This window comes from Loxodonta africana, chromosome 2 (assembly GCF_030014295.1).
Source record: "Loxodonta africana isolate mLoxAfr1 chromosome 2, mLoxAfr1.hap2, whole genome shotgun sequence".
Classification (NCBI taxonomy): Eukaryota; Metazoa; Chordata; class Mammalia; order Proboscidea; family Elephantidae; genus Loxodonta; species Loxodonta africana.
Genome location: NC_087343.1, coordinates 198844646 through 198916734, shown reverse-complemented (window position 1 = coordinate 198916734; position 72089 = coordinate 198844646). Strand labels below are relative to the sequence as shown.

General features: G+C 39.9%; 1 protein-coding gene across 1 annotated transcript; it reads left to right on the top strand.

Moving 5' to 3' along the window:
• The first annotated feature begins 35265 nt into the window (after positions 1 to 35265).
• On the top strand, positions 35266 to 39785 carry LOC100667931 (speedy protein E4A-like). The gene is made up of 5 exons (XM_010594351.3): positions 35266 to 35480; positions 36153 to 36211; positions 36788 to 36873; positions 39058 to 39226; positions 39397 to 39785. Exons 1-5 carry the CDS (start codon positions 35387 to 35389, stop codon positions 39454 to 39456), a joined length of 468 nt encoding a protein of 155 aa, XP_010592653.1. The 5' UTR covers positions 35266 to 35386; the 3' UTR covers positions 39457 to 39785.
• The last annotated feature ends 32304 nt before the right edge of the window (positions 39786 to 72089 follow it).

Below are 72089 nucleotides of genomic sequence, written 5' to 3'. Positions count from 1 at the left end.
TAGGTTGCTCCTGTATCAACAAGAAAATCTATGAGGTTATTTCATACCTTTATTTAATGTAACCAGGTGCTCAGTGGATGAAGCTTGGAGGTGGGTGGATGCCCCTGGCTGGGCAGATTGAAACATTTCAGGGGCAGCTGGGCTTTGGTTGGGTTTCTGGTTCAGACATTCCTTCTCCCAGTGCCCCTTCTGTTTACAGTAAGCATACTGATCTTGACCTCATAGGGGAGCCTTCTTGACAAAGTCCAGGGTAGTTGTCCCTTCAGACTGTTATGTTGGCCTGGTTTGAAAGGCCCCCAAGCCAAAGCAGCCACAAGGAAAGCTGTTTGCTGTTTGAATTTCTGGCTTTCTTTATTTTCCTGAACCTGGTCTCTGTTGGCATACACTTTAAGGCTGTTTTACTAACTGTGCTAGGCTCATATCTAGACTCCCTTTGGCTTTTTGTAACTTTTTTCTAATGTCTGGTGCAGCACTCTGCCCAATAAATACCATGTTTATAATTTTTGCGCTCTCTGGGTTTTCTGGGTCTATATCTGTATATTGCCAGAATGCAGCAAAAATTCTTTCAAGGAAGGTAGATGGATCCTCAGTCGGTCCTTGACAGACCTCATAGAACTTATTTAAATTGTTTTGGAATGCCTCCTTTCAACCCTGCAATAAGACAAGTCCAAAAATGGTTGAGCCTGCCATTTCCCAGAGGATCATTAAGGTCCCAGCTAAGCTCAGAAGCAAAAAGGTATTGCTAAATCAGGGGCTTGTTGAATAGGGTTCTTGGGCTGATGGAGGTGCAATTTCAGGAACCAATGAACACGTATGGGGGTGCAGTGGGGGTGCAATATGATAGCTAGGGGTGGTATGACACATGAAGTTTCTCTAAGGCCAGCTTTGCGGCTTATTGCTCATGTCCAAATAGAGGGGCAGGGTTGACTAGCAGTGAAGCGGCCTTGAGCAGAGAAGCAGTAGGACGATCTTGTATTGTTACCCAGACAATACAGAAATGTCTTATGAGGAACTCAGAAAGCCTGGATGGGAAGGGAGGAGGAGGGAGGAATAGTTTAACCCTGTTGGTTACATTTCAGAAGGGGGAACAGTTTAATCCTGCTGGTTACAACATCAGCAAATGAAGTTCCTGTTACTTCATCCATGTCATTAAGGTTGACTCTTCTTTGTGGAGTCAGCTCTTCTCCAGTCATGTTTTGAGTGCCTTCTAACCAGAGGGGCTCATCTTCTGGCACTACATCAGACAATGTTCCACTGCTATATATTTATAGCTCTTTGGTGCCGTTGAGTTGACTCAATTCGTAGCAACCCCAAATGACAGAATAGAACTGTCCCACAGGCTTTTCTTGGCTGTAATTTTTACAGAGGCAGATTGCCAGGTCTTTCTCCCACAGGGCAGCTGGATGGGTATGAACTGCCAGCCTTTTGGCTAGCAGCCAAATGCTTAATCATAGTGCCACCAAACCCAAAAAACCAAACCAGGTGCCGTCAAGTTGATTCCGACTCATAGCGACCCTATAGGACAGAGTAGAACTGCCCTGTAAAGTTTCCAAGGAGTGCCTGGTGGATTTGAACTGCCGACCCTTTGGTTAGTAGCTGAAGCACTTAGCCACTATGCCCTATATCCAGCAAAACTAAACCAAGTTCTAAAATGAATATAATGTGCCAATTTAATGTGGTAGTTCTTTTTTTATTGTTGTAAAATGTATATAACACAACATTTTCTGATTCTACATTTTTCAGGTGTGCAATTAAGTGGCCATAAGGTTTTCACTGGCCAGTTTTTCAGAAATAGGTCACCAGGTCCTTTTTCCTAGTCTGTTTTAGTCTGGAAGTTCTGCTGAAACCTGTCCACCATGAGTGACCTGCTGGCATTTGAAATACAGGTGACATAGCTTGCATTGCAGCAACATGCAAGCCACTATGGTATGACAACTGGGTGGTGGGCAAAATGTTGAACAGTGCAGGAAACATCAAAAGAAGATGAAAGGAATATGGAGAGTCACTGTACCAGAAAGAATTGGTTGTAGTTCAACCATTTCAGGAGATAGCCTATGATCAAGAACCAATGCTATTGAAAGAAGAAGTCCAAGCTGCACTAAAGGCATTAGTGAAAAAACAAAGCTCCAGGAATTGCCAGAATACCAATTGAGATGTTTCAATAAATGGATCCAATACTGGAAGTGCTCACTTGTCTATGCCAAGAAATTTGGAAGAGAGCTACATGGTCAATCAACTAGAATAGATCCATATTTGTGCCCATTCCAAAGAAAGGTGATCCAACAGAATGCAGAAATTATTGAACAATATCATTAATATCACAGGCAAGTAAAATTTTTCTGAAGATAATTCAAAAACTGTTGCAGCAGTACATGGACAGGGAACTGCCAGAAATTTTATCCAGGTTCAGCAAAAAACGTGGAAGTCAGATGGTTCTTGGCTGAAAGCAGAGACCACCAGAAAGATGTTTACCTGTGTTTTATTGACAATGCAAAGGCATTTGACTGTGTGGATCATAACAAATTACGGATAATATTGTGAAGAATGGGAATTCCAGAACACTTAATTGTGCTCATGCTGAATCTGTATGTAAACCAAGAGGCATTCTTTCTAACAGAACATGGGAATGCCGTGTGGTTTAACACCAGGAAAGGCATGTGTCAGTGTCATATCCTTTCACCATACTTATTCAGTCCGTATGCTGAGCAAATAATCCAAGAAGCTGGACTATGTGCAGAAGAACAGGGCACCAAGTTTGGAGGAAGACCCATCAGCAACCTGCAATACGCAGATGACACAGCCTTTGCTTGCTAAAAATGAAGAGCAGTTGAAGCACTTACTGATGAAGACCAAAGACTACAGCCTCAGGGGCATATCTAGGGAAAATAGCTCCTACGGCAAGCACTGAAATTGCACCCCTGCCGGGCTGTGGCAAGGGTAATGGAAACCCAGGGGCAATCTCTAAGTCGTGCCCTCGCCCCAACCATTTCAAGACGAATAGACATTGATAGCTGTTACTCGTCAACAGAAATGCCTTCCCCCTTCTTGTTTAGCTGCCTCAGTCATGCGCCTTTCTTATTCATGGCACCTCGAAATGTCATTCTGTGGCTTATCTGGCATCCCCTTGAACTTGTCCCTGGGAGCAAGTGCCCCCTTTGCCCCTCCCTTGTTACGCCTCTGTGTCTATTGTGCTTAAGGACGTTGGGCTGTACCAGGTTAATAGGAACTGCTCAGTGGTGCCTCCCCTCAAGTGACATTCAGGGCACATGCCATACCAACCATACCTTAGATACGCCTCTATTCAGTATGGATTACACCTCAACATAAAGGAAACAAAAATCCTCATAACTGGGTCAATAAGCATTGTCATGATAAACAGAGAAAAGCTTGGAGTTGTCAAGGATTTCATTTTACTTGAATCCACAATCAATGCCATGGAAGCAGTAGTTAAGGAATCAAATGACATATTGCATGAAGCAAATGTGCTCTAAAAGAACTTTTTTAAAAGTGTTAAAAAGCAAAGACGTCACTTTGAGGACTGAGGTGCCCCTGACCCAAGCCATGGTATTGACCTCCATTACCTCACATGCATGGGAGAGTGGGCAATGAATAAGAAAGACTGAAGAAAAATTGATGCATTTGAATCACGGTGCTGGCAAAGAATATTGAATATACCATGGACTGCCAGAAGGATGAACAAATCTGTCTTGGAGGAAGTACAGCCAAAACGCTCCTTAGAGGTGAGAATATTGAGACTTTGACTCACTTACTTTGGACATGTTATCAGGAGGGATCAGTCCCTGGAGAAAGTCATTACGCTTGGTAAAGCAGAGGGTCATTGAAAAAAGGAAGACCCTCAAAGAGATAGATTGACACAGTGGCTGTAACAACTGCCTCAAGTGTAGCAATGATTGTGAGGATGGGACAGGACTGGGCAGTGTTTTGTTCTGTTGTACATAGGTTCACTATGAGTAGGAAAAAACTTGACGGCATCTAACAACAACAACAAACAATTAACGATACCAATTACATTAATCATGTTGTGTGACTATCTTGCATAACCATTGCCAACTTTACCATCAACATATACAAAAACTTGATGCTTCCCCCACAACAACATTTTCCCCTTCCTCCTTCCCTCCTGTACCTGGTAACCACTAATAAACTTTGGTCTGTATACATTTGCTTATTCTTGTTATTTCATATAAATGAGATCATACAGTATTTGTCCTTTTTTTATTGACTTATTTCACTCAACATAATGTTTTCAAAGTTCATCCAAGTTGTATCAAGTATTAGTGCTTCGTTTCCCTTTCTGGCTGACGTTCAGGTTGTTTCCACCTTCCAGCACCTGTAGGTAATAAACTGTCATTTTTTGTTTCAGTTGTTAAATGTTAAAGTGCAGCATTGTATCCAAAGAACCCTCCCACCCCCACTTAATATCCGTGCAGGCGGTCCCACCAGCTGACCCCCTCTGGATGACTGTGTATTTTCTCCTGCAGTGGGCTCTGATTTACCTATGCGTATTTGTCCAATATCAGCATACTCAGAATCCACCTGTTGCTGACACCTCTCGAATTCAACACACCTGGGAGAAAGCTGCACAGATAAGGATCCCAGATTTCTGGAGGGGAAGAGTCACTGGCGTGGTAGGTGAGGCGCTTCTCCTTTACCAGGTGTGGAAGAGAACTTATGGTGTTTGAATCACTGCTACGAAAGCCGTACATATGGTAACTTCTTTATTCTTCACAAATCTAGAGGCAGGCACTACTATTAATTTCATTATAAAGATGAGGGGAACTTATGCACAGGAGATTAAATGTTTTTTTTTTTTTTAATTCACATTCTGGTTATTAAAGAGTGGGGATATGAAACTGGCTGGGCTGGTATTCAAGGTACTGCATTTAATCACTATGCTTCACTAAAAAGCTAGTTAGCCATTGTCCTGGATTGAATTATGTCCCCCCAAAATGTGTGTATTAGTTTGGCTGGGCCATGATTCTCGGTATTGTGTGATTTTCCTCTATGCTTTGAATTCTGCCTCTATGATGTTAATGAAGGAGAATGGGCAGCAGCTGTGTTAATGAGGCAGGACTCAATCTACAAGACTGGATTGTGCCTTGAGGCAATCTCTGAGATATGAAAGAGGGAAGTGAGCAGAGAGACAGAGGGATCTCATACCGCCAGGAAAGGAGCACCACAAGCAGAGCGCATCCTTTGGACTCAGGGTACCTGTGAAGAGAAGCTTCTAGTCTGGGGGAATATTGATGAGAAGGCTGACAGAGAGCGAATGCCTTTCCCCTGGAGCAGACACCCTGAATTTGGACGCTGGCAGTTCGAATCTGCCAGGTGCTCCTTGGAAAATCTATGGGGCAGTTCTACTCTGTCCTATAGGGTCACTATGAGTCAGAATTGACTTGACAGCACGGGGTTGGGTTAGCCTACTTTACTGTGAGGAAATAAATTTCTCTTTGTTAAAGCCATCCACTTGTGATATTTCTGTTATAGGTGCACTAGAGGACTAAGAGAGCCATGTTCTTCAAATAATCTATATCTATATTTAGTTTTGTTTTTATATCTAGTCATATATTAAATTGGTGATATTTTACTTTATAAGTTTGGTTGTAACACATTTACATTCATTGATAAAGACTATTCTAGAGGTCAACATAAATTATGAATAAATCTTTAAATATCTTAATAAATGTAGATTTAGTGATGGCAGTATAGGAACATAGTGAGTCAGATTTGATGAACGCAAGAATAGCTCAATGTTAGGTTGGTAACTGAAAGTTCAGTTTACTTCTATGTTAGTTATCCAGTGCTGCTATAACAGAAATACCCCAAGTGGATGGCTTTAACAAAAACAAATTTATTCTCACAGTTTAGGAAGCTAGAAGTCTGAAATCAGGGCACCAGCTCCAGAGGAATCTTTCTGTCTGTGTCAGCTCTAGGGGATGGTCCTAGTCATCAGTCTTCCACTGGGTCTAGGAGCTTCTCAGCACTGAGACCCCAGGTCCAAAGGACATGATCTGCGCCTGACTCTTCTTTCTTGGTGGTATGAAGTCCCCTCTCCTCTCAGCTTCCTTCTCTCTTTTATATCTCAAAAGAGATTGACTCTAAGTACAATCTAATCCTGTAGATTGTGTCCTGCCTCATTAACATAACTGCCTCTAATTCTGCCTCGTTAACACCATAGAGGTTAAGATTTACAACACACAGGAAAATTACAGCAGATCACAAAACGGAGGACAATCACACAGTACTGGGAATCATGGCCTAGCCAAGTTGACACACACTTTTGGGGTACACAATTCAATCCATAACAATTTCTATGCCAGCAACAAAAGTATAATGCACTTATCATGGAAATTATTGAACAATATTATACTATACCCTAAACTATAAGACATGAAGCAACATTGTGAGATAAAAGAGTGTATGACAGAAACTAAATTATTACTCATTTCAGATCATCAACTTATCTTTTTATTTATACTTGAGTTAAGTAAATCTATTAACAATGAGGGAGTATTTGTGAATGACACTAAACTATAATAAATACGCAAAATGGAACCTGTAAGGACTGAAAGCTTGTGACTTTAATGAATTAAAAGGTTTTTGAATTGATATTAGAATACTTTTAAACTACAGAAAATGCCACCAGATATATTTTAGCATGACAGCTGCTATCTGAAATCCATAATAGTAAAATTACCTTTTCCTTAAAAGTAGCTTCCCTAACTTCAAGAGGGAAAATATCCCCACAATAATCAACAGACCACAGATGTTTTGAGTAGAGACACAATTAATGTCTCCATTAAGCAATGTGTCACCATGTTATTAAAAAATGCTCTAATGTCCTTAAAAATAGAAATACAGCATTTAGTTAAACTCTGGAAAAATCCAATGTATGTGTTCTTAATAAAGTTATTCACATGAGAAATGAGATTTTAAAAAATACAGAAAAATGGTAAGACTGAAATGTATTTGCTTCCAGGTATGTGACATTGACCCAGCTGGATAACTGAGGGAAAGAACCTCAGAAGGTGGAAACAGCATGCTACAGATGAGCACAAATTCATACCAGATAGGTCAAGATTCCTGTATGATTTTTTCTCAGAACTTATCTCCCAACCATCTGCCTCAAAAGCACTGATGCTAAGTAAAATCACAGATCCCCAGATCCAACCAAACCTACTTACAGAGGCTTTCTTGGTGGAACTTGAAATCTGCATTCATCAAAGCCTCATGGTGATTTCCCGGCCCAAGACCCTAACTGCTTTAAGGAGTCTCCAGTGTGCTGTTTGGGGCTAGGACTGGGGAGCTGGGAGGACTCACTGAGACCCTGCAGCTTAGGGCTTATGTCCTGATGTTATTTTGCCCTCTTGGATGGGAATTCTTAGAGTGTTAAATTGGTATCAAATCAATCCTCTGCTAAAGCAACTTGTGTAGCCCCAAGTTGAAGAACTGGCACTGGCGTAACCTATATTTTTAAAATCACTGGATAACATTAAAATAAACCTTAGTAGTTTGCTCTGAGTTTCCTTTATTTCCTTTTATCTTTCATGGGCTCTCAAACAGGAGGTGACGAGCAGACCCCATCACGTCGCCTTTAAAGGTCAAGGTCCTGGGGAGACACAGAAGCTCCCTGAGATAGGATCTCATAGGGAGCAGGGCCAGTTCATTTGTTCCTCCAATGAAACCCCACTCCCTAGAGAGCTACCACTTTTTCTTGATTCAGCTCAGAGTTTCCTCCCAAATTGGAAAAGCAAGAACATTTTCTCTGTCCTCTCCCTCCAGTGGTACTCAGTGTTCACCAGACAATAGAATTAACTAGAGAGTGTTTAATAATCCTCATAGTCAGGCCTCACACAAGACCAAGTAAATTAATATTTCTGGGGGTGGGACCCAGGCATCAATAGTGTTTAAAGCTTACCAGGTGATTCCGATGTGCAGCCAAATTGAGAGACAGCCTATTCTTTCTGCCTATCACACTCCAATATGTATATGCCAAGCCAAGCCAAGTCAGTTGCCAGGGACCTTCCCCCAGAGCTGACAGGGAAAGAAAGCCTTACCCTGGAGATGACACCCTGAGTTTAGACTTCTAGTCTCCTAGACTGTGAGAGAATAAATTTCTCTTTGTTAAAGCCATCCACCTGAGGTATTCTGTTATAGCAGTACTAGATGACTAAGACAGACTAGGAGTGTGTGTCTTGGTGACAGATTAGGGTACATCATGGAAGCAAGCATCAGGCCCCTTGCTGGTAGTCCTAGTAACGAGGGGAGAGTTCTTGAGAGCAGTATACAGGGATTCCACAAAGGACACCTCAGATCCTTTGCCTGGGCCATGAGGTGAGAGGAAGAAACTCAATACAGGTCTTTTGGTAAAAGACTTTGTAGGGCAGAGAATCTCATGCCGGATGGCTTGATAAGTGGCCCACTTGTGAGAACAGGGACTGGGACAGACCTCTTCTTGGTTATGTGGACAAGATGGTTTAAAGGAAACTACAAGGAATATTTTTGGTTTAAGGCTTAAGGTTCAAAGATTATCTCAGGGCAATAGTTTTTGGGGTCTATCCAGCCTCAGTGGTTCCAGAAAGTCTAGATTCTAATAGAATTTGAATTCCTTTTCTGCATTTATCCCCATTTGATCAGGATACATCTATAGAATCATTGATCAAAATGCTCAGTAATGGTAGCTGGGCACCATCCATGTCCTCTGATCTCACGGCAAAGGAGGCAGCTGTTCATGGAGCCAATTAGCTACACATTTCATTTCCTCCTCGTATTCCTAACTCTTCTTCTCTGTCTGTTGCTCCAGGTGAATAGACATCAATTGTCATACTTTGGATGGCCACTTGCAAACTTTTACCCCAGACACTATGCAAAGAACTAGGAGGTAGAACAGAAGCGCTAATAATTATATTAGACTAGTTAACTGGAATGTCCCGTGAAACCATGACCTTACGCCTTCAAACCAAGAAACTAAATCCTGTGAGGTATTTGGTTATACATAAGCAGCCTCATTAGCTCCTCTTTATATATGTATACGCACACATTTAGGAGCCCTGGTGGCATACTGGTTAAGAGCTACAGCTGCCAAACAAAAGGTTGGTAGTTTGGATCCACCAGCTGCTCTTTGGAAACGCTATAGGGCAGTTCTACTCTGTCCTACAGGATCATTATGAGTTGGAATTGACTCAATGGCAACAAGTTCTCCTGACACATGTAAAGCATATCACTTTATGGGGCTCTGGTGGTGCACTGGTTAAGAGCTATGGCTGCCAACCAAAAGTTCGACAGTTCAAATCCACCAGCCACTCCTTGGAAACACTATGGAGCAGTTCTACCCTGCCCTAAAGGGTCACTATTAGTTGAAATTGACTCAGTGGCAACATATGCCAACTCAGCTTTTTATAGGTATAAAACTTATTGACATCCATTACATTAATCTGCCGTGCAACTATTAACCTTAATCAATGAGAAATTTCCATCAACATAATTAGAAACTCAGTGCTCCACAACGAATAAATCCCTGTTTTCCCTCTCTCCCACTCTGAAAAACAATAATAAACTTTGGTCTCTACACATTTGCCTGTTCTTGTCTTTTTATATAAGTAGGGTCATATGATATTTGTCCTTTTTTGATTAACTTATTTTACTCAGCATAATGTTTTCAAGCTCCATCCTTGTTGTAGCATGCATCTGAACTTCATTTCTCTTTCTGGCTGAGTAGTATTCCATTGTATTATGTACCGCATTTTGCTTGTCCATTGATGGGCATTTGGGTGGTTTCTACCTTTTGGCTATCGTGAATAGTGCTGCAGTGAACATTGGTATTCATATGTCTTTTAGTCTTGCTCCTTTCAAGTCTCTTGGGTATATTCGTAGTGATGAAATTGCTGGGTCATGTGTAGTTTTATTTTTAGTTTTTTGAGGAACCGCCACACTGTTTTCCACAATGATTGTACCATTTTTCATTCCCCCCAGCAATGATGGATAAGGGTTCCAATTTCCTTGCATCCTTGCCACCCATTTGTTATTTTCTGGATTTTTTTTTTGGTTGTTGTTGCTATTTGTTTTTATCTTAGCCATTCTAGTGAGAGTGAAATGGTATCTCATTGTGGTTTTGATTTGCATCTCTCTGGTGGCTAAAGGCATTGATCATCTTTTCATGTCTTTGTTGGTCGTTTGAACATCTTCTTTGGTGGAATGTCTATTCAAGTCCTTTGCCCATTTTTGGAGTGGGTTATTTATCTGTTTTGTTTAGTTGTCAAAGTTTTATATACACTTTAGATATTAGATTCTTACTAAATTTATGGCTTCTGAAGATATTCTCCTAATCAGTAGCTTGTCTTTTGCTTTTTTGGTAAAGTCTTTTGATGAACCAAAGTATTTAATTTTTATGAGGTCCCATTCATTTATTTTGCCTTTGTTTCATTTGTGCTGTTGTTATATATCAGATAATCCACTGTTGAAAGTTAGGCCTGACAACCTTGCCACTGTATTTTCTTCTGAGAATTTCATAGTTTTAGTTTTTACCTTTAGATCTTTAATCCATTTTGAATTTGTATTTGTGTATTGTCAAGGACTGAATTGTGTCCCTCCAAAATATGCATCAACTTGGCTAGGTCATGACTCCTAGTGTTGTGTGGTTGTCCTCCATTTTGTGATCTGATGTAATTATCCTCCATTTTGTGATGTATCGTAAGTCATAACCTCTATATGTTAATGGGGGAGGATCAGTGGTGTGTATCTTGAGCCACAGCCTTACAAGAGGGTTTGATTCAGGTCACACCCTTACTCAAGTCACATCCTGACTCAGACACACCCTTACTCAAATTACAACTTTGCTTGAGTCATACCTTTTATCTTACAAGAGATAAAAGGAGAGAGAAGGGTGCACAGAGGAAAGGGACCTCACTATCACCAAGAAAGAAGAGCCAGGAGCTGAGCAGAGCAGCATGCTTTGGACCTGGCATCCCTACACTGATGACCTCCTAGATCCAGTGGAAGATTAATGCCAAGATACATGGAGATCGCCAAGGAATGCCAGGTCCACAGATGTTGAAAGGAGACAAGGACATTTCCCAAGAAATGACAGAGAGAGAAAGCCTTCCCCTAGAGCTGGCATCCTGAATTTGGACTTCTAGCCTCCTAAACTGTGAGAGAATAAATTTCTGTTTGTCAAAGCCATCCACTTGTGGTATTTCTGTTATAGTAGCACTAGATAACTAAGACAGAATTTGGTGCTGGAAGAGTGGGTTGCTGCTCTAACAGGTACCTAAAATGTGGAAGTAGTTTTAGAACTGAGTAATAGGAAAAGGCTGGAAGAGTTTTAAGGTGCCTAATAGTAAAATCCGAGATTTCCTTGAAGAGATTGTTGGTAGAATTTTGGACATCAAAGGCAATTCTGGTGAGGGCTCCGAAGAATGTGAGGAGAGCTACAGAAAAATTGTCTATCGTCTTAGAGAATACCTGTGGTGCCAGCAACAGAATATTGCTAGAAATGTGGACATTAAGTGCGCTTTGGGTGAGGCTTTAAAAGAAAATGACGAACATGTGATTGGATAATGGAGGGAGGGCAATACTTTTTATGCAGTGGCAAAGAGCTTGTTTGAATTATGGTCAAATGTTTTGTGGAAGGTAGAACTTGAAAGCGATGAACTTGGATATCTGGCTGATGAGATTTCTAAGCAAGATCTTAAAGGGGCTGTATGGTTGCTCCTTGCCACTTATAGTAAAATGCGAGAGAAAAGAGATGGACTTAAAAATGAACTGTGCAAAATGAAAACAATTTAAAGATCTGGAAAATTCTGTCGTATAAACTAAGGTCACATATCCGAGAATGTTCACCAAGGATGTTCACTTACACAAACTTTTGTTAAAGAGATTAAGCCTGTGACTGATGGATCTAACCAACTACCACAGCAGAAAACCTATCAGCTTAGACTGAAGGAGATAAAGAACGAAAGGAAAGAACGCTGTCTGCCTCTTGGAATTCTACAGGCAGGAAACAGGCCAAAGGAGCTATATCTATTGCCCTCCAAGAAAAGAAAAGGACCATCCCTGGAGCAGCTTGGAGATGAGCAGAACTGTTGGCAGGAGCATGGGAAGCAGGGCCTTCTCGGTTTCAAAGGATGGGGTCATGCCCTCCTAGGTTTCAAAGAGTCGCCAACTTGGTTCCAGAGTGTGCAGCTGCTGTTAAGTTCTGCCAGGGGTATGGGACTGCTGCCCAAAGCAAAGGGGGTGGGGATTCCATGGGCAGAAGAACAGGGCCTGCTGGGGCTAAGGGGGTGGGATCACCACTCAGGTAGACTTGAGAATGGGGCTACCCAAAGCTGAAAGAGCAGAGTTGCTGCACCAGTGGGCCTGGAAGGCAGAGCTGAAGCCTAGGGCCAAGGGGTCTTCACCCAGAATCCAGAGAAGATGGCCAACACCCAGAGTCTGGAGGCCAGGGCCATTGCCTAGATGGTCTCAGAGAACAAGGGATTATTTTCAAGCCTTGAGAGCTAATGTAATTTGTTCTGCTGGGTTTTGGACTTGCTTGGTGCCTGTTATCCCTTCTTTCCCCTAATTTCTCCCACTTGTAATAGAAATGTCTACATTGTGACTGTTCCACCAATGTACTTTGGAAACAGATAACTTGAGGTCTGGATTTCACAGGTTCACAGATAGAGAGAAATTTTGCCCCAAGATGAAATACACCTAAAGTCTCACCATATTAGATTTAGATGGTTCAGAAGACGAGATTTTAGGCTTGGAGTCGATTTAAGACTTTTGGGATGATATGATGAGGTGAATGTGTTTTATGTGTGGCAAGAACATGAATTTTCGGTGGCCAAATGGTGGAATGTCATGGATCAAATTGTGTTCCCAAAAAAATATATGTCAACATGGCTAGGCCATAATTCCCAGTACTGTGTGGCTGTCTTCCATTTTGTGATCTGATGTAATTACCATTCTTTTTGTGAAGTGTTGTAAATCCTAGCCTCTATATGTTAATGGAAGAAGTACAGCCAGAATGCTCCTTAGAAGCAAGGAAGGTGAGACTGTCTCACATACTTTGGATATGTTATTGGGAGGGATCAGTTCCTGGAGAAGGTCAGTGAAAAAGACGAAGACCTTCAACAAGGTGGATTGACACAGTGGCTGCAACAATTGGCTCAAGGATAACAATGATTGTGAGGATGGTGTAGGACCAGGTAGTGTTTCATTCTTTTGTACATAGGGTCGCTGAATTGGAGCTGACTCGATGGCACCTAACAATAACAGCAATATGTTAATGGGACAGGGTCAATGTGGGGTGTATCTTGTGTCACGGCCTTACTAGAGAATGTGACTCAAGTCACACCCTTACTCAGGCACACCCTTTCTTAAGTCACACCCTTACTTAAGTCACACTCTTGCTTTAGTCATTTTTTATCTTACAAGAGATAAAAGGAGACAGAAGGGAGCATAAAAGGGAGGGATCTCATTACGATCAAGAAAGAAGAGCTGGGAGCTGACTGCGTCATTTGGACCTGGGTTCCCTATGCTAAGAACCTCCTAGATCCAGGGGAAGAATGATGTCAAGACACATGGAGATCTCCAAGGAACACCAGGCCCACAGATGTTGAAAGGAGACAAGGACTTTTCCCCAGAGCCAACAGAGAGAGAAAGCCTTCCTCTATAGCTGGTGCCCTGAATTTGGACTGCTAGCCTCCTGAAGCTGAAGGAAATTAGAGCAAGTCCACAAGAACCCAAATACAACCTTGAGTATATCCCACCTGAACTTAGAGACCATCTCAAAAATAGATTTGATGTGTTGAACACTAATGACCGAAGACCAGACGAGTTGTGGAATGACATCAAGAACATCATACATAAAGAAAGCAAGAGGTCATTGAAAAGACAGGAAAGAAAGAAAAGACCAAGATGGATGTCAGAGGAGACTCTGAAACTTGTTCTCGAATGTCGAGCAGCTAAAGCAAAAGGAAGAAATGATGAAGTAAAAGAACTGAACAGAAGATTTCCAGGGGCGCCTCAAGAAGACAAAGTAAAGTATTCTAATGACATGTGCAAAGAGCTGGAGATGGAAAACCAAACGGGAAGAACATGCTCGGTGTTTCTCAAGCTGAAGGAACTGAGGAAAAAATTCAAGCCTCGAGTTGCAATAGTGAAGGATTCCATGGGGAACATATTAAACGATGCAGTAACCATCAAAATAAGATGGAAGGAATACAGAGTCATTACACCAAAAAGAATTAGCCAACATTCAACCATTTCAAGAGGTAGCATATGATCAGGAACTGATGGTAGTGAAGGAAGAAGTCCAAGCTGATTTGAAGGCGTTGGTGAAAAACAAGGTTCCAGGAATTGATAGAATAACAATTGAGATGTTTCAACAGATGGATGCAGCACTGGAAGTGCTCACTTGTGTATGCCAAGAAATATGGAAGACAGCTTCCTGGCCAACTGACTGGAAGAGACCCATATTTATGCCAATTCCCAAGAAAGGTGATCCAACTGAATATGGAAATTATTGAATAATATCATTAATATCACACACAAGCAAAATTTTGCTGAAGATCATTCAAAAGCAGCTGCAGCAGCATATTGACAGAGAACTGCGAGAAATTCAGGTGGGATTCAGAAGAGGACATGGAACCAGGGATATCATTGCTGATGTCAGATGGGTCCTGGCTGAAAGCAGAGAATACCAGAAGGATGTTTACCTGTGTTTTATTGACTATGCAAAGGCATTTGACTGTGTGGATCATAACAAATTATGGATAACGTTACAAAGAACGGGAATTCCAGAACACTTAATTGTGCTCACAAAGAACCTGTACCTAGATCAAGAGGCAGTTGTTCAGACAGAACAAGGGGAAACTGAGTGGTTTAAAATCAGGAAAGGTGTGCATCAGGGTCGTATCCTTTCACCATGCCTATTCAATCTGTACGCCGAGCAAATAATCTGAGAAACTGGGCTATAGGAAGAAGAATGGGGCATCAGGATCAGAGGAAGACTCATTAACAACCTGCATTATGCAGATGACACAACCTTCCTTGCTGAAAGTGAAGAGGACTTGAAGCACTTACTAAATGAAGATCAAAGACCACAGTCTTCAGTAAGGATTACACCTCAACATAAAGAAAACAAAAATCCTAACAACTGGACCAATGAGCAACATCATGATAAACGTAGAAAAGACTGAAGTTGTCAAGGATTTCATTTTACTTGGATCCACAATCAACACCCATGGAAGCAGCAGTCAAGGAATCAAAAGACACATTGCACTGGGCAAATCTGCTGCAAAGGACCTCTTTAAAATGTTGAAAAGCAAGAAAAGATGTCACCTTGAAGACTAAGGTGCATCTGACCCAAGCCATGGTATTTTCAATTGCATGACATGAATGTGAAAGTTGAACAATGAATAAGGAAGACTGAAGAAGAATTGAAGCCTTTGAATTGCTCTGTTGGTGAAGGATATTGAATATATCATGGACTGTCAAAAGAACGAACAAATCTGTCTTAGAAGAAGTACAGCCAGAATGCTCCTTAGAAGCAAGGATGGCAAACTGCATCTTACATACTTTGGACATGTTGTCAGTAGGGATCAGTCCCTGTAGAAGGACATCACGCTTGGTAAAGTACAGGGTCAGCGCAAAAGAGGAAGACCATTAATGAGATGAATTGACACAGTGGCTGCAACAACGGGCTCATACATAACAACGATTGTGAGGATGGCAGAGGACCGGGCAGTGTTCTGTTCTGTTGTGCATGGGGTCGCTGAGTTGGAACCAACTCGCTAGGACCTAACAACAACAGCCTCCTAAAATGTGAGAGAATAAATTTCTGTTTGTCAAAGCCATCCACTTTCAGTATTTCTGTAACAGCAGCATTAGATAACTAAAACATGTATGGTGTCATTTTTCTGAATGTGGAAATCCAATTTTTCCAACACCATTTATTGAAGATTGAATAAGTATAGTGAAAGGATAAAAACCTGACACACACCTTTTCTGATTTTAAACCATGCAGTATTCCCTTGTTCTTTTCAAAAGACTGCCTCTTGGTCTATGTACAGGTTTTGCATGGCACAATTAAGCGTTCTGGAATTCCCATTCTTCGCAATGTTATCCGTAATTTGTTATGATCCACAAAGTCAAATGTCTTTGCGTAGTCAATAAAGCACAAGTTTAAAATCAGAAAAGGTGTATGTCAGGGTTGTATCCTTTCACCATACTTATTTAATCTATATGCTGAGCAAATAATTCAAGATTCTGGACTATAGGAAGAAGAACACAGCATCAGGATTGGAAAAAGACTAACAACCTGCAATATGCAGATGACACAACCTTGCCTGCTGAAAATGAAGAGGACTTGAAGCACTTACTTATGAAGATCAAAGACTACAGCCTTCAGCACAGATTACACCCCAGCATAAAGATAACAAAAATTTTCACAACTGGACCAATAAGCAACATCATGATAAATGGAGAAAAGATTGAAGTTTCAAGGATTTCATTTTACGTGGATCCACAATCTATGTCCATGGAAGCAGCAGTCAAGAAATCAAATGATGCATTGCATTGGGCAAATCTGCTGCAAAAGACCTCTTTAAAGTGTTAAAAAAAAAAAAAAAAAACAAAGATGTTAGTCTGAGAACTAGGGTGTACCTAATCCAAGCCATGGTATTTTCAATGGCCTCATGTGCATGCAAAAATCGGATAATGAATAAGGAAGACAGAAGAAGAACCGATGCATTCGAATTATGGTGTTGACAAAGAACATTGACTAAACCATGAACTTTCAGAAGAATGAAGAAATCTGTCTTAGAAATACAGCCAGGATGGGAAATTCAACGATTAGGGGTGGTGGTTACACAACACGATTAATGCAAATATTATCACTAAATTGTACACCTAAAAAATACTGAATTGGCAAATATTGTGTTATATATATATATTTTACAACAATAAAAACACCAACTTCACTTTGAAGGAGCATTTGTGTTTTTTTAATTATTAGTTTTGTTTTCTTTTATAACTGCTTGGTAGCGCTTTGTCATTACAGAAAAGTTCAGTAAAAATTCAAACATTTGTACATGAAAAATAATCGAATCGCCTTTACACCGAACACCAAACCAAACCCAGTACTGTCGAGTCGATTCCGACTCATAGCGACCCTATAGGACAGAGTAGAACTGCCTCACAGAGTTTCCAAGGAGGGCCTGGTAGATTCAAACTGCTGACCCTTTGGTTAGCAGCCATAGCACTTAACCACTACACCACCAGGGTTTCCAAATCATCTTTAAAGTTGGGCAAACTTTAAGTAGTTTTCAGTAAAATAAAAAATAATTGGAAGTAAACTCAAACATTCAAATATCAAATAATCTCGTTATTTTAAACTTTTGACCGACTTCTTATCAGACTGGATTATATAGCTGTTTCAACAGCCAAGGCATGGCTGTAAGAAGAGTTCCTACCAACAGTACAAACATCATTTAGGTCATTTTCTTGCGCACGTGCTCATTGCAAAATTAGAATTAACAAAGGCCATTGTTCCTTTGCAGGTATCTTTTTTCAGTCACTTGTCCATTTTATAAGGATTTTTTGAGTTGAAACTGAGACAGCGAGACAGGGCTAGGCTGGAGCAGGGCCGGTTGGGTCCTCCTCCCTTGTCCCCCAGCACATAAAAAAAAATAAAAAATTATTTTTTATTTTTTTACCAGGAAAAAGGCAAGAAGGACAGAGTGGATAAACAACCTGGTACAACCATAACCCACCTCCTGGAGAGTAGAACAGAACACACAGGACCTGTGGGGCAAGCTGTTCTGGCTGAGGGGTGGTACGAACTGAAATGTTCCAAGATGTTGCAGATAAACTGTTAATATAGTTCTTGTAGGACTCCACAGGTGCAGAGTGTGTGCAAAAGAAGTAAAAGTGACCACTGTTTGTCCTTCCTGTGCCCACTGAAGGGGGTGATGTGAAAAAGGGAACCAGTGGGCCTGTGTCACATCCCGTAATGAGTTATGTCAAGGGGAACCTAAGGACTTCCATCTTGAAGAAATCTTGCGTGTGCACCTACATTTGCATAACCCAATCCTTTCTCAAAAATCTTTACCCTTCCCCTTCTCCCCCGCCCCAAACCTCACAAATAAACATCAAAACCCATTCTCCCCTCCTTGTTGAAACCCTTAAATACTTGGCTCATAGGCAAATCAGTGAGACAGCCTCTCTGAAGGTTCTAGCCCTTACTGTCTCTTTTTGCTAGCTACTGGCAAAATAAATTTGCTTGTTCGACTCCAGGCTGCCTCAGTAGTCTTATTGAGCTGCACAAATCCGGTTGGGTTCAACTGAGGGAGGGGCCCTCGGTAACAAAACTACAGGGTATATAATCTGTATGTCCACGTAACCGATCACACATAAACTGAAGCATGGTGCAATGTACTGAAAACCCATGAAAGAATGAGTTCTCCTACATGCTGAGTGAATAGCAATACATACCGTTATGTACCCATGGCTATCTGAGCTAGTGACTGAGTCTCTGGATTCAGTGTGAATTTAGACTGAGTGTTGACACCAGTGTCAATGTGTATCTTGTTGCGTGTTGTCGAGTCAATTCCGACTCATAGTGACCCTGTAGAACAGAGCACTACTGCCCTATAGGGTTTCTTAGGGTGTAATCTTTATGGGAGCATGTCATGGATTGAATTATGGCCCGCCAAAAACGTGTGTATCAGCTTGGTTAGGCCACGATTCCCAGTATTCTGTTGTTGTCCTCCATTTTGTGATTGTAATTTTATGTTAAAGAGGATTAGGGTGGGATTGTAACACCCTTACCAGGTCACATCCCTGATCCTGTGTAAAGGGAGTTTCCCTTGTGTGTGGCCTGCAGCACCTTTTATCTCTCAAGAGATAAAAGGAACGAGAAGCAAGTAGAGAGTTGGGGACTTCCCACCACAAAGAAGGCAGTGCCAGGAGCAGAGTGAATCCTTTGAACCTGAGACTCCTGCTCCCAGACCAAGGGAAGACTGATGTATTACAAGGATCTTCCTCCAGGGCGGACAGAGAAAGAAAGCCTTCCCCTGGAGCTGGGGCCCTGAATTCGGACTTCTAGCCTACTGGACTGTGAAAGAATAAATTCCTCTTTGTTAAAGCCATCCACTTGTGGTATTTCTGTTATAGCAGCACTAGATAACTAAAACAGAGCAGGTCTTGGATCTTTTCTCCTGTTGGGTTCAAGTCACAGACCTTTCATAAGCAGCCCAATGCTTAACCATTGCGCCACCAGTGCTCCTTAACCCATGTCTAAATATTACTAAGTTTTAATCACTTTCTTTCTTTTTTTTTAGACAACAATAAATACAAACTGAAGTTTTTTCAACACCATCGTGTAAATCTTTTGGACATAAATAAACACACAGTGGAATCATCAAATGGTGAATTAAGCTATGGTACATACTGTAATGGAAACGCTGGTGGCGTAGTGGTTAAGTGCTATGGCTGCTAACCAAAGGGTAGGCAGTTCAAATCTGCCAGGCGCTCCTTGGAAACTCTGGGGCAGTTCTACTCCGTCCTTAGAGTCGCTATGAGTCGGAATCGACTTGACGGCACTGGGTTTGGGTTATACCTGTAATCTCTACCTGCCTGTCAGTTGAGGTGGCTTGTGTGTTGTTATAATGCTGGAAGCTATGCCACCAGTATTTCAAATACCAGCAGGGTCACCCATGGTGAACAGGCTTCAGAGGAGCTTCCAAACTAAGACAGACTAGGAAGAAAGGCCTGGCTATGTACTCTGAAAATGAGCCAATGAAAACCTTGTGGTTCACAACAGAATATTGTCCAATGCAGTGCTGGAAGATGAACCCCCTATGCTGGAAGTCACTGCACAATAGCTGCAATGATGGACTCAAGCACAGCAGTAGTCATGAAGATGGCGTGTGGCTGGACAACACTTGTGCATAGAGTCAGAACAGACACCACAGACATTAACAAAACAACACTTGTAATGTAAAATGAGGCCCATCTATATGAACAGACATGGAAGGATTTCCATGATATATTAAAAAAACAAACCTGTTGCCATTGAGTTGATTCTCAGTGGTAGCGACCCTAAGGTAGGTAAAAATACCAAATTGCTGAATAATTTATTTGGTAAAATAATGTTTCTATAAAATTCCAAACTCTTTTCCCCAGCATTATATGACTGCTTAGATGTCTGTCAAAACTGGACACATCTGACCATCATTTACTTTCTAGAAAGTTCTACAATTAATTTTAACTCATTGAAAGTTCCCATATTGTCTCATATCTCATTGACTACAATTTCTCTGATCTTTTTGCTAGTTTTTCTTTCACTTCCAAATTTTTAAGTGTTGGCCAAAAGACTAGAAGCATTTTGATTCATTTATATGTAATTATATAAACGAGATGATCAATTTTTAGTTATTTGTATCATATCTACAAGTTTATCATGAAAGTTAATAATGATAATTATGATAAAAATAACAGATTAGTGTGTCCTAGATGGTTTATATAATTGCTTAGTTAATTCTCACCATAACTTTAGGAATTAGGAGACTGGGTGTGGCACAAGACATGTAGAATTGTGGCCCCACCCCCTGAGAGTGAATTAATCAGAAACATTTCAGAGAGATATAAAGCACTGAGCTAGTTGCTGCTGCATATTAAACGGAAAGGGCAAATTCTTATGTGTCCAACATACATAAAAATGGGGAATAATTAGAACAACATAAGGTGACATACATGAATGCGTAAAATGGGATAAACACAATTACATTAAACATATGAAGAAAATTGAATTAGGAAGTGAACTAGGTCCAAATGTATGTTAGGGTCTGGACAGGAACAAAAGTGGAGAAATGGGGGGAAAGTACATTTTCAGAGGAGGGAAATAATCTAATAGAAGAGAAGGTAAGAGGAGAGCCAGCTGGGTCTGTGGGCTTCAATTTTTTGTAGGTGGATCTTGAAAAGGCAGTGAGTCATCTATTATCCACCCTTATCCTGAGGGCCTTAGCGGTCTTCACAAAGAGTGATTGGTAACACTTGGCTTGCCGGTACCTCCATCCATCCCTTCAAGATAGGCGGTACATTTGTGTTTGAATTGTTTTTATATCTCAAAATTACTTATTAAAATATGAACAATAATTAAGGTAAAAAATTAGAGGTTGAAGTCTGAGTTCTTGCTTTCTAAGGTGGTCTCTCCCTTTTATACACTACAGCCTAGTTACCGTCTATCTTCTACCCACCAGGAACATAGCCTTTGATGACCTGAAGAGACCTTTGAAGCACTCCCCAGGAGCCTATTACATTATCTGTGGTGAGATAGACGGTATAAGTCACTTGATCAGAAAGCCTTCATTGAGCTGTTGTTACATGAAGGAAACATAAACTTATATTAATTCCAACAACTGATATTTTCACGTTGCAGCTAACTATCTTAAAAGACCAAAGGCTGTAATAAAGTGATATAACAGAATTTTCCACGCAAAATTGTATTTCAAATTCCATAAAGAGCAAACACTTTCTCAAAATTTGAAAAGGTAAGTGAAAATGTATATCATAAGTTACTTATTTAACAATAATAGATCACGTTCTTCTGTCAGCATTTTTTTAAAACTCAAGATTTATAATACATTTTATCAATACAATTCCCTGATTTGAGTTTCATGTATTTTCCAGCTGATTGCTTTCTTATGCCTAACAATCAATGATATAATTAATCAGAGAGCGTCATGGATATAGCTTTCGTCTTTTACTCCTTCGTTTTTCTTTGGTACTTGTTAAATGAGAAAAAAGTACATACACTTCAATTCCCCCCCTAACAATCTCCTATGCACAGATAACTACTGCTTTCATGGAGGTACCTATGGACAATTCCCAAATAGGAGGAAGCCAGGAGACTTTCTACATTCATCTTCTGCTCCAGTTGTTCCTGGTGGAGATGAAGGCTAAAGAGTAATTTATCCAGGGAGATCTTATCTCAAGCAGCACTCTCTCTTCCGTGTCTGAGACTGAAAATCTGATGGTGAATCTAAAAAAAAAAAAAGTTTTTTTTTTTTTTAAAGTAGGAACGATTTACTTGTGTATGCTGAATTTTGATGATATTCCCTCTTTTCTAAGTCCTGACATACCAGCATGGCTGAGAGGAGCTGTTTTTCAAGTATCTCAAAAGTATGATTTATTTCCTTCTTTCCAAACCATGGCTCAAGACGACAGGAGGTGCTGGAGCAGAGCCCCCCAGTGCCATGAGCAATAAAGACATCGGGCCGTGATTCAGCCGGACTTCCGGCAGAGGGCGCGCGGGCACCGCTCCTTAGCGAACGCGAAGCTCGACTTCGCTGCCTAGCCGTCTGGGAGGGTCGGTAACTCACCTTTTCGAACTCGCCGGCCCCTCATACAGAGCGTGCGACTCCTCCTATCCACGCTCCGACGTCGGCGCATCTTCCACAGTAGGAAGAAGAGCTTCGTTTGCGGGAGAAGCGATTATCCTGGGCCTCGGCTTCTTGGCCCAGTTAAAGTACGTCTAGAGTGAGTGTGGAAACCCTGGTGGCGCAGTGGTTACGTGCTGTGGCTACTAACTAGAAGGTCCGCTGTTCGAATCCGCCAGGCGCTCCTTGGAAACTCAATGGGGCAGTTTTACTGTGTCCTCTAGGGTCGCTGTGAGCCCAAATCCACTCGATGACGGTGGCTTTTTTTTAGAGTATTTCAGGCAGGGGAAACCCTGGTGGCGTAGTGGTTAAGTGCTAGGGCTGCTAACCAAGAGGTTGGCAGTTCGAGTCCGCCAGGCGCTCCCTGGAAACTCTATTGGGCAGTTCTACTCTGTCCTGTAGCGTCGCTATGAGTCGGAAACCACTAGACGGCAGTGGGTTTTTTTTTTTTTTTTTTTGGTTATTTCGGGTAGATTGCGGAGAAGGAGTTTTTCCTCGGCTTCTCCGGACATGCCTTTCTAAAACAGCGAGTTTTCGTTTGCTGGAAATTTCCTCGATGTTTTTATTCTTTACTTCTTCAAAACTTTTGGACAGAAAGCAAGAAACAAAAAACAGCCAAACCCACTGCCATCAGATTCCGACTCCTAGTGACCCTACAGGACAGAGTAGAACTGCCCCGTGGGGTTTCCAAGGCTGTAATCGGAAGCCAACCGCCACGTCTCTCTCCCCCCGGAGTGGCTGGTGGGTTCGAACCGGACCTTTTGGTTAGGAGCCCAGCGCTTAACCACTGCACCACCAGGCCTTCTTTTGGGGCAGACGTCTCCGTTTAATGAGGGGGAGGAGGGCTTGCAATCATAGCACGCTATGGTGTATTTTGTAGGTGCAGGATTGTTTCTGGAGCAAATCTCCGAACAAATTCACAAAAGGGAAAACCCTTACACAACCTGGAGAAGGAATACACAGAATATTCGGACCGTCTAGTCAAATTAGGAGAACGGGAAAATGTGTGCGCCGTTTACATGTTTTCTTAAATTCCAGCGATTAGTTTTTGCCGCGTTAAAGTAGCTGAAAATGTGGGGAAAAAATGGAAAAGTAGATATATTAAGACTCACTACGTTATTTTCAGTTGAAATTTTTTTTTTTTTCCAAATCAAAATATAATTTTACTTTCCTTGCTTTATTGGAAGCAAGGAAACTCGTCGATATTTTAAATATGTACTCCTTTATTTATCTCCGTGTCGATTAGATGAATTGAAGTGCTTGAAAAATTCTGTGACCCAGTGATGATGTTTAATTTAATCGTAGGTTATTAAATCGTCTTTTGCAGGATCCCCCTGTGACTGGTATTCTTAATTTGTTTTCCAGCTATTTGCAAATTTAAATAAAATTCATAAATCAGTTTTATAAGGTCCAAACACGTTCTTAATTTTTTAAGACTTATTTTTGATACTACATGCTGCTTTAAAATATTTAGGATTAAATTTATGGAATATAAATCAGCAGTATATTTAAGAACCAAGTCAGTGGATATTTTTGTAAATCTGATGTATTCATTGGAAAATAAATTTTTCCTGTTAACAATTCATGATCAGGAGGAAGTTAGTTTAATTTTCCATTCCAAATGTGAAATTAGAATGTATGTAATCTTCGTAATTTTTAATATGCCAATTTCCCATAATAGTTGATACTTTCGCCTGGTGATTCATACATTTCCAATTTCTTTTTGTTTGTTTTCAAATTGAGAAAGTATATTCATACCTTTTGCTAAAGTTTTACATTTGTCAAGCATGCTTTCAAAGATACGTTCTTTTTTGTTGTTCGTCAGAGCCTATTTTTTTTGGGGGGGGTGAGCTTTATTAACTTTTCCCACTTGGTTAAAAATATCATCCCACATTAATTTGATAAGTTACATACAAATTTGTATTCTGTTTGCCCCAAGATGCTTTTGCTTTCAGCATAATGTATTTTTTTGTTTGATATTATATTTAAGTATTTGATAAATGTTGGCAATTTGTGTGAGAAGTGCCCTGCTTGAATTTGATCTTATGTCTGTTTGGTGCCTTCATATATTTACAAAGAAGTTTTTAGAACGAACATGAGAATATCGCACATGCTTATTAAATTCACACAGAATATGTATGTACTATTTGTAAATATTTAAAAAATATTGTATTTGAATTCATAGAAGTAGAATTTCTGTATACTGAATTAAGGTTATGAGCTGAACAAGAAAAAATTTGGCATAATTTTTTTGTGTGTGTGCATAAATAAGGGCTTCTACCCTTTTATATGGAGCCCTGGTGGCATAGTAGTTAAGAGTCCAGTTGCTAACCAAAATGTCCATAGTTCAAATCCACCAGCCACTCCTTGGAAACTTTATGGGGCAGTTCTACACTGTCCTGTAGGGTCGCTATGAGTTAGAACCAACTTGACTGCACCTAACAACATCAGCCCTTTTATACACCTGCCCAAAGTTGCCTCATTATCATATCTCCCAGGTAACAAACATTTTTATATCAGTATTGGTTTTTCCAATGTATTGATAATTTCCTAAACTAGACTACTTACAGTTCCTTCTTCCATTTAAAGTCAGTGAGCTTTTCATCAGTTATTATGACAGTGTGCTTATTGTGAACATGCTTTATAACCTGAGACATTTGTTCCTAATGAGCTACGGGAGGGAGGGGGAAAGAGAGGGTTAATGGCGATGGAAAAAATCAAGTTGATTAAGGATAGGGTTTTACAACTGATTATTGTAATTGCTGTCAATAAGTTACACACCTGTGAAAAGTTGAATTGGCAAAAATTATGTGACAGATATATTTACAATAACAACAAAAACCAAAGAATAGTTGCCAAGGCTGCTTATATAATCATGGAATCCCAGGTTTGGAGGTTTGGGGTCATGGTTTCATGGGGCATCCCAGTTAATTGGCCTAACAACATGTTCAGTGCTTCTGTTTTACCTCCTTGTTCGTTGAATAGCGCCTGAGGTCTTAAAAACTTGCAAGCTGCTATCCAAGGCATGACGGTTGGTCAGTGTTCACCTGGAGCGACAGAGGAAGAAGGAGAGTCAGGAATAGGAGAAGGATATGGAATGTGTGGCTAATTGCCTCCATGAACAACTGCCTCCTTAACCATGTGACCTGAAGAACTAGATGTTCCCCAGCTGCCAGTACTGAACATTTTGATCAAAGATTCTGTAGAGGAGTCCTAATCAAAAGGGGGAAAATGCAGAACAGAATTTCAAATTCTCATGGACTCCAGACTTTCTAGAGTTATGGAGGCTGCATAAACCCCGGAAACTATTGCCCTGAGAAAATCTAAACCTTAAGCCAAAAATATTCCCTGCAGTCTTCTCAACGCCAAACAGTAGCTTAGCTTAACTAGTAAAAAATGTCTACCTTGAGCATAAGTTCTTTTAGTAACTATCTGTTTGGAGTCAGAGTGACAACAGCAACTCAAAAGATTAGATAGAAACCTTAGGGGCAGTGAGTTTATGTTAATGGGGGAGGAAAAACTCAGAAACGAAGGGTGAGAATGGTTGCCCAACCCGATGAATGTAACCAGTGTCACTGAATCGTACATGTAGAAATGGTTAATTAGGTATATGCTTTCCTGTGTATATTCTCAACAACACTAACAAAATTTAAAAAATAGAAAACTAAGGGAATGTACTTTGCTTATTATATTTAATATAGTATGTTTGGCCTACCATTATTTACTAGTAGCTTTTATACATTTATTTTGGATATTATCATACAAATAAGGTACAATTCCCTTTTTATCATTAAATTCATGATTAGTTATATCTACATTACATAAGTTCAGCCTCTAAGTTAAATTTGGAAACACTCCAGAGATTGGATTTCCAGTGATTTTTTGTGATCCTCTAAGAGGTAAATTATTTTTACATAAAACATAACTAAAATCATTCACTAAATTCTCTGCCATTTTTGTTTCTCTGATTTTATCACTTTCTGCAAAGAATTATCTAGTAAACTACTGATTCGATTATCACATTTAAACCTTCTGTTTTAGAAAACATTGAAACATGAAATTTCATGGTTATAAATTCTGTATAAATTATTTTATTTTCATATTTTTGACTTGCAAATATTTGATTGCATTATATAACTGCTAAAAAGTATGGAAACAAAAAGAGAAAGATTTTTTTAAATAACTGAGTCAGTAATGAATCATCTTGCCGTTAGAACTTTTTTTATCCAACCTGTTTTTAAAGTTCAGCCGTGATGTGAAATTGATCCTTTAAAAACTGTATTTAGTCTAAAATCTGTGTCCGATCTAGGGTGACCAACTTTTTCAAGAACCATAGCAGACCAAAAAACAAAAAACAAAAACAAAACACATAAAAAAGATATAAAATGATTATATACATGTTATTACTTTAGCATAAAACATGTAAAATGGGATCTAATTTGAAAATATTTTTTTATTCTATATTTACTTTCCTGTGACATAAATGCAGTTATAAAAATAAAACAGCAACAATAGTGAACAGTGGCAAAAAAAAGTACTTATAAGCACACACACACAAAAAAACCCCAAAACCCATTGTGGTTGAGTCAATTCTGACTCAAAGCGACCCTATAGGACAGAGTAGAACTGCCTCATAGGGTTTTCAAGGATTAGCTGGTGAATTCGAACTGTCACCCTTTTGGTTAGCAGCGGTAGCTCTTTACTATGCCACCAGGAGTAGGACTACTGTATATTACAATTAAATAGATAACATATGTGAAAAAATATTTTAAATAAACTTATAATTTTAGAATAGTTTCAGATTTACAGAAAAATTGCAATAATATCCAGACTTAGTTTTTCCTATTAGTAAATCATACATCAATATGGTACGTTTGTCACAATTTATGAACCAATGTTGATACCTTCTTGTTAACTGAAATCCATACCTTATTCAGATTTCCTTCGTTCCTACCTTTTTCTCTTCCAGGATTCCATCCAGGATATCATATCACATGGAGTATTTCTCTCCTTAAGGTCCTCATGGCTGCCGCAGTTTCTCTGGCTTTTCTAGCTTTTGATGACTTTGACTGTTTTGAAGAGTACTGGTAAGATATGTTGTAAAATGTCCTTCGATTAGCACTTTTTAACTTATTTTCATGAGTAGACAGTGGTTGTGTGTTTGTTTGGAAAACTTTAAGTGTCATCCTTATCAACCTTGCTATTAATTTTGATCACGTGGCTGAGGCAGTGCTAGTCAGGTTTCTCCACTATAAAGTTACTGTTTTTCCCCTGTCAATACTCTATGTGATCTTTGGAAAGAAGTCACTATGTGTAATCCAGACTGGGAGTTACACTCCGCCTGCCTGAGGGCTAAGTATCTGCATAGAGTATTTGGAACTCTTTTGCAGAGGCGATTTTTATTTTCCCACATTAATTAATATTTAACTAATTAACGAATATATCAGTATGAACCCACGGGTACTTACTTTATACCTTAGAGTATATAATCTAACACTTATTTATTTTGTAGTTGAAATTGTTGCGCCTTTGGGGAGTTGGAGCTCTTTCAGTTGGCTCCTGTGTTGCTTTTGCATGTACTCACAAATGTCTTTTTTTTTTTTTCTGATCACATCCTTACCATCAGGTGCTAAGACAGAAAGATATACATATATACATACATAGTATGTATGTCTGTATGTATATATACATATATTTGTTGTTGTTGTTAGATGCCATCGAGTTGGTTCCCAATTACAGTGTCCCTATGTACAAAAGAACAAAATGCTTCCTCGTCCTGAACAGTTATTACAATGGTTGTTAAGCTTGAGCCCATTGTTGCAGCCACTGTGTCAATACATCTTATTGAGAGCCGCCTTCTTTTTCTCTGATCCCCTAGTTTACCAAGCATGATTCCCTTCTCCAGGGACTGGTTCCTTCTGATAACATGTTGAAAGTATGTGAGACGAAGTCTCACCATCCTCGATTCTAAGGAACATTCTGGCTGTACATCTTCCAAGACAGATTTGTTCATTCTTTTGGCAGTCCACGGTATATTCAGTATTCTTTGCCAACATCATAATTCAGAGGTGTCAGTGCTTCACTCTTCTTATTCATTGTCCAGCTTTTGCATGCATACGAGGCGATTAAAGAAACCATGGCTTGGGTCCGGTGCACCTTAGTCCTCAAGGTGACATCTTTGCTTTTTAACACTTTCAAGAGGTCTTTTGCAGTAGATTTGCCCAATGCAATGTATCTTTTAATTTCTTGACTGCTTCTTTTACTTTAATGGACAGTGATTTTTAATCCAGGTAAAATGAAATCCTTGACAACTTCAGTATTTTCTCTGCTTATCATGAAGTCGCTTATTGGTCCAGTTGTGAGGATTTTTGTTTTCTTTATGCTGAAGTGTAATGCATACTGAAGGCTTTGTTCTTTGATCTTCATTAGTAGGTGCTTCAAGTCCTCTTCACTTTTCAACAAGCATGGTTGTGTCATCTGCATAATGTAGGGTGTTAATGAGTCTTCCTCCAATCCTGATGCCGCCACCTTCTTCATATAATCCAGTTTCTTGGATTATTTGCTCATCATACAGTTTGAGTAAGTATGGTGAGAGGATACAACCCTGATGGATGCCTTTCCTGACTTTAAACCATGAATTATCCCCCTTGGGAGCCCTGGTGGTATAGTGGTTAAGAGCTTGGCTGCTGACCGGAAAGTCAGCAGTTCAAATCTACCAGCTGCTCCTTGGAAACCCAATGGGACAGTTCTACCCTGTCCTATAAGCTTGTTATGAGTCGGAATCTACTCGATGGCACTAACAACAACACTATCCCCTTGTTCTGTTTGAAGCAGTGCCTCTTGATCTATGTACGGGTTCCTCATGAGTACAATTAAGGGTTCTGAAATTTCTGTTCTTCTCATTATTATCCCTAATTTATTATAATCCACACAATCAAATGCCTTTGCATAGTCAATAAAACACAGGTAAACATTTTTCTGGTATTCTCTGCTTTCAGCTAGGATCCATCTGATACCAGCAATGATATCCCTCGTTCCATGTCCTCTTCTGAATCTGACTTGAATTTCTGGCAGTTGTCTGTCGATGTCCTGCTGCAACCACTTTTGAATTATCTTCAGCAAAATTTTACTTGCATGTGGTATTAATGATATTGTTCAATAATTTCCACATTTTGTTGGATCATCTTTCTTGGGAATAGGCATAAATATGGATCTCGTCTAGTTAGTTGGCCAGGTAGCTGTCTTCCATATTTCTTGGCATAGGTGACTGAGCACTCCAGCACTGCATTTATTTGTCGAAACATATCAATTGATATTCCATCAATTCCTGGACCTTTGGTTTTTGTCAATGCCTTTGGTGCAGCTTGGACTTCTTCCTTCAATATTACTGGTTCTTGATCATATGCTACCTCCTGAAATGACTGAACGTCAGCCAATTCTTTTTGGTACAGTGGCTCTGTGTATTCCTTCCATCTTCTTTTGATGCTTCTTGCATTCTTTAATATTTTGTTCATAGAGTCCTTCAATATTGCAACTCGAGGCTTGAATTTTTTCTTCAGTTCTTTCAGCTTGAGAAATGCTGAGCATGTTCTTCCCTTTTAGTATTTCAACTCCAGGTCTTTGCACATGTCATTATAATAGTTTATTTTGTCTTCTTGAGCTGCCTTTTGAAATCTTCTGTACAGCTCTTGTACTTCAACATTCCTTTAACTACTCAACATTCAAGAACAAGTTTCAGAGTCTTTTCTGACATCTGTTTTGGTCTTTTCTATTTAATGACTTTTGCTTTCTTCACGTATGAGGTCCTTGATGTCATTCTACAGTTCATCTGTTCTTCAGTCACTAGTGTTTGGTGCATTAAATTTATTCTTGAGATGGCCTCTAAATTCAGATGGCATATACTCAAGGTCATACTTTGCTTCTTGTGAACTTGTTCTACTTTTCTTCAGCTTCAGTTTGAACTTGCATATGAACAATTGATGGTCTGTTCCTCAGTAATCCCCTGGCCTTGCTCTGACTGATCATACTGAGCTTTTCTATCATCTGTTCCCACAGATGATACCTGTTATTGATTTGATTGATTTGATGCCTGTTATTCCATCTGGTGAGGTCCATGGGTATAGTCAACGTTCATGTCACTGAAAGAAGGTTTTTGCAATGGTGAAGTCATTTGTCTGGTAAAATTCTACCATGTGATCTCCAGCATCATTTCTGTCATCAAGGCTGTATTTTCCAACTACTGATCCTTCTTCTTTGTTTCCAACTTTTGCATTTCAATCACCGGTAATTATCAATGCGTCTTGATTGCATGTTTGATAAATTTCCAACTGCAGAAGTTGGTAAAACTCTTCAGTGTTTTTATCTTTAGCCTTACTGGTTGGTGTGTAAATTTGAACAATAGTCATGTTAACTTGTCTTCCTTACAGGTATATGGATGTTATCCTCTCATTGACAGCATTGTACTTCAGGATAGATCTTGAAATGTTCTCTGTGATGATGAATACATCGACATTCCTCTTCAATTTGTAGTTCCTGGCATAGTAGACCATATGACTGTCTGATTCAAAATGGCCAGTACTTGTCCATTTCAGCTCACTAATGCCTAGGACATTGATGTTTATGTATATCCATTTCATTTTTGACCATTTCCAATTTTCCTAGATTCATACTTCATACATTCCATGTTCCAATTATTAATGGATTTTTGCAGCTGTTTCTTTTAATTTTGAGTCATGCCACATCAACAAATGAAGGTCCTGAAAACTTTACTCCATCCATGTCATTAAGGTCGACTCTGCTTTGAGGAGGCAGCTTTTCCCCAGTCATCTTTTGGATGCCTTCCAACCTGAGGGACTTATCTTCCGCCACAATATCAATGTTCAGCTATTATTCATTAGGTTTTCACTGGCTAATTTTTTTCATAAGTAGACTACCAGGCCCTTCTTCCTCGTCTGTCTTAGTCTGGAAGCTCAGCTGAAACCTGTCTACCATGAGTGACCCTGCTGGTATTTGAATACCAGTGGCATAGCTTCCAGCATCACAGCAACATGCAAGCCACCACAGTAGGACAAACTGACAGATGTTTGTGTGTGTATGTGTGTATATCTACATATATATACATACATACGTGTGTGTACATATATATATATCTCGTTAGGTGCCATCGAGTCAATTCCAATGCATAGTGACACTGTGTACAACAGAATGAAACACTGTCCAGTCCTGTACCATCTTCACAATTGTTATGCTTGAGCCCATTGTTGCAGCCACTGTGTCAGTCCATCTTGTTAAGGGTCTTCCTCTTTTTCATTGACCCTCTACTTTACCAAGCATGATGTCTTTCTCTAGGGACTGATGCCTCCTGATAACATGTCCAAGGTATGTGAGACTCAGTCTCGCCATCCTTGCTTCTAAGGAGCAGTCTGGTTGTACTTCTTCCAGGACAGATTTGTTCATTCTTTTGGCAGTCCATAGTATAGTCAGTATTCTTCGCCAACACCGCAATTAAAAGGTGTCAGTTCTTCTTCAGTGTTCCTTATTCATTGTCCAGCTTTTGCATGTATAATAGGAGATTGAAAACACCATGGCTTAGATTAGGCACACCTTAGTCTTCAAGGTGACATCTTTGCTTTTTGACACTTTAAAGAGGTCTTCTGCAGCAGATTTGCCCAGTGCAGTGCGTCTTCTGATTCCTTGACTGCCGCTTCCATGGGTGTTGATTATCAATCCAAGTAAAATGAAATCCTTGACAACTTTAGTCTATTCTCTGTTTATCATGAACTCACTTTTTGGTCCAGTTGTGGGAATTTTTGTTTTCTTTATGTTGAGGTGTAATCCTTACTGAAGGCTGTAGTCTTTGATCTTCATTAGTAAGTGCTTCAAATCTTTTCCATTTTCAGGAAGCAAAGTTGTGTTATCTGTATAATGCAGGCTGTTAATGACTCTTCCTTCAGTCCTGGTGCTGCGTTTTTCATATAGTCCAGCTTCTTGGATTATTTGCTCAGCAACAACTTGAGTACAAAATAAAATGTTGGTGTTCCCAGAAATGACAGATATACTTCTTGGCAAAGTACAAACAAGGAATCAAAAATGTGGACTTAGATGCCATTTTAATAAACATAATTGTTTTAGTATTGTTAAAGAGCTATGAGTTGGGAGGTTTGGTAGAAGCCTTACTGGATACTGAAATATAATCTGAGGTCGATTTATTCTTTTTCTTGCTCGTATTCACATGTCACTTTCCCCAATCTTCACAGAGTGCATCATATTTTGCCTTCAGATAGCAAGATTTTTTTTCTTACAGGATTTTTTTATGTTTGACAATATAGCTGAATTATATGTAAATGATAGTGAAATTTCTGGGCAAAAAGCTATACATATTCAGAAAATTTGATATATATACTGAAGTTACTCAGAATTGAGGGACAGGCATTAGATAATCCAGAGATTCCTTGGTATTTTGTAGGTTGGAAAACTGGTGGCGTAGTGGTTAAGAGCTACAGCTGCTAACCTAAAGGTCAGTGGTTTGAATCCACCAGGCGCTCCTTGGAAATTCTGTGGGGGCAGTTCTACTCTATCCTGTAGGGTCGCTATGAGTCGGAATCAACTTGATGGCAGTGGGTTTTTTAAGTAGGTGGGTTGGTGGGTTGGTAGGTAGATAGGTGTCAACTCACGGTGAGCTTATGTAACATTCCCGGTTCTGGCAGCCTCATGATTGATGCTTGTTTGGATCTGTTGTTGCAGCTATTGTGCCAATCCATTTCACGGAGGGTCACCCTCACTGGCTCTCTAGTTCACCAAACGTGATGTCTTCCTCCAGTGATCGATCTCTCCTGATGGTGTGTCCAAAGCAAGCAAGCGGAACAATATTCTTTTGTAATTATAAGATTTTCAGTGGGTGATCTCTGAAAGTAGATCATTAGGCCTTTCTTTATAGTCTGTCTTAGGCTGGAAGTTCTGCTGAAACCTTTCCACCATGGGTGACCCTTCTGGTGTTTGAAATACTGATAGCATAGCTTCCAGTATCACAGCAACGTGCAAGCCACCCCAGTATGACACTTTCAGATGGGCAGTGGCTGATGATTTATACACCATTTGAAATGTGTGCGAGTACATTTGTAGATGTGTATGTTTTTATATTTCATTCTAAAAGAGGCTTTTGCTTAATCCTCAAATATGCCCGAGGCTAAGATGTCTGAGGTTGGTGGTTGTATATAGTTCTTGTCACCACGAGAGGTCCCTGTACATGTAGCACATATCAGTAAATGATAATCAGAATAGCTTTGCAAAACATTGCGAAGTACAGTGTTTATCCTGTGTTTTTCATGTGATAAATTAATGTGCCTAGGGTGTTGTACGGCACCCTGGGGGCATGGTGGTTAAGAACTCAGCTGCTAACCAAAAGGTTGGCAGTTTGAATCCACCAGCTGCTCCTTGGAAACCCTATGGGCGGTTCTACTCTGTCATGTAGGGTCGCTATGAGTCAGAATCAACTTGATGGCAATAGGCTTAGGCTGGTTTATATTGTTAGCAGTTAGAATCCACCAATTGCTTCTTGAAAACCCTGTGGGGCAGTTCTACTCTGTCCTGTACGGTCAAAATGAGTTGGAATCGACTCGGCAGCAATGGGTTTGGTTTTTTGTTTGGTTATATATTGATTTCACTTTTTAAGTTCTTATCATTTCTTACCCTAAATTCACTTATTGGTACCTTCCCCCTTCACCAGTTAGGGTTCTGAAATGAGAGTGGAAAGGAGAGGATAAGTTCAGGTTTTGAATGGAGAAAATGTGGCTTCTGTGGGGCAAAGGGTAAAAATTGACTCTCAGTTATTGAGGATAGTGATAAAAGTTGGGAAGAGGTTGTCCTGAGGTACTGTTTAATATGTACTAATCTCCAAGAGAAGAAAGCCTGTCACTCTGGCAGTTGCACGTGTTTTCCTTCAAACTGATCTGATTGTCAGGTTGGAATGAATCATGACATCAGCAGGTTCCAGTGCTCCTGATTGGAAGATTCAAACCCAGTGGGTGCTAGGCAGCGGATGTGGACAACAGTTTCTTCTCAGAGCTCTTTCTTATTCCTCATCTTCCCCAAACTGGAACAGACTTAGCGGGTTTGTGCACAGCCATAATCCAGAATTAGTTTGGACAGATACCAGACATAAGTGTGAACAGGACTAAGCTCTGTGGAAGGAACAAGCAATCTGGAAGAAGCCATGGCTGATTGTCTTCCGTTAGTCCCGTCTGTGAATCAGAAACTCCAGCCTTCCTCCACAGAGTGCTCCGAGGAAGTGATGGTGAAGGAAGAAAGTCCAGGACCCTCAGGTGAGGAGACTGGACCATGAAGATACTTAGGTGGGTTGCCTAGTAAAAAGAGGGCACTTACTCTTAGGAAAGAGTACCTGTGTCAATGTGTGAAAGAGAGGAGAGATTTAGGAATCAGGTCTTTAGGAAGAAGAGGTTCAAGAGGTGGAGAGGAGGAACCAAATTGAAGGCAAGTCTGAATAACAAGGAAGGTGGATTAGGAGTTGAGATCCAAGAAGGGGAAAAGAGAAGAGGGGAATCATGTAGAAGGTCCCCCCTCCTCAACACACACCATGGTAGAAATTAATGAGGAAGAGTTTTAAGGATATATAAAAAAAAGAGAGATGTAATAATATCAAGATAATGGGAGAAGATAGATATGAAAAAAGGGGAAAGATGAAATGACAAAAGCGAGGCCCAGAGTCTGGAAGGCCAGAGATTGTACGGGGAGGGGTTGGGAAAGCACAGGTGGGTGATAAGTGCCTGAATGCCAAAAGAAAAAACCTTTATATTATAGTCTTCTTTCTTTACTCAGTTCCCTGGATACATTCCAGCCCCCTGCCTGTGATTTGGGGCCAGAAGAGGGACTGGACAGTAGCTTTTGTGAAGGAGGTGACCCCAGAGTCTAAGAACAGCTGGGCCATGGAGGACGTAAGTGGCCTCCCAATGCAGGGGAAGAGACAGTGGGAGTCAGCTGTGGAGCCGGAGCACCATGAGGTCTTCAACAGGCTGCTTGGTAGGAAGAGGCCCCAGACATCAGCCTACAATTTTGTTCTTTCTAAAATGAAGACATTTCCAATAACTCTTCTGACCTATAAGGAATAGGATTCTGTTTGGGGTGATTAGCTGCCTGTTACTGGGATGTGCAGGCAGAGCTTTTATATTGATTATTTCTCAGGGACACTCAGAAAATGACACAGAAGAGTAGACTGATGAGAAAACTTGGGTTTACATGTGGCCTTCTCCACATATTTTCTTTTTTTCACATTTCTGAGTCCACGTGTTTTTTTTTTTTTTTATCAGTATTGTACACCCGCTTCCATGATGTGAATATCAGATGAGAAAAGGAATGTGAATTTACATTTTAACCTCTGGGTTGATATATTAATGCATATTAAGAGGCCATAAGCAGTGGTTTGTTTTTAATCATTTATTCAAGAAGTCTTCGTAACACAAATATAGAAATGCAGCCCTACATATGTTCACTCCTCGTGTTAGCCCCCGAACAGGATTCACTATCTTAGTAAATATTCTCTCTTTTCTTCCCCTCATGCTAATCCTTGGCCACAGCCCTAGAACTTCTCCTGGGAAGGTTTGGTGAGAGAGTTACAACATATCCCATTACTCTCGATTACTGCAGGGCAACCCTGTTCCAGTTGTTAACCTAACATATGCTTTTTTTTCACAGAGGATCCTGTCATTCAAAGATTCTTGGCTTGGGACAAAAAACTGAGGGTGTCCGACAAGGTAACAGTCTCCACCAAACTCTACTACTGCCCACATCTGTGGGATTGTGCTTTTGAAATCTGTCTCTCCTTTTCTCAATCTTTACTAATCTCCTTCCAAGTGTTTCAGCAAACTTATGGTTTCTTCAGTACCTGGCAATGCCTCCATTCAGGGTCTTGTTGTTTCCTTCCAGTGTGGCCAGCTAACTCTTTGCCCTTGCACGGCCCTTTGAGATTTTGAGCACTAGGTCCTGTATTTTCTCCCACTTGTGATTGTCACCTTCATTCCCAGACCTTTGAGACAACTTTTTGCTCAAGACAAAGCCCCTAACAATCTCAGCCATCCTGAACACCCTCCCTAAACAGCCATGTCTTGTTATCTTCACAGTATTTCGACTTCCCCTCCCATGTCTTTTGTAATTTGGAACTGACCCTCCCTCAACATCCCTGCCACTCCCAAAGTCCCCCAGTAAGCCCACCCACCCAACACAGGAGTCTCCTCTCTGAGCTATGACCCTAGCTTTGAGTTGCATTATTACAGTGTTTGTCCTCTTCCAGGAAGTGACCACTCTTCTGTTGTTTTCTATTTTCCTATTAGTATCTCCTGTCCATGGTAATTGCTTATTTTAGCCGGGCTGGTCTCTTCTCCTGGCAGTACCGACGAATTCATTTCTTCTTAGCTCTGTGAGTATGCTTCCTCATCTCATCACAACCTTCAGATCCCTGGGTATGTGGGAGTGTTGGAAGGGGGCATCTTATCTTTCACCTTCTTAAAACAGTTCTCAGTGTTTTCTGTGTTAGAAAACCATAGGGAATATTTGGTTATGGGGATTGTGGTCTAGTTTTACTTTCATTTTGTACTGCTCAGTGTAAACAAAACCTAATGTCAAGTTGTTGTTGTTGTTTTTTTTAAAAAAAAGCAAAGCTAAATAAAACAAAAGTTTTCTAAGTGGAGAAGAAAGAATTAACTCCACCATGCCCAAACAAACGGTCTTGAAACCAAAACTCTGATTCCTATATCAATACCAAATCTAATCCTCTTGTTCTTCCCCATCTCACAGTAGGCGCCCCATTTTGGGTCCTATATCACACCAATCTATTGTAGAAGTCTTCCAGCTTGTTTTCCTTACTGAGGATATCCTCACTCCAGTCTAAAACAGTCTAAATCAGAGAAAGTTACAGCCCTCCATAAAAAATTTATTGCTCCAAGTTTCGTTTTTCATCAAGCTCAGAATTCCCAGTTTGAATTCAACACTAAATCCCTGAACCTTGTTCGATATCCAGATATTTTATTTCTTTGTTTTACAGAAACTACTAACTCTCCTTTCCAAATACCCTGCAACTACTTTCTTCTAGTTTTATATTATATACACTGTCTGGATGTCTTTTAGGAATATCTCACTGAATTAAGATTTTTTGTCTGCAAAGCCAGTTAAACTCCACCTTTTCATGATGGTTTCTCCAAACTTCACAATCAGACGAGAGTTGACCTTCTGCATCTTAGTAACATTTAGTTGAATCCTATTATCATATACTATTTTGAGTGTTAGTTATTATCTCCTCCATTCCTCTTATTACCCAACCGTTTTACTCTAAAAAAGAAAAAAAAAAAAAAACCTGTTGCCATCAAGTCAATCCCAGCTCATAGCAACCCTATAGGACAGAGCTGAACTGCCCCATGGGGTTTTCAAGGAGCAGCTGGTGGATTCGAACTGCCGACCTTTTGGTTAGCAGCTATAACTCTTAACCACTGTGCCTCCAGGGCTCCCCTGTTATTCTAGATACTACTTAAAGTCAAAGTCAGGGTTTTGTTATAAAATCACCACATCCTAAAAAGAACTCAACACAGCACTTTATTTTGCAAGTATTTGCCTACGTTAGCAGTTCGCTCTTGGCTGTTAACCAGAAGGTTGGCAGTTTATACTTACCCAGCAGCACCGCAGAAAAAAGGACTGGCTCTCTACTTCCATAACCATTACAGTGAAGAATGCTTCCATAATGATTACGGCTAAGAAAACCCTGTGGAGCTCAGTTCTCATCTGTAACACACGGGGTCGCTATGAGTCTAGATGATTTGATACCGGCATGTTTGATTTGGATTTAGTTTTTTCCTACATTAGAGCGAGTCTGTACACTTTTATGCATTAATTCATTCAGTCAATAAAAGTTTATTTAGTGATTCCAGTTTACTGGGGACTTTGAAAAAACCCTGGCGGTGTAGTGGTTAAGTGCTATGGCTGCTAACTGAAAGGTCGGTTAGTTCGAATCCACCAGGCACTCCTTAGAACTCTATGGGGCAGTTCTCTTCTGTCCTAAAGGGTCGCTATGAGTGGGAATCAACTTGATGGCTATGGGTTTGGTTTTTTTTTTTTTATGAGGGGATAAGAAGAGATAAAAAGGATGGAATCAAAAAATGCTTATTGAGTTAATGTACAGATGTAAGCAAGATACTGTATCAGTTTTTGGTGGGAGGGAGACGATACAGAAATAAAGCAAGTAAGTTATTCTCCTTGACGTTCTTACAATGTAGTGGAGAGATAGTTATTTACTCATAACAACAGTAGGAGTGAATGGGGTAGAGGATGGTGATAGAATATTGTGATGTACACTACATTGCTTAATGGTGGCAGAATACATCCTCAGGGTTCTCAGTATGATACTTACTATCCAAGTATGAAAAGGGTCATTCTCAATGTTCCTTTACAGAAATAAGTTTTCCAGTGAACTGTGTCTGTTGTTCCAGTTGAATAGGGCTGATCTAAAGTCATGTATTGAAGATGGTCAGTCTATAGTCCTTTCTAGGAAGATGATCTTAAGTGGAGTCCTTCTGGCTTGGCTTCTTATAAGAAACCTGATTTCTTTCCTCAGCTACCTGGCCAGTGATATGGAGGAAGACAACCAGGCCCCTAAGCAAGCCATATTTTTCTTTCTGTATGGGAAGAGTCACTTCCAGCGCCCCATGTTCCACAAGCTACGATTTCAATTCATCCGTTCCATGCGCTGGAAGATTTGGGTTTCTCGGGAGGAATGTGAAGAGGTAGGGTTATAAGAATTTGAGGAGTGGTTGGACTGGACAGGAGAGGAGGGACATGGGAGATTTGAAGTTTGGACTTGAGAACTGGGAAATATGAGATGCTGTACAAGGAGAGGAAAGGCTGTGTCCTTCTGGAGGGTCTTCACTTAGTCATTAGACATTTTTCTTTACAGATTCAGGCTTATGATCCAGAGCACTGGGTGTGGGGGCGAGATCGCACCCTCATTCCCTAGAGCTCCTAAAGACCACAGAGTCCTGCAATTATTGGCCTGAGGAAACCAAGTTCTGCATCTGTCCTTCAATCTGCAACCTGTGAACATCACACAGTAAATACCAGATTAAGAAATAAGCAATCATATAGAAGAGGAAGTGGAGAAAACTAGTTGTGTACAGTGTGCAATACAATAAGTATTGTAGTTGATCAGGATATATAGAAAAAGATAACTTTTGATAGTAGAACAATTTTATATTGTATATTTTCAATTATATTTGTAAACATGTTTTAATCCAAAAGTGAGATATCGCTGATTCAAATGAGCACTAAATCCCCCCCCAAAAGGAAAAGGAAGTAAACACATAACAGTAGAAATTGGGTTACAGGCATAAGAAATGGCCAGGAATTATGATACTTCGATTAGAACAAGTAGTAAATTACCAAAGAGGGATTTTATATTGAAGCTGAAAATACTTACTTTTAACAAATTCATATTAAAAATATCATTAAAGTCATCAAATATTTCACTGGTTTGGAAAATATTGGTCATACAATTTTTATTATATTTAATTTAAAAGTAATTTTTACTTTTGAGATTATGCTCTTACTGAAAAGTTTTGTGGTGCCTGTTATTCATATTATATAAATGATTTCGCAATTTTTAAGGTGATGTATTTCATTTTTGCTGTTACATAGTTAGGCAATAGTTCCCTGAAGGTTTTCTAAATCTTATTTGATGTTTTATCTTCAATATTGAATTGTTTGAATTTCATTGTTCTTTTGAACTGCCTGGATATGTTTATAGGCTGTTTTATTATAAAGGACAGAGTATTGCAAATATTTGGAAAATAAATATCTTAAGGCAAAGAACTGAGCAAGAATGTAGTATTTATCAATCTATTTATCAGTATTGTGTGATATCATTTGTCTCAGTTGTTTATTCACTATTAAATTATATTGGTGCTTAAAGGTTTTGTGGTTATTTAATTTTCTTTCAGTAGAAAAAAATAATGAAAAGGAAAATGATAATAGGAGATGAGATAGAACCTGCACTAGAGGCTTTATATAGGAGAAAACTAGGGGACTAGATTGAGGGAGAAATGGAAAGAGTAAGGACAAAAGCCAGCTCTGTGGCTGGGTCTCTAAACCTTAGCTTGATTGGCATTTGGGTTGGATAATTCTGTGCTGTGAGGGCTATCATGTGCATGGTAAGATTCCTAGAATATACCCTTTTCATGCCAGTTGTATCCCTTCTTCCAGTTGTGCCAACCAAAAATATCTCCAGACATTACCAAATGTCACCTGGGGGCATAATTATCCTTAGTTGTGAACCAGTGATCTATGGATAACTGGATGTGGCAAGGGCAAAGAGATGTAAATCCAAGGACATTCTAAATGGGGTGTTTGAAAATAGCATGGGGGCAGCATCTAACCTTCTCCCTCTTCACAAGCAGGAAGGAGAATCAAGATCAACAGCCCAAGGCTGGTTACTACTAGGTGGAGGTGAGACATGCCTCCTCTCTCTACATCTTTACCAATTTTGACACTAACTGTCCCTCCCACGGCACTCTTTACTTCTCTGCTGGGTTTGATAATTCATTGGAGTGGCTATACAGAACTCACAGACAATACTCACGAGAAGTAACAGGTTATAATTTAGGTTGAGAAATGCTCAGGATATAGTTATTCCATCAGGACAGCCGTGATCACAGGCAGACCTCTCCCTGGCCCTTGGCCTCTGCCCTGCTCAGGCAAATGTTACAAAGCTCTTGTTAGCTCTGCCAGTAAGTGCCTGGAAGTACCCCACTCTGCCAGCAAGCCTCCTGCCCAAAGGCCCTCCACTTCTCACTCCGTGGCCTGGGAAGCCCACCATACCATCTCCTGTTGGTGCTACCATTTCTCTGCCACCACTCCTCACTGTCTTCAGTGTCTTACTCTCCTGTTTCTAGAATCTTCTCAGCACAGGGATCCTGGGTCCAAAGGATGTGCTCCGCTCTTGGCTGTTCTTCCGTGAAGGCGATGGGATCCTCTCCTTCCCACCTCTAGGATGGCTCATTTTCAGCCCAACGGGATGGCAAAACTGACCAATCCCCTTGGTGAGCCACAATTACCCTATTTGCACAGTCCCACCCATTCATTCATTTGGATGAAAGTTACAAGTCCCTGGCAAGGAAGGCCACACAAAAGCGATCCATCGCGCCACAGATGTGTATAAGAGGAGAGACATGGAAAGCTAAATAAGTGAGATAGAAATAATATAAAGCAAATAAGCTTTTAAGTAACTTAGGAAATATGACAAATTAAAGTGATGAGCACAGTTTTGGGCATAGATTTGAAACTGTAGAATGATATCTGGAAAAGTAGGAGAATAACAAGAATCAAGAATTTGATGAGAAAACTGCTATAGGGAGAGAATCAGCCTTGGAAATTGAAACAACAGAAGAAAAATGGGCATTCAGAATATTATGTGAGAAGAAACACATTGCTGTAGGAATATCAAAGAGCCCATAGTGGCTGTAATGGATGTGATAACAGCAGGAGCCAGGGAAGGTTCTAGAGAATGGAAGAAGCAAGGGGAAGTAGCTTCTCAAAAATAACCAAGTTAGAAATTGATAAAAATGTGAAGCAAATGATAGAGAATATTGCCAAAGGTGACTCAAAACATCTATCTCTTCAGTTTCTCCCGCTCAGCTATTCTTAAAATATGCTGATGGAGCCCCTGTACCCTTGGGATCTCTCTTAATTACCTAGTGCTGCTATAACAGAAATACCACATGTAGGTGGCTTTAGCAAATGGAAATTTATTTTCTCACAGTTTAGGAGGCTTGTTGTTTATGTCGTTCAGCGCTGTCAACTCAGTTCTTACTCATAGCGACCCTATGCACGACAGAACAAAACACTGCCCAGTCCTATGGCATTCTCACAGTTGTTGCAGTGTTTGAGCCCATTTTTTTCCCCATTTTTATTGTGCTTTAAAGTGAAAAAAAAAAAAAAATTTTTTTTTAAAGTGAAAGTTTACAAATCAAGTCAGTTTCTCATACAAAAACTTACATGCACTTTGCTATATACTCCTAGTTGCTTTCTCCCTAATGAGACAGCACACTCCTTCTCTCCACCCTGTATTTCCATGTCCATTCAGCCAGCTTCTGTCCCCCCGGGGCCTTCACATCTCCCTCCCAGACAGGAGCTGCCCAGATAGTCTCGTGTGTCTACTTGATCCAAGAGGCTTACTCCTCACCAGTATCATTTTCTATCTTATAGTCCAGTCTAATCCCTGTCTGAAGAGTTGGCTTCAGGAATAGTTCCTGTCTTGGGCTAACAGAAGGTCTGGGGGCCAGGACCTCCAGGGTCCTTCTAGTCTCAATCAGACTATTACATCTGGTCTTCTTATGAGAATCTGAGTTCTGCAACCCACTGTTCTGCTCCTTCAGGGATTCTCTGTTGTATTCCCTGTCATGGCAGTCATTGGTTGTAGCTGGGCACCATCTAGTTCGTCTGGTCTCAGGCTGATGTAGTCTCTGATTTATATGGCTCTTTCTGTCTCTTGGGCTCATAATTACCTTTTGTCTTTGGTGTTCTTCATTCTCCTTTGCTCCATGTGGGTTGAGACCAATTGATGCATCTTAGATGGCGGCTTGCTAGTGTTTAAGACCCCAGACGCCACTCTCCAGAATGGGATGCAGAGTGTTTTCTTAATAGATTTTATTATGCCAATTGACTTAGATGTCCCCTGAAACCATGGTCTCCAAACCCCCGCCTCTGCTATGCTGGCCTTCGAAGTTCGGTTTATTCAGGAAACTGCTTTTGGTTTAGTCCAGCTGTGCTGACCTCTCCTGTATTGTGTGTTGTCTTTCCCTTCACCTAAATTGGCTCTTGTCTGCTGTCTAATTAGTGAGTCCCCTCTCCCTTCTTACCTCCCTCCCCATCTCGTAACCATCAAAGAACATTTCCTTCTCCGTTTAAAATATTTCTTGAGTTCTTATAATAGCGGCCTCATAGAATATTTGTCCTTTTGCAACTGACTAATTTCACTGAGCATAATGCCTTCCAGATTCCTCCATGTTATGAAATATTTCACAGATGCATCATTGTTCTTTATCTATGCGTAGTATTCCATTGTGTGAATATACCATAATTTATCCGTTTATCCATTGATGGGCACCTTGGTTGCTTCCATCCTTTTGCTATTGTAAACACTGCTGCAGTAAACATGGGTGCACATATATCTATTTATGTTAGGGCTCTTATTTCTCTAGGATATATTCCAAGGAGTGGGATTGATGGATCATATGGTACTCCTATTTCTAGCTTTTTAAGGAAGCACCAAATCGATTTCCAAAGTAGTTGTACCATTTTACATTCCTACCAGCAGCGTATAAGTGTTCTAGTCTCTCCACAACCTCTCCAACATTTATTATTTTGTGTCTTTTGGATTAATGGCAGCTTTGTTGGAGTGAGACGGTATCTCATTGTAGTTTTGATTTGCGTATCTCTAATGGCTAATGATCGTGAGCATTTCCTCAGATATCTGTTAGCTACCTGAATGTCTTCTTTAGTGAAGTGCCTGTTCATAACCTTTGCCCATTTTTTAATTGGATTATTTGTCTTTTTGTTGTTGAGCTTTTGCAGTAACATGCAGATTTTAGAGATCAGCCGCTGATCAAAAATGTCATAGCTAAAAACTTTTCCCAATCTGTAGGTAATCTTTTTAGTCTTTTGGTGAAATCTTTGGATGAGCATAGGTGTTTGACTTTTAGGAGTTCCCAGTTATCTAATTTCTCTTCTGGTGTTTTGTATATTGTTTATGCCATGTATTAGGGCTCCCAGTGTTGTCACTATTTTTTCTCCCATGATCTTTATCATTTTATATTTATATTTATATTGGTCCATTTTGGGTTGGTTTTTGTGCATGGTGTGAGGTATGGTTCTTGTTTCATTTTTTTTTTTTCAGATGTATATCCGGTTATGACAGCACTGTTTGTTAAATAGACTGTCCATTTAACAGACTTTTCTCCATTTAACAGACTTTGGGCCTTTGTCAAATATCAGCTGCTCATATGTGGGTGGATTTATGTCTGGATTCTCAATTCTGTTCCATTGGTCTGTGTGTCTGTCGTTATACCAGTACCAGGCTGTCTTGACTACTGCGGTGGTATAATATGTTCTAAGATCAGGTACTCTGAGGCCTCCCACTTTGTCCTTCTTTTTCAGTAATGCTTTACTTATCTGGGTCCTCTTTCCCTTCCGTATGAAGTTGGTGATTTGTTTTCTGTCTCATTAAAAAATGTCACTGGTATTTGGATCGGGATTGCATTGTATCTATAGATCACTTTGGGCAGAATAGACATTTTTACAATGTTGAGTCTTCCTATCCACAAGCAAGGTGTGTTTTTCCACTTATGTAGGTCTGTGTTGGTGTCTTGCAGTAGTGTCTTACAGTTTTCTTTGTATAGGTCCTTTATATCTTTGGTTGTATTTTATCTTCTTAGAGGCTATTGTAAATGGTATTGATTTGGTGATTTCCTCTTTGATGCTATCTTTGTGTGTATAGAGGAATCCAACTGATATATGTATGTTTATCTTGTATCTTGATAGTCTGCTAAACTCTTCTCTTAGTTTCAGTACTTTTCTTGATCTCACAAACTTACCCTCTATGAAATAATTAGTAGGAGACCCATTGTCCTTCCTTCGGTTGTCTACACCAACTTTAATATTGTTCAGCCTGAATTACTGAAAGTAGAATATTAATCCAATATTCTAAGGAATATCTTTTTACAAGTTAGAAAAACTTTTGACAAACAGAAACTAGACTCTTGAACTCTGCCTAACAAAGCCCCAGAAGAATATATATATTGGAAGACACACCAGATAAAAGATTTATCAGAACCTCATTGGAAAGGACTATACTTAGTCCTCTTTACCAATCCATGTGCAGCCAAATTCGAGGAAGTAAAACCTTGTATTAATTTGTCACAGTTAAAAAAGACTGCCTCCTCTTTTTTTAAATTGTGCTTTGGGTGAAAGTTTACAGAGCAAATTAGTTTCTAATTAAATGGTTAATACACATATTGTTTTGTGATATTGGTTGCCAACCCAGTGATGTGTCAACACTCTCCCCTTGTTGACCTTGGGTTCCCCATTTCCATTCGTCCAGCTTTCCTGTCTCCTCCTGCCTTCTTTTCCTTGCCTCTGGGCTGGTATACCCATTCAGTCTCATATACATGATTGAGCTACGTGTATTCTGTTTGTTTTATGGGCCTGTCTAATCTTTGGCTGAAGGGTGAACCTCAGGAGTGACTTCAGTACTGAGTTAAAAGCGTGTCTGGGGGTCATACTCTTGGGGTTTCTCCAGCCTCCATCAGACCAGTAAGTCTTCTTGTGTGAGTTTGAATTTTGTTCTGCATTTTTCTCCAACTTTGTCTGGGACCCTCTATTGTGGTCCCTGTCAGAGCAGTTGGTGGTGGTAGCCAGGCACCGTCTGGTTGTAGTGGACTCAGTCTGGTGGAGGCTGTAGTTAGTTGTGTTCCATTAGTCCTTTGAACTAATCTTTCCCTTGTGTCTTTGGTTTTCTTCATTCTCCCCTGCTCCAGACAGGGTAGGACCAGTAGACGTATCTTAGATGGTCAGTGACAAGCTTTTAAGACCCCAAATTCTACTCACCAAAGTAGGATGTAGAGCATTTTCCTTATAAACTATGTTACGCCAATTGAATGCGAAATCCAATAGAATGTGGAAATTATCGAATAATATTAATATCACGCACAAGTAAAATTTTGCTGAGTATCATTCAAAAGTGATCACAGCAGTACATCAGCAGGAAATTGCCAGAAATTTAAGTCAGATTCAGAAGAGGATGTGGAAAAATAGATATCATTGATATTGTCAAATGAATCATGGCTGAAAGCAGAGAATACCAGAAAGATGTTTACCTGTGTTTTATTGACTATGCAAAGGCATTCAACTGTGTGGATCATAACAAATGATGGATAATATTGCGAAGAATGGGAATTCTAGAACATTTAATTGCACTCATGAAGAACCTGTACCTAGACCAAGAGGCGGTCGTTTGAACAGACAAGGGGATACTGCGTGGTTTAAAGTCAGGAAAGGTTTGTGTCAGGGTTGTATCCTTTCGCCATAATTATTCAGCCTGTATGCTGAGCAAATAATCTGAGAAGCTGGACTTTATGAAGAAGAATGCAGCATGAGGATTGGAGGAAGATTCATCAAAAACCTGTGTCATGCAGATAACACAGCTTTGCTTGCCAAAAGTGAAGAGGACTTGAAGCACTTACCTGGTGAAGATCAAAGACCACAGCCTTCAGTATGGATTATATTCAACATAAAGAAAACAAAAAATCCTCACAACTGGACCAGTAAGAAACATCATGATAAATGGAGAAAATATTGAAGTTGTCATGGGTTTCATTTTACTTGGATCCACAATCAACCCCTATGGAAGCAGCAGTCAAGAAATCAAACGACATTGCGTTGGGCAAATCTGCTGCAGAAGACCTCTCGAAAGTGTTAAAAAGCAAAGTTGTTACCTTGAAGACTAAGGTGTCCCTGACCCAAGCCATGGTGTTTTCAGTCACCTCATATGCATGCAAAAGCTGGACCATGAATGAAGAAGACTGAAGAATTGATGCCTTTGAATTATGGTGTTGGCAAAGAATATTGAATATACCATTGACTGCCAAAAGGACAAACAAATCTGTCTTGAAAGGTATACAACCAGAATGCTCCTTAGAAGCAAGGATGGCAAGACTGTCTGTCACATACGTTGGACATGTTGTCAGGAGGGATCAGTCCCCGGAGAGGGTCATCATGCTTGGTAAAGTAATGGATCAGGGAAAATGAGGAAAGCCCTCAATTAGGTGATTAAACAGTGAGTGCAGTAATGGGCTCAAGCATAATGATTATGAGGATGGTGCAGGCCTGGGCAATGTTTCCTTCTGTTGTACACAGGGTCACTAGGAGTTGTAATCGATTGGATGCCACCTAACAACAACAATATCATCATGCCAATTAAGCTAGATGTCCGCAGAGACCATGATCCCCAGCGCTCAGCATGGTAACTCAATTCCTGTTGGAGTTTGGATGTGCCTATGAAGCATCTATGACTTTACCTTGGTCAAATTGTGTGGGGTTCCCCAGTGTTGTGTCCTGTCTTACCCTTCACCAAAGTTACCACTTATTACTACCCAGTTAGTATTTATACTTCTATCCCTCCCCTCCCCTCCCTGGTAATCATCCAAGAGTGTTTCTTTATGTGTGGAAACCTTCCATCAGTTTGTGTAATAGTGGACTCATACAATATTTATCCTATTGTGGTTAACTTATTTCAGTCAGCATAATGCCTTCCGTATTCATCCATGTTGTGGGATGTTTCTCAGATTCATCATTGTTCTTTATCTTCCCTTAGTATTCCGTTTTGTGTATGTACCGTACTTTGTTTATCCATTCTTCTGTTGATGGGCACTTAGGTTGTTACCGTCTCTTTACTACTGTGAATAATGCTGCAATGAACCTGGGTATGCATATGTCTATTGGTGTGATGGATCTTATTTCTCTAGGATTTATTCTTGGGAGTGGTATTGCTGGATCATATGGTATTTCTATTTCTAGCTTTTTAAGGAAGTGTCATATCGTTTTTCTAAAATGGTTGTACCATTTTGCGTTCCCAGTCTCCCTGCAGTGCATGAGTTCTAGTCTCCTTGCCGCCTGTCGAATATTTGTTATTTTCTGTTTTTTTTTTTTTTTAATTCGTACCAATGTCAGGGTGAAGTGCAATCTCATTGTAGTTTTGATTTGCATTTCTCTAATGGCTAGTGATTGTGAGCATTTCCTGAAGTGTGTTAGCAGCTTGATTGTCATTCTTTAGTGAAGTGTATGTTCATATCCTTTGCCCATTTTTTAAATTGGATTATTTATGTTTTTGTTATAGAGGTGTTGGATTTTCTTATAGACTTTAGAGATTAGACCTTTATGGGATATGTTCTAGCCAAAAATTTTTCTCCAGCCTGTAGGCTCTCTTTTTATTCTTTTGGTGAAGTCTTAAAAAAATTTTTTTTTTTAGAGGGAGAGCAACTAAGAGTATAGAAAGGTGTATATAAGTTTTTATATGAGACATTGACTTGATTTGTAAACTTTCACTTAAAGCACAATAAATAAAAACAAAACAAAACAAAAAGTAGAAAAAAAATTTTTTATTGTACTTCAGATGAAGGCTGATAGAGCAAATTATTTTCTCATTAAACAATATGTGTATTGTTTTGTGACATTGGTTGCTGCTCATGACATGACAACATTCTCCCCTTCTTAACCATGGGTTCCCCATTACCAGCTTTTCTGCCCCCTCCTGCCTTCTCTTCCTTACCCCTGGGCTGGTGTACCCATTTAGTCTGGTTTTGTTTTATGGGCCTGTCTAATCTTTGGCTGAAAAGTGAACCTCAGGAGTGATTACTGACTGAGTTAAAAGGGTGTCCGGGAGCCATACTCTTGGGGTTTCTCCGGTCTCTGTCAGACCAATAAGTCTGGTGTTTAAAAAAATTTTTTTTTTGTGAATTAGAATTTTGTTCTGCAGTTTTCTCCAGCTCTGGGATTTTCTATTGTGATTCCTGTCAGAGCAGTCAGTAATTGGTAGCCAGGCACCATCTAGTTGTGTTGAACTCAGTCTGGTGGAGGCTGTGGTAGTTGTGTTCCATTAGTCCGTTGGACTAATCTTTCTCTTGTGTCTTTGGTTTTCTTCATTCTCCGTTGCTCCAGAAAGGGTGGGACCAGCAGAGTATCTTAGATGTCTACTTACAAGCTTTTAAGACCTCAGACACTACTCACCAAAGTAGGATGTAGAACATTTTCTTTATACACTATGTTATGCCAGTTGGGCTAGATGTTCCCTGAGACCACGGTCCCCAGCCCTCAGACCAGTAATTGGGTCCCTCGGGGAGTTTGAATGTGTCTGTGGAGCTTCCGTGACCTTGCCTTAGTCAAGTTGAGCTGGCTTCACCACTGTTGTGTACTGTTTAGGTTCTCTTTTTATTCTTTTGGTGAAGTCTTTAAAAAAAAACTGCCTTCACCAAAGTTAACACTTATCTATTGTCTATTTAGTGTTTTTTCCCTCCTTACTGCTCCCCTCCCTCATAATCGTCAAAGATTCTTTTTTTGTGTGTAAACCTTTTCATGAACTTTTATAATAGTGGTCTCATACAATATTTGTTCTTTCATGATTGACTTATTTCAGTCAGCATAATGTCCTCCTCCAGAAACCCTGGTGGCATAGTGGTTAAGAGCTATGGCTGCTAACCAAAAGGTCAGCAGTTCAAATCCACCAGGTGCTCCTTAGAAACCCTATGGGGCAGCTCTGCGGTGTCCTATAGGGTCGCTATGAGTTGGAGTCGACTCGACAAGAATGGGTTTTTCTTGGTTATAATGCCCTCCAGAGTCATCCATGTTGTGACCGTTTGAAGATTCATCATTGTTCTTTACCGTTGCATAGTATTTCATTGTGTGTATGTACCATAGTTTGCTTATCCATTCATCTGTTGATGGGCACTTAGGTTTTTTGCATCTTTTTGCTATTGTGAATAATGCTGCAATGAACATGAGTGTGCATATGTCTATTGGTGTGATGGCTCTTATTTCCCTAGGATATATTCCTAGGAGTGGTATTGCTGGATCATATGGTATTTCCACAGACTCCAGCCTTCAACATGGATTACACCTCAACATAAAGAAAACAAAAATCTTCACAACTGGACCAATAAGCAACATTAGGATAAATGGAGAAAAGATTGAAGTTGTTGTGAATTTCATTTTACTTGGATTCATCGTCAATGCCCATGGAAGCAGCAGTCAAGAAATCAAATGACACATTGCATTGGACAAATCTGCTGCGGAAGACCTCTTGAAAATGTTAAAAGCAAAAATGTCACCTTGGAGACTAAGGTGTGTCTGACCCAAGCCATGGTGTTTTCAGTTGCTTCATATGCATGTGAAAGCTGGACGATGAATAAGGAAGACTGAAGAATTATGAATTATGGTTTTGGTGAAGAATGTTGAATATACCATGGACTGCCAAAAGAACAAACAGATCTGTCTTGGAAGGAGTACAACCAGAATGCTCCTTAGAAGAAAGAATGGCGAGATTTTGTCTCACGTACTTTGGACATGTCATCAGTCCCTGGTGAAGGATATCATGCTTGGTAAAGTAGAGGGTCAGCAAAAAAGAGGAAGACCCTAAACTAGGTGGATTGACACAGGACTGTAACAATGGGCTCAAGCATAACAACAGTTGTGAGGATGGCACAGGACTGGGCAATGTTTCCTTGTGTTGCACACAGAGTCTCTGCGAGTCGGAAATGACTCCACGGCACTTAGCAACAACAACAACAGCTTTTTAAGGAAATACCATATCATTTTCCAAAATGGTTGTACCATTTTACATTCCCACCAACAGTGCATAAGGTAACATTTGTTATTTTCTGTTTTATTACTCGTGGCAGTAAAGTCAGGGTAAGATGGTATCTCATTGTGGTTATGATTTACATTTTTAATGGCTAGTGATAGCAAGCGTTTCCTGATGTGTCTCTTAGCCACCTGAATGTATTCTTCGTTGAAGTGTCTGTTCATATCCTTTGCCCTTTTGAAATTAGATTATTTGTCTTTTTGTTGTAGAGGTGTTGGATTTTTGTGTAGGTTTTAGAGATTAGACCTTTGTTGAATTTATCACAGCCAATTTTTTTTTCCCAGTCTGTCCATTCTCTTTTTACTCTTTTGGTGAAGTCTTTTGGTGAGCATAATTGTTTAATTTTTAGGAGATCTTGGTTATCTAGCTTATCATCTGGTGTTCGTGTATTGTTAGTTAAGCTTTCTGTACTAGGGCCTTATTGTTCTAGGACCCTGGTTACTGGGTACTTTGTCTCCTACTGGGAGGTCTGTGAAGTTGCCTTCCTGTACTCCCTGTCCACAGTTTTTGGTGGCTGAGGGATCCAAGATGGCAAGTCCATGCTGCTTTAGCTGGTAGGGAACTCCACTCTGTAGCTCTCTTTTTTCCCTGTATTCTGTCAGTTTCTTATTCCATTCAGTGCTTGGTTAAGTTCTTTATCCCTTCATTTGATGTTTAGAGTTCCAGGACTGATGTTTGTATCTGTTTTACTTAGTTTTTAGGGTCTTTGCTCTAGAGGAACCGAGTGGTGCTTCTGTGTCTAGCGCCATATTGGTTCTACCACCTGGTGATGAGCATAAGTGTTTAATTTTTAGGATATCTCAGTTCTCTAGATTGTCTCCTGGTGTTTGTGTATCGTTAGTTATGGTTCATATCGTATTTATGCTGTGTTCAGAGCCTCTACACTTGTCCCTTTTTTCTTCCATGATCTTTATTTATATTTAGGTCTTTGATCCATTTTGAATTAGTTTTTGTGTATGGTGGGAGGGATGGGTCCTGTTTCATTTTTTTACAGATGGACATCCAGTTTTACCTGCATTGTTTGTTAAAAAAACTATCTTTTCCCCATTTAATGGACTTTGGGTCTTTGTTGAAGATGAGGTGACTGTAGGTGGATGGATTAACATTTGGTTTCTTGATTCTGTTCCACTGGTCAGTGTATCTGTCCTTGTTCTAGTATCAGGCTGTTCTGACTCCCATGGCTGTATAGTGGGTTCTGAGGTGAAGTAGTTCGAGGCCTCCTCCTTTGTTCTTCAGTAATGCTCTACTTATCTGGGCCCCTTTCTTTTCCATATAGAGTTATCGATTAGTTTTTCCACCTTGTTAAAGAATGTTGTTCGTATTTGGATCGGAATTTCATTGTGTTTGTAGGTTGATTTGGGTAGAACGGACATTTTCACAAAGTTGAGTCTACCTATCCATGAGCGTGGTATGATTTTCCATTTTTGCAGTAGTGTTTTTAGTTTTCTTTGTATGAGTTTTTTACACCACTGGTTAGATTTTTTTCCTAAGTTTTTTTTTTTTTTTTTTTTTAGGGACTATTGTAAATGATAATGTTTTCCTGATTTCCTTTTTATAGTTCTCTTTTTTAGTGTATAGGAATCCAACTGATTTTCGTATGCTTTTTTTTTTTTTTTTATCTTGTATGCTGTTACTCTGCTGAATTTTTCTATTAGTTCCAGTAGTTTTCTTGTGGAATCTTTCCAGTTCTCTGTGTACAGAGAATAGGAATAGTTTTACTTTTTCGTTACCAATTTGGATGCCCTTTATTTCCTTTTCTTGCCTTATTGCTCTAGCTAGGTCTTCCAGCATAATGTTAAATAAGAGTGGTGATAAAAGGCATCCTTGTCTTATTCTTTTTCTCAGGGAGAATATTTTCAGTGTCTCTCCATTGAGAATGATGTTGGCTGTTGGTTTTGTATTAAAAAAAAAAATTGTGTTGGCTGTTTACAAAACCAACAGCCAACACCATTCTCAATGGAGAGACACTGAGATGCCCTTTATTATATTGAGGCATTTCCCCTCTATTCATATTTTATCGAGTTTTTATCAGGAATGGGTATTGGACTTTATCGACTGCCTTTTCTGCATCGATTGAGATGATCATGTGATTCTTTTATTTATGTGGTGGATTACATTGGTTGATTTTCAAATGTTGAACCATCCTCGCATACCTGGTGTGAAGCCTGCTTGGTTAGGTTATGTTAATTTTTTTATATGATGCTGAATTGTATTGGCTAGAATTTTGTTGGGAATTTTTGCATCTATATTCATGAGAGATATTGGTCTGTAATTTTCTTTTTTCATGGTGTTTTTGCCTGGTTTTGATGTTAGGGTTATGCTGGCTTCATAGAATGAATTCAGAAGTATCCTTTCATTATCTATGTTCTGAAATAGTTTGGGTAGTAATGATATAAGGTTTTCTCTGAATGTTTGGTAGAATTCTCCAGTGAAGCCATCTGGGGCAGGGCTTTCTTTTCGTTGGGACTTTTTTTTTTTTTTTTAATTACCTTTTCAATCTCTTCTCTTGTTTTGGATCTGTTCTGATATTTTACCTAAGTTTGTATTAGTTTAGGTAGGTAGTATGTTTCTAGAAATCTGTCCATTTCCTCTAGGTTTTCAAATTTGTTACCCTTTTTCATAGTACTCTGTTTTGATCCTTTTTATTTCAGTTGGGTCCATTGTAATGTCTCCCATTTCATTTCTTATTTGGGTTATGTACTTCCTCTCCTGTTTTTCTTTTGTCAATATGGCCAGTGGTTTGTAGATTTTGTTGATCCTTTCAAAGAACCAACTTTTGGTTTTGTTGATTCTTTCACTTGTTTTTTTTTTTTTTTTTTTTATAATAACTTTTATTAAGCTTCAAGTGAACGTTTACAAATCCAATCAGTCTGTCACATATAAGTTTACATACATCTCACTCCCTACTCCCACTTACTCTCCCCGTCTTGAGTCAGCCCTTTCAGTCTCTCCTTTCTTGACAATTTTGCCGGCTTCCCTCTCTCTATCCTCCCATCCCCCCTCCAGACAAGAGTTGCCAACACAATCTCAAGTGTCCACCTGATATAATTAGCTCACTCTTCATCAGCGTCTCTCTCCCACCCGCTGACCAGTCCCTTTCAATTCTGATGAGTTGTCTTCGGGGATGGTTCCTGTCCTGTGTCAACTGAAGGTCTGGGAACCATGGCCGCTGGGATTCCTCCAGTCTCAGTCAGACCATTAAGTCTGGTCTTCTTATGAGAATTTGGGGTCTGCATCCCACTTATCTCCTGCTCCCTCAGGGGTCCTCTGCTGAGCTCCCTGTCAGGGCAGTCATCGATTGTGGCCGGGCACCAACTAGTTCTTCTGGTCTCAGGATGATGTAGGTCTCTGGTTCATGTGGCCCTGTCTCTTGGGCTCTTAGTTGTCATGTGGGCTTGGTGTTCTTCATTTTCCTTTGCTCCAGGTGGGTTGAGACCAATTGCTGCATCTTAGATGGCTGCTTGTTAGCATTTAAGACCCCAGACGCCACATTTCAAAGTGGGATGCAGAATGATTTCATAATAGAATTATTTTGCCAATTGACTTAGAAGTCCCCGCAAACCATGTTCCCCAGACCCCCACGCTTGCTCCGCTGAGCTTTGAAGCATTCATTTTATCCCGGAAACTTCTTTGCTTTTGGTCCAGTCCAATTGAGCTGACCTTCCATGTATTGAGTGTTGTCTTTCCCTTCACCTAAAGCAGTTCTTATCTACTGATTAATCAATAAAAAACCCTCTCCCACCCTCCCTCCCTCCCCCCCTCGTAACCACAAAAGTATGTGTTCTTCTCAGTTTTTACTATTTCTCAAGATCTTATAATAGTGGTCTTATACAATATTTGTCCTTTTGCCTCTGACTAATTTCGCTCAGCATAATGCCTTCCAGGTTCCTCCATGTTATGAAATGTTTCAGAGATTCGTCACTGTTCTTTATCGATGCGTAGTATTCCATTGTGTGAATATACCACAATTTATTTACCCATTCATCCGTTGATGGACATCTTGGTTGCTTCCAACTTTTTGCTATTGTAAACAGAGCTGCAATAAACATGGGTGTGCATATATCTGTTTGTATGAAGGCTCTTGTATCTCTAGGGTATATTCCTAGGAGTGGGATTTCTGGGTTGTATGGTAGTTCTATTTCTAACTGTTTAAGATAACGCCAGATAGATTTCCAAAGTGGTTGTACCATTTTACATTCCCACCAGCAGTGTATGAGAGTTCCAATCTCTCCGCAGCCTCTCCAACATTTATTATTTTGTGTTTTTTGGATTAATGCCAGCCTTGCTGGTGTGAGATGGAATCTCATCGTAGTTTTAATTTGCATTTCTCTAATGGCTAATGATCGAGAGCATTTTCTCATGTATCTGTTGGCTGCCTGAATATCTTCTTTAGAGAAATGTGTGTTCATATCCTTTGCCCACTTCTTGATTGGGTTGTTTGTCTTTTTGTGGTTGAGTTTTGACAGAATCATGTAGATTTTAGAGATCAGGCGCTGGTCGGAGATGTCATAGCTGAAAATTCTTTCCCAATCTGTAGGTGGTCTTTTTACTCTTTTGGTGAAGTCTTTAGATGAGCATAGGTGTTTGATTTTTAGGAGCTCCCAGTTATCGGGTTTCTCTTCATCATTTTTAGTAATGTTTTGTATTCTGTTTATACCTTGTATTAGGGCTCCTAGGGTTGTCCCAATTTTTTCTTCCATGATCTTTATCGTTTTAGTCTTTATGTTTAGGTCTTTGATCCACTTGGAGTTAGTTTTTGTGCATGGTGTGAGGTATGGGTCCTGTTTCATTTTTTTGCAAATGGATATCCAGTTATGCCAGCACCATTTGTTAAAAAGGCTATCTTTTCCCCAGTTATTTGACACTCGTCCTTTGTCAAATATCAGCTGCTCATACGTGGATGGATCTATGTCTGGGTTCTCAATTCTGTTCCATTGGTCTATGTGTCTGTTGTTGTACCAATACCAGGCTGTTTTGACTACTGTGGCTGTGTAATAGGTTCTGAAGTCAGGTAAGGTGAGGCCTCCCACTTTCTTCTTCTTTTTCAGTAGTGCTTTGCTTATCCGGGGCTTCTTTCCCTTCCATATGAAATTGGTGATTTGTTTCTCTATCCCCTTAAAATATGACATCGGAATTTGGATCGGAAGTGCGTTAAATGTATAGATGGCTTTTGGTAGAATAGACATTTTTACTATGTTAAGTCTTCCTATCCATGAGCAAGGTATGTTTTTCCACTTAAGTATGTCCTTTTGAATTTCTTGTAGTAGAGCTTTGTAGTTTTCTTTGTATAGGTCTTTTACATCCTTGGTAAGATTTATTCCTAAGTATCTTATCTTCTTGGGGGCTACTGTGAATGGTATTGATTTGGTGATTTCCTCTTCGGTGTTCTTTTTGTTGATGTAGAGGAATCCAAGTGATTTTTGTATGTTTATTTTATAACCTGAGACTCTGCCAAACTCTTCTATTAGTTTCAGTAGTTTTCTGGAGGATTCCTTAGGGTTTTCTGTGTATATAATCATGTCATCTGCAAATAGTGATAACTTTACTTCTTCCTTGCCAATCCGGATACCTTTTATTTCTTTATCTAGCCTGATTGCCCTGGCTAAGACTTCCAACACGATGTTGAATAAGAGCGGTGATAAAGGGCATCCTTGTCTGGTTCCCGTTCTCAAGGGAAATGCTTTCAGGTTCTCTCCATTTAGAGTGATATTGGCTGTTGGCTTTGCATAGATGCCCTTTATTATGTTGAGGAATTTTCCTTCAATTCCTATTTTGGTAAGAGTTTTTATCATGAATGGGTGTTGGACTTTGTCAAATGCCTTTTCTGCATCAATTGATAAGATCATGTGGTTTTTGTCTTTTGTTTTATTTATGTGATGGATTACATTAATGGTTTTTCTGATATTAAACCAGCCTTGCATACCTGGTATAAATCCCACTTGATCAGGGTGAATTATTTTTTTGATGTGTCGTTGGATTCTATTGGCTAGAATTTTGTGGAGGATTTTTGCATCAATGTTCATGAGGGATATAGGTCTATAATTTTCTTTTTTTGTAATGTCTTTACCTGGTTTTGGTATCAGGGAGATGGTGGCTTCATAGAATGAGTTGGGTAGTATTCCGTCATTTTCTATGCTTTGGAATACCTTTAGTAGTAGTGGTGTTAACTCTTCTCTGAAAATTTGGTAGAACTCTGCAGTGAAGCCGTCCGGGCCAGGGCTTTTTTTTGTTGGAAGTTTTTTGATTACCGTTTCAATCTCTTTTTTTGTTATGGGTCTATTTAGTTGTTCTACTTCTGAATGTGTTAGTTTAGGTAGGTAGTGTTTTTCCAGGAATTCATCCATTTCTTCTAGGTTTTCAAATTTGTTAGAGTACAATTTTTCATAATAATCTGAAATGATTCTTTTAATTTCATTTGGTTCTGTTGTGATGTGGTCCTTCTCATTTCTTATTCGGGTTGTTTCCTTTCCTGTATTTCTTTAGTCAGTCTAGCCAATGGTTTATCAATTTTGTTAATTTTTTCATAGAACCAGCTTTTGGCTTTGTTAATTCTTTCGATTGTTTTTCTGTTCTCTAATTCATTTAGTTCAGCTCTAATTTTTATTATTTGTTTTCTTCTGGTGCCTGATGGATTCTTTTGTTGCTCACTTTCTATTTGTTCAAGTTGTAGGGACAGTTCTCTGATTTTGGCTCTTTCTTCTTTTTGTATGTGTGCATTTATTGATATAAATTGGCCTCTGAGCACTGCTTTTGCTGTGTCCCATAGGTTTTGATAGGAAGTATTTTCATTCTCGTTGCATTCTATGAATTTCCTTATTCCCTCCTTGATGTCTTCTATAACCCAGTCTTTTTTCAGGAGGGTATTGTTCATTTTCCAAGTATTTGATTTCTTTTCCCTCGTTTTTCTGTTATTGATCTCTAGTTTTATTGCCTTGTGGTCTGAGAAGATGCTTTGTAATATTTCGATGTTTTGGACTCTGCAAAGGTTTGTTTTATGACCTAATATGTGGTCTATTCTAGAGAATGTTCCATGTGCGCTAGAAAAAAAAGTATAGTTTGTAGCAGTTGGGTGGAGAGTTCTGTATAAGTCAATGAGGTCAAGTTGGTTGATTGTTGTAATTAGATCTTCCGTGTCTCTGTTGAGCTTCTTACTGGATGTCCTGTCCTTCTCCGAAAGTGGTGTGTTGAAGTCTCCTACTATAATTGTGGAGGTATCTATCTCGCTTTTCAGTTCTGTTAAAATTTGATTTATGTATCTTGCAGCCCTGTCATTGGGTGCGTAAATATTTAATATGGTTATGTCTTCCTGATCAATTGTCCCTTTTATCATTATATAATGTCCTTCTTTATCCTTTGTGGTGGATTTAAGTCTAAAGTCTATTTTGTCAGAAATTAATATTGCTACTCCTCTTCTTTTTTGCTTATTGTTTGCTTGATATACTTTTTTCCATCCTTTGAGTTTTAGTTTGTTTGTGTCTCTAAGTCTAAGGTGTGTCTCTTGTAGGCAGCATATAGATGGATCGTGTTTCTTTATCCAGTCTGTGACTCTCTGTCTCTTTATTGGTGCATTTAGTCCATTTACATTCAGGGTAATTATAGATAAATAAGTTTTTAGTGCTGTAATTTTGATGCCTTTTTATGTGTGTTGTTGACAGTTTCATTTTTCCACATACTTTTTTGTGCTGAGGCGTTTTTCTTAGTAAATTGTGAGATCCTCATTTTCATAGTGTTTGACTTTATGTTAGTTGAGTCGTTATGTTTTTCTTGGTTTTTGTCTTGAGTTATAGAGTTGTTATACCTTTTTGTGGTTACCTCATTATATACCCCTATTTTTCTAAGTAAAAACCTAACTTGTGTTGTTCTATATCGCCTTGTATCACTCTCCATATGGCAGTTCAATGCCTCCTGTATTTAGTCCCTCTTTTTGATTATTGTGATCTTTTACCTATTGACTTCCATGATTCCCTGTTATGTGTATTTTTTTTTTTTAATTAATCTTAATTTGTTTGTTTTTGTGATTTCCCTATTTGAGTTGATATCAGGACGTTCTGTTTTGTGACCTTGTGTTGTGCTGATATCTGATATTATTGGTTCTCTGACCAAACAATATCCTTTAGTATTTCTTGTAGCTTTGGTTTGGTTTTTGCAAATTCTCTAAACTTGTGTTTGTCTGTAAATATCTTAATTTCGCCTTCATATTTCAGAGAGAGTTTTGCTGGATATATGATCCTTGGTTGGCAGTTTTTCTCCTTCAGTGTTCTGTATATATCGTCCCATTCCCTTCTTGCCTGCATGGTTTCTGCTGGGTAGTCAGAACATATTCTTATTGATTCTCCCTTGAAGGAAACCTTTCTTTTCTCCCTGGCTGCTTTTAAAATTTTCTGTTTATCTTTGGTTTTGGTGAGTTTGATGATAATATGTCTTGGTGTTTTTCTTTTTGTATCAATCTTAAATGGGGTTCGATGAGCATCTTGGATAGATATCCTTTCGTCTTTCATGATGTCAGGGAAGTTTTGTGTCAGGAGTTCTTCAACTATTTTCTCTGTGTTTTCTGTCCCCCCTCCCTGTTCTGGGACTCCAATCACCCGCAGGTTATCCTTCTTGATAGAATCCCACATAATTCTTAGGGTTTCTTCATTTTTTTTAATTCTTTTATCTGATTTTTTTTCAGCTATGTTGGTGTTGATTCCCTGGTCCTCCAGATGTCCCAGTCTGCATTCTAATTGCTCGAGTCTGCTCCTCTGACTTCCTAGTGTGTTGTCAAATTCTGTAATTTTATTGTTAATCTTTTGGATTTCTACATGTTGTCTCTCTGTGGATTCTTGCAACTTATTAATTTTTCCAGTATGTTCTTGAATAATCTTTTTGAGTTCTTCAACAGTTTTATCAGTGTGTTCCTTGGCTTTTTCTGCAGATATCCTAATTTCATTTGTGATATCATTAAGCATTCTGTAAATTAGTTTTTTATATTCTGTATCTGATAATTCCAAAATTGTATCTTCATTTGGGAAAGATTTTGATTCTTTTGTTTGGGGGGTTGGAGAAGCTGTCACGGTCTGCTTCTTTAAGTGATTTGATATGGATTGTTGTCTCCGAGCCATCACTGGGAAACTAGTTTTTCCAGAAAATCCTCTAAAAAAAAAATGCAGTCAGATCCCTATCAGAGTTCTCCCTCTGGCTCAGGCTATTCAGATGTTAATGAAGCCGCCTGGGGAGGGTGGGGGAGGGAACAGAGAGATAGGAGAGTAGCACCTCAGAGTATAGCCAGAGTTGCTTGTCTTGCTTGGAATGACTGTTATATCTGAGATTCCCGCGGGCGCGTCGCCTATGTGTGCTGGCTGTGTGGAGATTGCCCCCAGGGGGTCTGGCCCGCTGGAGTCACGGTCCGATCCTCTGCTTCCAGCCCCACACCCAGCGTCAAGGCTCCCCTACTGGGACGGTGCACTCTCGACTCCAAAATCAGTCGCTGCCTCCCGGGGACTTCTCGTCCCTCCAGCCGCGTGGCCGTGTCGCCCCCGTGAACCAGGTGGGCCCCCTCCCGGGGTTAGTTCAGATGGGTGGAGTAGCTCCCTGTGCTTGTGCCGCGACCGAGTGTCCCGGCTGGAACGCTGTTCTCCCCGCTCCACTACCAGTCGCTTCCTCCCGGGGACTTCTCCTACCGGCTGCGTCCCACGCCGCCCGCGCGACCTGGCTGGTCCCCTTCCCGGGGTTAGTTCAGGGGGTGGAGCAACTCTCCGTGTTTATGGCGTACCTGCGTGCAGTCGAAATCCCTGCAGGACGGTTCCCCGGCTCGGATGCTGCTCTTTCTGCTCCAAGATCAGTCACTGCCTCCCGGGGACTTCTCCTACCGGCTGCGTCCCACGCCGCCCGTGGAACCGGCTGGTCCCCCTCCCGGGGTTAGTTCAGGGGGGTGGAGCAGGTCTCTGTGCTTGTGCCGTACCTGACTGGTACGCTGGCTCCAGGCTCTGGAAACTATCGCTGCTTCCCCGTATTAGTTCGTTCTCCGTCTCTAAATCTGTGTTTGTTGTTCAGGGTCGTAGATTATTATGTATGTGATCCATTCACTTGTTTTTCCGTGTCTTTGTTGTAAGAGGGATCCGAGGTAACGTCTGCCTAGTCCGCCATCTTGGCTCCGACTCTCTTCACTTGTTTTTCTATTCTCTATTTTACTTATTTCTGCTCTGATCTTTGTTATTTCTTTTCTTCTGGTGGCTGTGGGCTTCTTTTGCTGTTCTATTTGTTTGAGTTATTTAACATTTTGATTTTGTCCCTTCTTTTTCGATATGTGTATCTTTTGGTATAAATTGACGCCTGAGCACTGCCTTTGCTATGTCCCAAAGGTTTTGTTATGATGTGTTTTCATTCTCATTTGATTCTAGGAACTTTGTGATTGTGCCTTTGATTTCTTCTATTACCCAGTGGCTTTTAAACAAGGTGTTATTCGGTGTCCATGTATTTGATTTTTTTTTTTCCCTTGCTTTAAGATTTCTCTTTGGACCAGGCACTGGGTTTTTTTTTTTTTTTTTGGACCAGCCAATCCATCAGATAATTGAAAGTGACATTTAAATGCCCCTGTAACCAAAAGGTCGGCAGTTTGAATTCAACACATGCTCCTTGGAAACTCTATGGGCCAGTTCTCCTCTGTCCTGTAGGGTTGCTATGCATTGTAATCGACTCGATGGCAACAGATTTGGTTTTTGGGTTTTTGGTGGCCAGAAGCAGATGACATCTGAGGCAGACGACTGATCCAAGACTCTGGACCAGGCCTGAAGATGCACTTCTTTATTTTCTTTTCTTTGCCACACTCATGACTCCACTAATGTATTCCTAGATTGGGCAGATGCTTATTGTAAAAATGACATAAGCATGACACCTGACCTCCACTAACTTCACAAGGGGGAAGGAGAATCAAGATCAACAGCCCAAGGCTGGTTACTATGAGACGAAAGTCAGACGTGCCTTCCCTCTTTGCCATCTTTATCAATTCTGTCACCGATCATCCCTTCCACAGCACTCTCTGCTTCTCTAGTGGGTTCATTAATTCGTTGCAGTGGCCACACAGAACTCACAGACAATACTCATGATTATGGTATTAATCAGGAAGTAACAGGTTACAATTTAGGTAGAGAAATGCTCAGGATACAAGTCTTCCATCAGTACAGACTATTTTCAGCTGTGCCAGCAGACGTGCCTCCATCTGGCCCCTTGGCCTCTACCCTGCTCAGGTGTTACAAAGCTCTTTTAGCTCTGTCAGTAAGTAACCTGAGGCATCCTATTCTGGCAGGAAGCCTCGACCCAAAGGTGCTCAGCTCTAGCTCTGTGGGTCAGCAAACCTACCTCCACCAAGTACCCAGAGGCAGCCTACTCCACCAGCAAGCCTCCTGCCCTAGGGCACTCAGTTTTCTTGCTCTGTGGGCCAGGAAACCCACTGTGCTGTCTCCTGCCAGTCACTCCTGCTGGTCTCTCCTGCTGCTGTTTCTCTGCCACTGCTTCTTACTGTCTTTAGTGTTACAGCTCTCCCTCTGTCTCAGTCTCCTGGTTCCAGGAGCATCTCAGCAGAGGGACCCTGGGTCCAAAGGTTTCACTCTGCTCTTGGCCTTTCTTCCTTGGTGGTGATGAGATCCCCTCTTTCCTGCCTCTGGGGTCGCTCATTTCAAGCCCAGATGGACAGCAAAACTGACCAGCCCCCTTCGTGGGCCACAATTACTCTATTTGCACAGTCCCACATAATCACCTGGGTAGAAGCTACAAGACTATGGCTAGAAAGGCCACATAAAAGTGATCCATCACACCGCACTTATGCTAACCATTTTAACAGGTTTGATTGTTGGATATGTGGTGCCCTTTGAACCTCAAGCCAGTCTGTCCTTCCCTGATGGGTCCCTCCACTACAGGAGTCTCATTGCAGTGCTCTTGGTCTATGGATACAAGAACAAAAGATAAATAGTTCATTACTACAGGAAATCACTGTAACTAGATTTTCCATTGATAAATGGCCTCTTTTAGGATCCGAACAAAACCTGGGTGATAACCTTTAGTCTTAACACAACCTGTACTTTACTAAATAAAATCACCCAAGAAGGGCTAGCTAAAGAATCTTTAAGTCCACAAGCAGTATTCTACATATTGTAGGCCCATACCAACAACTGTGGAATGGATTAATCTGGTTAGTTCCCCAAGTGGGGAAGCTAAGTCAGGTTTCTTCCCTTTCCTGGGAACAATTAAACCATACCCTTATGAATAACCCCACTGTCATGGCTTCCAATGTCTGAACGTGCATCAGTTATAATCTTACAAGCTACTGATTGGTTTGCTACTTACTGGGTAAGACGCTCAGGTGACTATTGGGTAGACCCCAACAGCATCTTTTGGTTATTTGGGTCCAACTTTTGGCCCTGGCCTCTGCCAGGCTGGATTGGAAGATTCACTCAGGACCTGAGTTGGACTCAAGGATGTATTTTAACTAAACTCCCTTTACCAGCCAATGCACCCATAATAAGAGCTCGATGGTCTCAGTCAGTGTTTCACTGGCTTGATCATTTAGTGACAGTATTTGCATCTCAGATAGGACTTGAAGATGTTGTGGCACATGTAGAAATATTAACCAAATATATACAAATTACCCTAAATGGCAGTGCCCATGGACTTTAAGAGATCAATACAGAAATGAAAATATACTCCAAAATAGAATGTGCGAATGGCCCTTGACATTCTCACTGCAGCCCAAAGAGGTATCTTTATCTGTGCCGTTATAAAATCTGATTGCTGTGTCTATATTTCTGACAATAGTGCTACTATTACCGTCTATGTTAATCATATGCAAAGTATAGTATCTCGCCTTAATGAATCCTTTTTCTTCCCTAACTGATTCCATAAGTAATTGGTTTTCGTTTTGGGGTGGATGGCGGAAAAAAATGCTGCTTTATTTTGGCATCATTATATTCCTCATCATTTGTACTATTATGAAATGTTGTTTTGCTTTAGTTCAACACATTTTATCCATGGAATGCTGTACTTCAAAACCATTTACCACTTCACATAAAATCATGCTGGTTTCACAGGTTTTCACCAATTATGTTATTTAATCACCTCCCTTTTGTCTCCCTGTGTTTCTTCTTGACCTCAATCATTCTGTCCTGACTGAGAAATACTCCTCGAATGTGGCTTTGTGTGTTAAGATGTTTTCCATAAAACCTACTCACCCTAAAGATGACACCTATTAGCTTGGCAAAGTGAAGAAAATAATTTCTATTAACCAAAACTCCTCAAGAACACAAAGTCTTTGCAGAAGAAATGCTACTCCATTGTGGGTGATGGCAGGCCCCTAGTGGAGGTTTGATTAAAAAGGGTAAATATAAAAGGAAAATTTTCAAACTGGCGGCACTCATGTCAGAAGTAAGAATGATGGAGCCAACATGCATTCCTAGAAAACAAGAAGTCAGGATGGCCGTTTATTCATGAGAAGCATGTGTCAAGATGTAAACAATTTGTTCCCAGGAAAAACGTGTTTATGACTTCAATCGAGTATTACTGAAGCCACTCACCTAGGTAGTAACTCATTCCCTCCTAGCCAAGTGGCTGACCTTTATGTTTCAAAGGACTTCAAGCTGAAGTGATCTTATCTATAATTAGTCATTAACCCCCTACCTTTCCTTTGTTCTCTGTGTATAAAACCCTCTCTCCACTTGAACTGCAGTCCTTTTTATTTTTATTTAGCACTGCCCAGCTCGAGCTGTAGTATTCCTCAATAAAACTCTTTTTCTTTCACTCCTACCAGAGTGTGGGATTTTTTTCTTTGACAGAATTTAACTCAACACAAGAATTCTACTTCTTGGAATTTATCCCAGAGAAACACTGGGGAAAAAAGATGAAATGATGTATGCTCTAGAGTTGTCATTATGTCATCATTTGTAAGAGCAAAAGACTGAAAAAAAAAAAGTCCAATAATTGGGGCCTTTCTGAATAAAACAATGTAGCCCATGAAGTTCGTAATCTGGAATCTACTTGTTTGAGTAAGTTTCTTAGTGTCTCAGACTTATCTTTCTTACTGGTAAAACTATAGTAGTAGTACCTAACTAATAAACTAAGTCTCTTGATTTTATGAGTAAGTAAGGAGATCTTAAGTTCTCCTTTATTTCTTATTCATAAATGACTTTTGTTCATGCAGATCATATATTAGGCATAGAAAAAAAAAGGGGGATATAATAATGATCATTTATTTTATCCAGATTTTAAATAAAAAATAATACATTGTTTATGGAGACAGAGTGGCATAGTGAAACAGCACATGATTTTCAGCTTTTTGGCCTTTAGCCTTAAAGATTCCAGTTACTTTACTTAGCTAAGCAACTTTTCCCCCACTCCCTGGTGTTGATTCAGAATGTAAGTAGACACTACCAAGAGAGTCATAGAGAGCTTCCCAATGCCAAAATCCTTCAGTGTTAGGACCTCAGCTATAGCTTTATTGAAACGCTGGGAAAGGGTGTGCTATGGACCAATCAAAAGATAGGGCTGGCATCATAGTCCAGATTTTCACAGGGCTAGCTATATAAAGCGATTCACACATCCTAGCCTTGTATCCCTGGAATAAACTACCTTCTGAATTCTATTTGATAATATTTCAATAAGAATTTCTGCATCTATATAAGGGTATATATTATATAGATGAGGATGGAAACCCTGGTGGCATAGTGGTTAAATGCTACAGCTGCTAACCAATGGGTCGGCAGTTCAAATCCACCAGGTGCTCCTTGGAAACTCTATGGGACAGTTCTACTTTGTCCTATAGGGTCACTGTGAGTCGTAATTGACTCAATGGCACTGGGGGATATAAGGGTACTCGTTTATAGTTTTTCTTCTACAACTTTTGTCTGGTTTTGGTGTCAAAGTAATACTACCTTTGCAAAATGAGTTGGAAAGTGTTCACTACTGTTTTATTTTCTGGAAAAGATGGTGTATAATTGATGTTCTTTAAAAGCTTAATAGAATTCTCCAGTGAATTGGTGTGGGCTTAGATGTTTCTTTCTTGGGAGTGTGTGTGTGTTTAATTGTGATTTAGGTGAAAGTTTACAGCTGAAGTTAATTTCTCATACAAAAATTTATGCACATATTGTTATGAGATACTAGTTGCAATCCCTATAATGTGACAGCAACTCCCCCGTTCCATCCTGCATTTCCTGTGTTCATCCAACCAGCTCTTGTCCCTTTCTGCCTCCTCATCCTGCCTACGAACAGGAGCTGCCAATTTGGTCTGGTGTATCTGCTTGAGCTAAGAAGCACACACTTCATGAGTATTATTTTATGTTTTATAGTCCAGTTTAATCTTTGTCTGAAAAGTTGGTTTCAGGAATGGTTTTAGTTCTGGGTTAACAGGGGCAGTGTCTTTGAGAGTTCCTCCAGTCTCAGTCAGACCATTAAGTCTGGTCTTTTTTATGTGAATTTGAGTTTTGCATCCCACTTTTCTCCTGCTCTGTCAGGGAATCTCTGTTGTGTTCCCTGTCAGGGCGGTCATTGGTGGTAGCCAGGCATCATCTAGTTCTGGTCTCAGGCTGATGGAGTCTCTAGTTTGTGTGGCCCTTTTGTCTCTTGGGCTCATGTTTTCCTTGCGTCTTTGGTGTTCTTCATTCTTCTTTGCTCCAGGTGAGTTGGGACCAATTGATGCATCTTAGATGGCCACTTGCAAGCTTTTAAGACCCCAGATGCCACTCACCAAAGTGGGATGCAGAACTTTTTCTTAGTAAACTTTGTTATGCCAATTGACATAGATGTCCCCCAAAACCATGGTCCCCAGACCCTAGACCCTGCTACTCTGTACCTTGAAGTGTTTGGTTGTGCTCAGGAAACTTCTTAGCTTTTGGTTTAGTCCAGTAGTGCTGACTTCCCCTGCATTGTGTTGTCCTTCTCTTCACCTAAGATAATTCTTGTCTACTATCTAATTAGTGAATTCCCCTCTCCCTACCTCCCCGCCCTTGTAGCCATCAAAGAATGCTTTCTTCTATGTTTCTTGAGTTCTTATAATAGTGGTCTCATACAATATTTGTCCTTTTGCAACTGACTAATTTCACAGAGCATAGTACCCTCCAGATTCATCCATGTTGTGAGATGTTTCATGGATTCATGATTGTTCTTTATCACTGTGTGGTGTTCCATTGTGTGTATATACCATAATTTGTTTATCCATTTGTTGATGGGCCCCTAGGTTGCTTCCATCTTTTTGCTACTGTGAGCACTGCTGCAGTGAACACAGGTATGCATATATCTATTTGTGTGAGGGCTCCTATTTCTCTAGGATATATTCCAAGGAGTGGGTTTGCTGGGTCATATGGTACTTCTATTTCTAGCTTTTTAAGGAAGTGCTAAATCAATTTCCAAAGTGGTGTGCCATTTTACATTCCCACCAGCAGTGTAGAAGTGTTCTAGCCTCTCCACAACCTCTCCAATTATTTATTTATTTATTATTATTTTTTAATTAATGCTAGCCTTTTTGGGGTGAGATGGTATCTCATTGTTTCGATTTGCGTTTCTTTAATGGCTAATGATTGTGAGCATTTCCTCATGTATCTGTTAGCCACCTTAATGTCTTATTTGGTAAAGTGTCTGTTCACATCCTTTGCCCATTTTTTCTTTTCATTGAACTTTAGATGAAGGTTTACGGAACAAACTAGTTTCTCATCAGTTAATGCACATATTGTTGTATGACACTGGTTAACAACTCCATGACATGTCAACACTCCCTTCTCAACCCTGGGTTCCCTATTACTAGCTTTGCTATTCCCTCCTACCTTCCAGTCCCTGCCCCAGGGCTGGTGCACCCCTTTAGTCTTGTTTTGTTCCATGGCCCTGTTCAATCTTACCTTTGCCCATTTTTAAAATTGAATTATTGGTCTTTTTGTTGTTGAGGTTTTGTAGTATTTTGTAGATTTTAGAGATTAGACCCTGATCAGATATGTCATAGCCAAAAATTTTCCCCAGTCTGTAGTTTGTCTTTTTACTCTTTTGGTGAAGTCTTTTGATGTGCATAAGTGTTCGATTTTTAGGAACTCCCAGTTATCCAAGAAGTTCATCAAACCCCACATACGTTAGATACCAAAAGAAAATCACCAAGACATATTGTAATCAAACTTGTCTAAACCAAAGATAAAGCGAATTTTAAGATTGGCTAGGGATAAACAAAAAGTCACCTACAAAGGAGAGTCAATAAGATTAAGCTCTGACTACTCAGCAGAAACCATGTAGGCAAGAAGGCAATGGGATGACATATATAAAGCCTTGAAGGAAAAAAACTGCCAGCCAAAAATTATATATCCAGCAAAACTGTCTCTCAAATATGATGGTGAAATTAGGGCATTTCCAGATAAATAGAAGTTTAGGGAGTTTGTAAAAACCAAACCAAAATTCCAAAAAATACTAAAGAGAATTTTCAGATTAGAGAATTAATAATATCATATAAAAACCCAAGACCAGGACAGAGGATAGAACAACCAGATGTCAACCCATATAGGGAAGTCAAAAATAAGTCAAAGCTAAAACATTCAAAATAGGGAAACAGAGATGTCAGTATGTAAAAGATGACAACATTAAAACAAAAAAGAGGGACTAAATAATGTACTCATATAACTTTCATATGGAGAGGAAGCTAAGGTGATATCAAAAAATAAAAGATTGGTTTAAACTTAGAAAAATGGAGATAAATTTTAAGGTAACCACAAACTGACAATCCTACACACCAAAATAAAAAAGGAAAACAAAGACTCAGCAAATACAAAATCAACAGCAATGAAAAAGATGAAAAAAATACATAAAGAAAAATGACTCAGCACAGAAAATTAAGTGGAACAAAGAAAGTGTCAACAGCACACACACATACAAAATACACCAAAATGACAGCACTAAACTCTTACCTATCAATAATTACACAGAATGTAAATGGACTAAATACACCAATAAAGAGAGAGTGGCAGAATGGATTAAAAAAAACACACACACACAATCTGTCTATATACTGCCTACAAGAGACACACCTAGACTTAAAGACACAAACAAACTAAAACTCAAAGGATGGAAAAAATGTATCAAGCAAACAACAATCAAAAAAGAGCAGGAGTGGCAATATTAATCTCTGACAAAATAGACTTTAAAATAAAATCCACCACAAAGGATAAGGAAGGACACTATATAATGACTAAAGGGTAATACACCAGGAGGACATAACCATATTAAATATTTATGCACCACCCAATGACAGGGCTCCAAAATATATTAAACAAACCCTAACAGCATTGAAAAGACAGACAGCTCCACAGTAATAGTAGGAGACTTCAACACACCATTTTTGGCGAAGGACAGAACATCCAGGAAGAAGCTCAATAAAGACGCGGAAGATATAAATGCCACAATTAACCGACCTGTCCTCATAGACATATACAGAACACTCTACCCAACAGCAGCCAAGTATACTTTCTTTTCCAATACACATGGAACATTCTCCAGAACAGACCACATATTATGCCACAAAGTAAGACTTAGCAGAATCCAAAACGTTGAAATATTACAAAGCATCTTTTCTGACCATAAAGCCATAAAGTAGAAATCAGTAACAGAAAAGGCAAGGAAAAAAAAAAAATCAAATACATGGCAACTGAACAACACCTTGCTCGAAAACTACTGAGCTATTGAAAAAATCAAGGAAAGAATAAAGAAATTCATAGAACCAAATGAGAATGAAACATCTTACCAGAACCTTTGGGACACAGCAAAAGCAGTGCTCAGAGGTCAGTTTATAGCAATTACCACACACATCCAAAAAGAAGAAAGGGCAAGGATAGGTATCTTCTTATCTTTCACAATATCAGGTCTGGCAAATCCTTGCTACTTCTGAACTGTCTCTTCTTCCCCCTGCCGCTCAGTCCGACTCCTCAACTTTGTCTTTGATGTTCAGGGCTCCTAGATTTTCATATATAATTGATACAGTTGTTTTTTCGGGTCTTTAAGAGGGACCACGGGAAGCTCCTAACTACTCCACCATCTTGGCCCCACCTCCTCTTGGGAGTGTTTTCATTACGAATTCAACTTCCTTAACAGGTAATGCCCTGAGGGAAAATGTTGGAATAAGGGCCTCTAAAAATCCTCACTCCCACAACAGCAATAAGAACACCTGCAAAAATTGTCAGAATAAGCTTTTTAAGAATTGTAATTAATCACAGGCTTGCAATTCTGGTGAGCATGTCTGATGCAGTCATATTATATCCTTTGACAGCTTCCAAGAAACCCCTCCAAGCTAACTTGTTTACTTGAAAGTAGGGTTAAATATCAGACCCTTCACAGTGCTCGACAAATAGCATTAGAGAATTGGAGGATTAAAGTTTACCAAACATGTGTCTCAGTCAGGGTTCTTTAGGGGAGCAAAACCAGTGAAATGTGTGTGTGTGTGTGTGTATGTGAGAGATTATCCCAAGAAAATGGTTCACGTGACTGTAGAAGCTGGCAAGTCCCAAATCCGTGGGTCAGGTGTCAGGCTGGAGGCTTCTCCTGACTCATGTAGTTGCAGGGGCTGACAAACCAAAGATCCCATGATCAGCAAGTCAAATGGCAGGCTGCTGCCTCACGGGCTGAGAACGTGGACAGATCCAAGATTAGCAGGCAGTACGGCAGGCCCGTGGCTTGAGTCCCAAGAATCAGAGGTCAGATGATGAGCCAGATGCAGACTCCAGAGCAAGCAAAAGCCCACAAGATTTGCCAGAACATCCATATATATTGGACGCAGGCCACAGCCCCAAGGAAACTCCTCTTACTACTGACTGATCATGTCAGATCATATCATGGAAGAGATTACATTATATCACAACATGGAAGACAACTACATCATTACATAAGTGCAAGACTACATCATTACATAACTGCCAAATGACTGAGAATAATGGCCTAGCCAAGTTGACACACCATCACATTGTATAATACCTGTATGCTAAAAACTACAAAAAACATTAATGAGAAACACTACAGAAGATCAAAACAAATGGAGTGATACACTGTATTCATGATTTGGCAAACTCAGTATGGTTATGATGGTAATTCTCCCCAAACTAATTTATAGATTCAATGAAAACCCATTGAAAATCCAAGGGAATTTGGAAGATCTTGACAAGCTGAATTTGAAATTTTGGTGGAAAAGCATAGGATTTAGAATAAACAAATGATCTTCCGAAAGAAAAAATCATTGGGGGGCTTATATTACCTAGTCCAAGATTTATTTTATGATATTAAAGAACAGCTAAATTAATCAAGACAGTGTGGTATTATGATATGGATAGCCACATAGATCAATGGAACAGAAGTAGCCACACATCTATGTGGTCAGTTGATTTTTTAAAAAGGTGCAAATACCAAGACAGATTGATGGTGGGAAAGATTGTTTTTCCAACAAGTAGTGCAAAAACAATTGGGTAACTGTGTGAAATAAAAAATGAAGTAACAGATGAAAGATATACAACCCCTCTGCCATTTTTGTGTAATTTTTGTAAGAAGTATCTGTTACAACATTAAAAAAAGGAAATTGAGGAACAGAAACATAAAATGGACTATGATTCCCTAGATGGGAAATGCTTAAGGCAGATTCAAACCCAGTCACATAAGAATCTAAAAGTTGCTCCATGATAGTAAATGGTCCCTCACTAAAGAGAGAATAATTAAGAGATGAATGTGAGAAGAATGAGAAGTCCTAAGTTAGCCAGGATGAACAAATCCGTCTTGGAAGAAGTATAACCAGAATGCTCATTAGAAGCAAGGATGGCGAGATTGCATCTTACATACTTTGGACATGTTGTCAGGAAGGATCAGTCCTTGGAGAAGGACATCATGCTTGGTAAGGTAGAGGGTCAGTGAAAGAGAGGGAGACACTCGACGAGATGAATTCACACAGTGGCAGCAACAGTGATCTCAAGCATAACAACAATTGTGAGCATGGCTAAGGACAGGGCAGTGTTTCGTTCTGTGGTACATAGGGTCGCTATAAGTTGGAACCGACTCGACGGCACCTAACAAGTTACCCAGGAAGCTGAGTTTCCTCCCCCTCTTTGGGCCTTTCTGTGTATTCCTAGGTCCCATCCAAGCCCTGGCCATATGGTGGAATGAAAAGAATGTCCTATAGTTTAATTTCATATTTTATTTTTATTGGATTTGGGTAAGAA

Bases quoted from the DNA above. Each gene is read 5' to 3' on its own strand.
- LOC100667931 (XM_010594351.3), top strand. From the start codon at position 35,387: ATGGAGGACGTAAGTGGCCTCCCAATGCAGGGGAAGAGACAGTGGGAG. The intron at 36,212-36,787 runs GTAACAGTCTCC...TTTTCCTATTAG, and splicing joins AACTGAGGGTGTCCGACAAG to TATCTCCTGTCCATGGTAAT. The intron at 39,227-39,396 runs GTAGGGTTATAA...TTTTCTTTACAG, and splicing joins CTCGGGAGGAATGTGAAGAG to ATTCAGGCTTATGATCCAGA.